General features: G+C 40.1%; 4 protein-coding genes and 1 pseudogene across 5 annotated transcripts in view; 3 read left to right on the top strand and 2 right to left on the bottom strand.

Moving 5' to 3' along the window:
- The window catches only part of LOC130134825 (uncharacterized), a 1,183-nt gene extending 122 nt beyond the window's left edge, over window positions 1–1,061 (bottom strand). The window contains exons 1-5 of the mRNA XM_056302526.1: window positions 849–1,061; window positions 612–738; window positions 241–525; window positions 72–173; window position 1 (exon numbers count right to left, since the gene is read on the bottom strand). The exon at window position 1 is cut by the window's left edge and continues 122 nt beyond it. Of these exons, the coding sequence (XP_056158501.1) occupies window position 1; window positions 72–173; window positions 241–525; window positions 612–738; window positions 849–961 (628 nt within the window). The 5' untranslated portion in view covers window positions 962–1,061. The remainder of the gene's footprint in view (window positions 2–71; window positions 174–240; window positions 526–611; window positions 739–848) is intronic.
- LOC130134858 (uncharacterized) lies at window positions 1,060–2,721 on the bottom strand. Of its 2 annotated transcripts, none has more exons than XR_008814345.1 (2): window positions 2,393–2,721; window positions 1,060–1,120 (listed from the first exon to the last, which is right to left on the bottom strand). XR_008814345.1 is itself a non-coding variant. In XM_056302608.1 (2 exons), exons 1-2 carry the CDS (start codon window positions 2,690–2,692, stop codon window positions 1,287–1,289), a joined length of 306 nt encoding a protein of 101 aa, XP_056158583.1. In that variant the 5' UTR covers window positions 2,693–2,721; the 3' UTR covers window positions 1,262–1,286. The 2 variants fall into 2 exon arrangements, 1 of the variants encoding a protein (XP_056158583.1); XM_056302608.1 differs by lacking the exon at window positions 1,060–1,120 and adding an exon at window positions 1,262–1,292.
- Window positions 2,722–42,711: 39,990 nt separating this feature from the next.
- LOC115693011 (G-type lectin S-receptor-like serine/threonine-protein kinase At4g27290) lies at window positions 42,712–46,239 on the top strand. The gene is made up of 7 exons (XM_056302504.1): window positions 42,712–44,092; window positions 44,320–44,445; window positions 44,565–44,689; window positions 44,756–44,966; window positions 45,133–45,370; window positions 45,447–45,597; window positions 45,674–46,239. The coding sequence occupies exons 1-7, from the start codon at window positions 42,811–42,813 to the stop codon at window positions 45,980–45,982; spliced, it is 2,442 nt and encodes an 813-aa protein (XP_056158479.1). The 5' UTR covers window positions 42,712–42,810; the 3' UTR covers window positions 45,983–46,239.
- Window positions 46,240–60,427: 14,188 nt separating this feature from the next.
- On the top strand, window positions 60,428–61,349 carry LOC115693006 (G-type lectin S-receptor-like serine/threonine-protein kinase SD1-1; annotated as a pseudogene).
- LOC115693005 (G-type lectin S-receptor-like serine/threonine-protein kinase SD1-1) lies at window positions 61,349–62,014 on the top strand. The gene is made up of 3 exons (XM_030619988.2): window positions 61,349–61,383; window positions 61,468–61,618; window positions 61,709–62,014. Exons 1-3 carry the CDS (start codon window positions 61,349–61,351, stop codon window positions 62,012–62,014), a joined length of 492 nt encoding a protein of 163 aa, XP_030475848.2.
- Window positions 62,015–72,089: the final 10,075 nt, after the last annotated feature.

The following is a 72,089-nucleotide window of genomic DNA, read 5'->3' as shown; positions in this document are numbered from 1 at the left end:
CCTACATTAACAATATAGATAAAAATAAAAAAAACTTAATATATATAAATACAAAATATAACCTTACATACCTTAATAGCTTTTGCTCGATTGCCAGTCCAAGTCTTATCTTTTTTCTGAAAGGTGTGTTCAAATGTAGCCATAAATGTTGGTTCCGTCCCCAATTCATCTGCCTACAAAATATAGACATAATTACGACATAATTATTGATTTAACTTACAACATGTTTAAAAGACTTACCATTCTTTTTCTATGCTTCTCGATATTGATAGAGCCCCCAACATATGTGGCAGACCCTTCACTAGAACTAGAAGCTCGATTCTTCTTATTAATTTCACTGATTTGCTTATGCTTTTCGGTGTCCCAAGTGCTCTTAATTTCCGCCCAATTGTCAGCTGTAATAAAATCTGACTTTTCTTGACTTCTCTTTGCTCTATTCATCACATTTCGCATGTGATCATCGGCTTTCTTCTTAAAATTTCTTTTAACTTCTTTCTCTTCCGCTTCATCCCACCTGAACTTCCGCTGCAAGCAATCAATAGAAAAATAATTGTACACTCAGTATGCTAAATCGAACTTAGTTTGTGAGGAAATAGAAGGACAAAACTTACCTTGAACTCATTCCACCACAATTCCTTTATTTCTTTTGGAGCGGTGGTCCAACTACTATACTGCCCCATCCAATAGTTATTGATTATTTTATTAAGTCTCCTCACAACATACGTAGCATCCGTGAATCTGCAAACGGGTTATAACGATTTCAACATACGTAGCATCCGTGAAGCATACGGACAATTCAGTTGACATCCATAATAATTCACATATACTTAAAAAAATGAAATACTTACGAATCTCCAAATGGGGCTATCATGAATCGGGTATCTTCTTCATAATTCGAGTGTTGTGTTGAAGAAGAAGGCGGAACCGAAGGCGATGGAACTGAAGTAAATTCAGTTCGCATTTGAGGGTCGGAGGAAGGGCCAATGTGTCCATGTACTAGTTGAGGGTTAGATTAAAGGGTAGAGGAAGCGGAAAGGGACGGGGACGAGGACGAGGAATGGGAAGGGCCTAGTCTTCTTTGTGAAGCATCACCACGACGCATGTGACCTCCACGTTTATACTAAAAGTTGCAAGGTTAGACAAAAATGTAAAAAATTATGAACATGTATTAGGGACACATAATGACGTACGTCGTGAAGCTTACCATTTTGTTATTGAGAGCAAGAGAGAAACTTGGCCCCTGAAAAAAAAAGGAAGCTATCCGGAAATGACTACCAGCTAAATTTCTAGTCCTACAATAGTAAAAAAGGGAGAACTCATCTAGCTGGTCAGGGTCATCAAATTTTCAGTTAATTGCTGTAATTCGACTTGTTTTAAAATTTAATTGCATGTTTTGAAAGCCTTAGAACTTAATAAGTTACACTTTCACAACAAATTTTATGATGCAAGGAAATCAGTAAGTTCTGTTCAACAAATTTTAATAAGTTTTGATTGCATGTTTTATGGTGCACATATCCCTTTTAAATGACTATATCAACTTCAACATGGAAATCAATAAGTTTTGAACAAGTAATTATAAGGCTTTACCCCGAAGGGAGCCATTCCAGAAATTCTCGATGGCCAAAGCTTCAACTTAGGCCAAAGAAGGTTTGGAAATAGTTTTCAAAACCCATCTAAACTACTCCGAAACGAAAAAAAAAAAACGCAAATGTCACGGAAAACACTATTCACAAGAATCGTTTTTTGCCAAAAAAACCCATCTAAACGACTCCAAAAAGCCAAAAAACGACTTGCGTCACGGCCATAGGATGTGATTTTGGATCAGCGGGCCGTTTCCACTTGACCGACCAAATTTCAGCTCATTCCGACCACATTTCACCTCATTCCGACCAAATTTCAAACGAATTTCAACTAAATTTCAACCTAAATCTAACCAAATTTCAGCTCATTCCGACCAAATTTCAACCTAAATCTGACCGAATTTCAACCTAAATATGAGGAATTTGATTCTGTTTCGTGAGCGAAACAAAAACAGAACCATTCTATTTCGCCCACGAACAGAACGCAGCGAAGCAAACCCAACACGAAGCCAACACGTACGGCCGAAGCACGGAAGCGTGAAGCACATAAGCGCCCACGAAACATAACTGTTTCGCCCACGAACAAAACAAAGCAGAAGCACAGAAGCGCCCACGAAACATAACCAAATTCGTGGGCGAAACAGTAACGAGCGGCGGTGCCCAACACAAAAGCCAGCCAACACGAAGCGAAGCACGAAGCATAGCGAAAGGTATGCACCCAAATGTAGACCCAACACAAATATCAGAACAGAAGCATAAGCAGACGCAAACGCCCAGAAATAACGCCAAAAAGCAAACCCAAGCAAACGTACCTCTCGTTTCCCAACAGAAGCAGACCGAACACTCTCGGACGCCGCCGAAGAACCCAACAGAAGCAGACCGCGCGCTGGGTGTCCTCGCTTCCCAGCGTCCGCCGCCGAAGAACGCCGAGAATCGCGCCGAAGAATGCCAAAGAACGCCGAAGAACGCCAAAGGTCGTCGAGAATCGTTCGACCGAGACTTGCAACAGAAACAAAGAAGAGGGAGAAGACAGAGACAGAGAAGAGGCAGATGTTGGAGAGAAGATTGGTTCGATCGTGAGAAGATAAGAACCCTAATTTGTACCCGCACATGAAGACGATGCCGGTTTGTGAATTTCCGCTGAAATTAGCCACGGATTAAAAATCGTGGCTAATATCGTGGCAAATTAGCCACGGAATAAAATTCGTGGCTAATATCGTGGCAAATTAGCCACGGAATAAAATCCGTGGCTAATTTGCCACGTTATTAGCCACGAATTGTTATTTTGTCGTGGCTAATTTGCCACGATATTAGCCATGAATTGTTATTTTCCGCGGCAAATTCAATCGAAATATAAAATTATCACGGCAAACACTAATATTTTTGGCTTTTCATGAAATCCGTGGCTAAAATCCGTGGCAAATTTGCCACGGATTTCGTAAAAAGCCCAATATTATTCATGTTTGTGGGTTTTTTTTTACGAAATTCGTGGCAAAAATCCGTGGCAAATTTGCCACGGATTTTAGCCACGAATTTCATGAAAAAAAGGACGTAGGCATGTGTATACGCATTTTTTTCACGAAATTCGTGGCTAAAATCCGTGGCAAATTTGCCACGGATTTTAGCCACGAATTTCGTAAAAAAAAGGACGTAGGCATGTGTATACGCATTTTTTTCATGAAATTCGTGGCTAAAATCCGTGGCTAATTTGCCACAGATTTTAGCCACCGATTTCATAAAAACCCCAAAATTCATATTAGGAAATTAATTCGTGGCTAAAATCCATGGCAAATTTGCCACGGATTTTTGCCATGGATTTCTTGAAAATTACTTAGTCATGTGAATGGGATTTTTTCATGAACTCCGTGGCTAAATTCCGTGGCAAATTTGCCACGGATTTTAGCAACGGATTTTGAAGAAAAAAAAACGACGTAATCGTTTGTATAGACATTTTTTTACGAAATTCGTGGCAAAAGTCCGTGGCAAATTTGCCACGGATTTTAGCCACATATTTCATAAAAATTTTGCATGAACATGAATAATATTGGGCTTTTTATGAAAAATTAATTATTCATGTTTGTGGGATTTTTATGAATTCCATGGCTAATTTGCCACGGATTTTAGCCACGAATTTCGTAAAAAAAACCCACAAACATGAATAATATTGGGCTTTTTACGAAATTCGTGGCTAAAATCCGTGGCAAATTTACCACGAATTTCCTGAAAAAATTCCCACAAACATGAATAATATTGGGCTTTTTATGAAATTCGTGGCAAAAATCCGTGGTAAATTTGCCACGGATTTTAGCCACGAATTTCCTGAAAAAATCCCACAAACATGAATAATTTTGGGCTTTTAGCCACGAATTTCATGAAAAAATGCCCATACACATTCCTACGTCCTTTTTTTCAAAAATCCGTGGCAAATTTGCCACGGATTTTAGCCACGAATTTCATAAAAAGCCGAAAAATTATTCATGTTTGTGGGATTTTTTTACGAAATTCGTGGCTAAAATTCGTGGCAAATTTACCACGAATTTTTGCCACGAATTTCGTAAAAAGCCCCAAATTATTCATGTTTGTGGGCATTTTTTTCATGAAATTCGTGGCTAAAATCCGTGGCAAATTTGCCACGGATTTTAGCCATGAATTTCATAAAAAGCCCAAAATTCATTTTGTGAAATTCGTGGCTAAAATCCGTGGCAAATTTGCCACGGATTTTTGCCACGAATTTCATAAAAACCCCAAAATTCATTTTATGAAATTGTGGCAAATTTGCCACAAATTTTAGCCACGGATTTCAAAAAAAATGGATGTAAGCATGTTTGTGGGCATTTTTTCATGAAATTGGTGTAAATTCGTGGCAAATTTGCCACGGATTTTAGTCACGAATTTTGTTTCTACTATCCCACACCCGTGTAATTCATTTTGTTTTCCGGACAATAACATTTCATTAACAATAATAGCAATAATAATATTCAACAACAATTACAATAATAATAATAATAATAATAATAATAACAACAACAACAACAACAATACTAATAATTACGACAACAACAATAAACTTTTGTCATAATAATAATAATAATAATTACGACATAATTAGTAAAAAGTCTCAAAAATCTAAATCTTCATCTTCACCTTCGTCTTCATCTTGATCTTGATCTTCTTCTTGAGCATCATCGTCATCATCGTCATCATCATCATCCTCATCATCCTCATCATCCTCATCATCCTCTGTCTCAAAATCAGATTCTGCAACACCTTCTAAATTTGATTCGCGAATTTCGGTTAGATCTACATCTATCATTGCTCCACATGGATCTCGTAGAGTAGGAATGTTATATTCCTCAGTTTGAACCGCGTTACAAACTTCCTCTTGTTGATATGCTGTATCCTTCCAGTGTTCCTCAATTTTTCTTCGTGCTTTGGTTTTACATACAGCCTACCAATCAGCTTTGTCACGTTTCAAACTAGGATATGATGCACAATATACTTGAATTGCTTGTTGTGCCAACACAAATGGTTCATATTTCTTATACCTTTTCTTGTGATTTATTTCAACCAAATTAAACTTCGTATGCACCTTCATTCCTTTGACGGGGTCGAACAACATGCACTTAAATAACACAACCCGCATTAATGGTCCGGGGTACTCTATCTCGATGATTTCATCCAACAAGCCATAAAAATCATCTTTTGAACTACCACAATTGGATAACCGAACACACACACCATTATTCATTGTGGCTTTTCCCATTCCATATTCTTGAGTGTGAAAATTATACCCGTTTATGAAATATGCTGGCCAAGTTCGTATGCTTGACTGTGGACCCCATGACAGATAATATAGCAATCCTTGCTCTTCAACTTGATCATGATTACTGTGAACCTAAGATCACACACGCAAAGTCAATAATATATATTTAAATGATGTATAAAATATTAATAACTTGGTTTTGGTCTATAGGCAACTTACATATGTTTTGAACCATGCTGCAAATTGTTCATCACACAAACGGTCGAACTCATTTGATGGTAGTCCATACATTGAATTTTGAAAAATCCTATTAACAATTTACATTTATATATTAGTGAATATTTGACACGCAATACATATATTTACAAATATACACTTACTGGAAGTATGGCTCCACTTCTGGACAGTTCAGTAAAATATAGGTATGGGCTGCCTGTCGTTCTTCGCCTGTTAAGCAACGAAACTGGCATGCGCCGCTTGGTCTACCGAGATAATTGAAAATAGAGAATGATTTGCAATTGGGATCGATGGGACCCTCATCATTTCTTCTTGCTCTCCGCCTCTTGCACTGCACGTGCGGCTCAAAATAGTATGATGCAAATGTTGTTACTTCTTCCACAATATATGCATTACAAATTAAAGCTTCAACACATGCCTTATTCTTCACTTTTTTCTTCAAATGATATAAGAACCTTGTTGCAATAGAAAGAAGTTTATCAAAACATAATATATAATAAAGTATTTTGAAATTTATTTTGAAAATTTTTTACTCTCAAATGGATACATCCATCGAAATTGGACGGGACCTGTAACTTTGGCCTCATAAGGCAAGTGAACTAAGAGATGCTCCATTGAATCAAAAAACGATTGAGGAAGTATCCTTTCTAAATTGCAAAGAATAATTGAAATGTCTCTCTCCAGTTTCTCCATGTGTGATGCTTTTAACATTGTTGAGCAAATATCATGAAGGAAATTACTTAACTCTGTAATGGCGCCCCATACAAAGTTTGGTAGAAGTTCCTTCAAAGCTATTGGAATTAGTCTTCCATAAATATGTGACAATCATGACTCTTTAATCCTGTCAACTTGTATTCGTTCAAATCAACACATCTCCCGATATTCGAAGCATATCCATCAGGAAACCACACAGATTTCAACCATTGACAAACGACTCGTCTCTGCTCCTTATCCAATGTATAAACTGCTTTTGGTTTTGGTCCCTTGTTGCTTGCATCCACATCTAATGTTGGCCGATCACAAATATCTCTCATATCTTTTCTTCCATTCAAGTTGTTTTTTGTTTTTCCCGTGACATCCATCACAGTATTTATGACATTGTCGAAAACATTCTTTTCAATGTGCATGACGTCAAGATTATGATGAATAAGATGGGCCTTCCAATATGGTAGATCCCAAAATATACTGCGTTTAGCCCACTTATATGCACTTCCGTACACAATAGTTATGCCATGAGGGTTTTCAACAACAGTTGGAAAGTCCTGCACTTACTCCCATATTTGATCACCGGTCAACCTCAATGGTGGAGGAGTTCTTTCAATCCTATTCTTGATGAACTCTTTTTTATTCCTTCTGAATGTATGATTCATCGGCAAAAATTGTCTGTGACAGTCAAAATAGCAGGGCTTCATACCATGCCTTAATCTGAATGACTTCGATTTCTCCAAACATATCGGACATCCTAAGATCCCAGCTGTACTCCATCAAGATAACATTCCATATGCTGGAAAGTCATTTATCGTCCAAAGAAGAGCAGCCTTCATTACAAATGTTTGATTAGTAGAAACATCATACGTAACGACACCTTCATTCTATAGCCATTGTAACTCTTCAATCAATGATTGCATATAAACATCTATCAACTTTTTCGGATTTTGCGGGCCGGTCACGATCAATGTCAAAAACATATAAGGTGTCTTCATGCACACATACCGGGTGGAAGATTGTACGGAGTTAAGATAACTGGCCAACATAAATAACTTTTTCCTAATTTTCCAAATGGGGCAAATCCATCAGCACAGAGACCTAACCTGATGTTTCGAGGCTCTATCGCAAACTCAGGGTATGTTCTATCAAAATGTTTCCATGCCTCTGCATCTGAAGGATGACACATTAGACCCTCTTCTGTTTCATGATTTGCATGCCAAGTCATGTGTTCAGCAGATGGCTTGAGACGCATAAAGCCTTTGCAATCGGGGATTAAGGGCGGATAAAACATTTGCTTGCATGGTCTACGCTTCTGATTACGACCCTGCCTCCTGTTAATCTTGTACCTAGGTTGACTTCAGAATTTGCAAGATTCTGCATTTTCATCATCTCTCCAATATAATATACAACCCCTACTACATACATCAATCCTTTCAACTAGAAGACTTAAGTTACCCGCTAACTTCTTCATATCGTAAAAATCACTTGGCATGATGTTATCACGAGGCATTGTTTCTTGCATTACTTCAACAAAAGAGTTAAAGCAATTCTCAGACACATTATGCTCTGCCTTGATATTTAACAATCTTGTCATTCGATAACTAGTATGGTTGTCATAACCTCGCCCATAAAGGTTCATCTCGTCGCTTTCAATACTTCCCGAACTAATTAGATGGAAACGTTTCATTACACACATTCTCATCAAAACCCGTTACTCCTATCTCTTCCAATTGTTCAAGTGGCATAAAGTAAAACGTTGATCACTTATTCGATATCTTTCATCATATATAAATGGTTCACCATGACAAGTCCAATTGTTCAAGCGTAGGAGTAAAACTAGTACTTGCATGGTTCGGATCTGAAACAACATTCTGACCAGTTGCATCAATCACCATCCTCTGGTATGGGTTCAATTGGTCATAATAGCTACATTCTTTCCTAACTGAAAATTGGTCACTTATTCGCAAACCTTCATCAGATATAAATGGTTCACCATGACAAGTCCAATTATAGTAGTTCGGAGTAAAACCCAAATCTACAAAGATGTTCTCTAACTGTATCACACACATGAAATTTACCATTACTGCACTTTCTACACAGACACCTTAACTTATTTCCATCCATCAACTCATATTTACTACTAGCAAAGTCCAAAAATAGTTCCAACCCAGTATGAAACTCATCGGTCAATCCTCGACGTCCAGATAAGTTCTTATTATATATCCAAGCCTTGTCTCTTTGCATTGTGTCTATATAAAAATAACAAAATCTCGTAAAATATTAAAACCAAAAAAATTTCTTAATTAAAACCATAAAATTCTAAAAATTAAAATTTTGTTTTTGCCGAAATAATTACTTTGAAATTGAAAAAAATAAAACAATTACCATGTCAAGAAGACTTACCCAAGTATTTGATGAAATCTTTGTAGTAGAAAGTGCTCAATTTGATGAGAATTGCAACGTTCACTTCATCTGCGAGACTTTCAAATGGATACGTACCTACAAAAAAAAATTGAATTCAGATTTTATTTTTTTATAATAACTTTTTTTCCCGAATTTTTTAAAATAATTTTTTTTTCAAACTTTTTTTTTCCGAATTTTTTTTTCCTACATATTTTTTCTCTGGTCACCGGTCCGCGATCCGGCAACCGGCCGAGACCGGCGAGTTGGACCTCGCCGGCCATGGGCGTGGTCACCTCGCCGGCCCGGATTGGGCGGCGAGGTCGAGCTTGGCCTCGCCATGGCCGCCGTTGGACCTCGCGGCGAGGCCGACGGCGGGCATGGCCGCTCGACCTCGCCGCCCGGGATCCGGGCGCGCGGCGAGGTTGACGGCCATGGCGAGGCCCAAGCTCGACCTCGCCGCCCGTATCCGGCGGCGTTGGACCTCGCGCAAATGCGGCGAGGTCGAGCGGTGGCCATGGCGAGGCCGCTCGACCTCGCCCGCATCCGGCGGCGAGGTCCGGCCGGCCACGCCCATGGCCGGCGAGGTCTCACCGGTCGCCGGTTGCCGGACCGGCGAGGTCTCACCGGTCGCCGGTTGCCGGACCGGCGATGAAGTCAGAAAAAAAAAAGAGAAGAAAAAAACTCAATAAAATAACAAAAATTCAAATCTAGCAATGAATAGTTTTGCAACGAACCGTCTTCGTCGCAAATTAGTCACGCCACTTACCGGTAGAAAAGGTTTACCGAGACAGATTTTTGCGCGTGCGGAGAGATTTATCGAGAGAAATGAAAGAGGGAGAGGAAGGGAGAACAGCGAAGAGGGATAAGAGGAATTAGCAGGGAGAGAGAGAAATTTGGTCTACAAGTAGCACGGACAATTAGCGGCGAAAAAAAATCCGTTGCTAACTCCCTCGCAAATTGGCTACGAATTTTTTTTCGTCGCAAATTCCGTTGCAAATTAGCGACGGATTTTTTTCGTGGCAAATTCCGTCGCAAATTAACAACAGAAAAAAAATTCGTCGCTAATTCCGTCGCAAATTCGCCACGAATTTTTTTTCGTGGCAAATTCCATCGCAAATTAGCGACGAAATTTTTTTTCGTCGCAAATTAGAAACGGAAAAAAATTCGTCGCAAATTTGCCACGAATTTATTTTCGTGGCAAATTCCGTCGCAAATTAGCTACAAATTTTTTTTCGTGGCAAATTCCGTCGCAAATTAGCCATGGATTTTTTTTCGTCGCAAAATTCGTCGGAAATTTGCGACGAATTCTTTTTTCGTGGCTAATTTGCGACGAATAATTTTTCGTGGTTAATTTGCTACGGAAAAAAAATTCGTCGCAAATTAGCCACGAAAAATAATTCATCGCAAATTTCCGTGGCTAAATCCTTGTTTTTTTGTAGTGAAAGTAGTCAAAAGCTGAAATTCAACGAACAATCATCATTGTTTAATTGGGAGATTCTAAGTTTAGATTTGTCAAATGTACATAGTTGATGGACCCTGTTTCGCCGGTTTTTTACTTCGTCGAAAATCTTTCACCGAACACTGCGTTTCGGATTTTATTAAGGGAGACCAGGGTCCTTAATCAAGCTTGGATAGAGAATGTCAAATGCGTTTATTGATCCCAATTTATATCTTACACCCTGACTTGATACGATGCTAGACTCGACAATACTAACAATGAAACGACAACTTGCAAATGTTGAAGTTAAGTTATGTCGGAATCTAATCAACGACACAACTTCAAAGTACACCAGAATTTAATCAATGACATAGCTTAGGAGAATATGGCTGGAATCTAATAAATAGCTATACTCTAAGCACAACGACGGAATTTAATCAATGACGCTGAACTGGTGGCACAACATTGGAATTTAATCAACAATGCTGAACCTGATAAAGACCCTTGTCGGAATTGAATCTACGACAAAGAATCTGAAAGCTATGATTAAACTACTCCTAATGTGTTAAGGATAAAGACTAGATAAAAGATGTGTTGTGTTTGTCGAAGAAGGTCCCTTCTGCGTTGGAAATCCTTGAGTATTTATAGAGCAGCTTGATAACTGTCGACCGCACTTCTCCTTGAAAGTCATTTTCCACTTCCTTACGTTTCGCGTTTTAACCGCTTCCTGACTTATCGATGTTGCTTACGCTCCTTGGGCATCAGGTAGTAGCTAATTTTCTTCCATGTGTCTCTTTATCTCTTCCTTGATCTTCATGCCCACGGTCATATCTTTACCTTTTGACACGTGTAAATGAATTTTCCGCCACGTATTACCATGATTCCGTGCAAAGCTCGTGATCTTGGATTCGTCGACGTCACATGCAAAGCTCGTGATCTTGGATTCGTCGACGTCACGTGCGAAGCTCGTGATCTTGGATTCGTCGACATCACGTGCAAAGCTTGTAGTCTTGGATTTGTCGACGTCACGTGCAAAGCTCGTGATTCTGGATTCGTCGACGTCACGTGCAAGGCTCGAGATCTTGAACTCGTCGATGTCACATGCAAGGCTCATGATTTTGAACTTGTCGATACCTCTATGACGTGTCTTGTCGACAATTACCTTAGATCTTCTTAATGCCTCTGGGCCTGACTTGTGGCCTTTTTGGATTTTCGCTATGTGGGCCGCACTTTATATCTTTTGTAACTTATAAACGGCCCACTCTCACTAGGGATAATTTTGGGTGTCAACATATGCCCCCTTTTAAAAGGAATAAATTTGAATTTATTTCTTTTAAAGGTGTACCTTGTCTGTGTACGAATCTCTAGGCGATGATCATGCTTTTCTGTCCTTTGACGTCCTTTCGAGCAGTCCCTACGAATTCTTCACCCAATACCTGTTGGAGACATCACCTTGTATCTTCCCCGAACAATTGTGACCTTTCAAATTGTCTTCTTCATCCTATATTCTTGTAAAAACTTTGTTTCACCGTCGCGTCTTCTTCTTCTCCAACCCTAAAAATCCTTTCTTGAATCCTTTTCCGATCTTGATCCATCGCTTCTTATGGCGTCCAAGAAGTCTGAATTTTTAGCCAGCGATTACATCGCAGCTTTTGACAAGTTTAAAGATGATCCGCGCGCTGGTAATTGCTTTTTTCATTTACTGAAAGCTGTCGAGGATGAATGCAACTGTTTCTCTATGGGCCCCAGTTTCATGGACCATCTCAATATACCTGTGAATCTTCAATTCCACTTCCCGTATAAACACAATGAGACTTTGGCACTGCAACATTCTTCTATTACGGATGTGTGGTCCACTGTGTCTTCTCGATTTCGAAGTTTCCCTTCTTACGAAAATAATTTTCACAAATGGTTTATTCGGTTGAAGGCCGACCAAGAAACTCGACTTTTATGGACAGCTGCTGGAATCGACATCGCTCTCGAGGTCAGTATGTCATCTTATGACCTGGAACGTGGGTTATTGGGCTCTGCCATCACTTTCTGGTCATCTTCCAGCAACTGTTTCTTTTTTCCTTGGGGCCACATGTCCATCACTATGCTCGATGTGTTTGCCATAGCGGGTTTTGAGTTGGTTGGTCACGCCATCGAGGATTTGCCTGTACTACCCACTCTTTTTATCTCTGAAGATGCTCTGGCATACAGCAATTTCTTGTCTCGGTTTTATCGAGCTTCGGGTCTTATTACCCAAGATGAACGTCTCTTTTTCTTGCTCTTTTGGCTATCAAAATATGTGTTTTTTAGTCCTGCCCTTAAAGTTTGCAAGGACTATTTGCAAATTGCCGTAGCCTTAGCCATGGGACAACGCCTTGCATTGGCCCCTCTTGTTCTTGCAGTTTTATATAGAGGCTTTACCCATGCCTCTCGAGCAATGAAGTTCGGGGATTCTGGAACCATTTCAGGTGCTTTTTGGATACTTCAAGCATGGATAGCCTTGTATTTTCCTTCCCTTTTCGGTAAAAGCATTCGTCATCTTCCCCATCTGTCTCTGCAAGGATATAGAAAACCTGTACCACTACCTCTGGGCTGTCGATTACTGAGCTGTTCACCTCGACATATTCCTTCTCCAACACATCCTTTTATCTTTTATCTTCGAGCTTTTCTTGAACTGAATCATGACCGAGTCATTTTCTCTAAGTATGGCCATGGGGAGTTTGATTATTTGTTCGATTTAGCTCGATTCAACCTCTATAGGCTTTTCTGGACTTGTGCTTTGTCTGCAGTAGATCTTCCCATATGGACTTCATTGAAGGGTCGATTCTATCCTGGGTTTGAGGTATATTCTCCGCAATATTGTGCTAGGCAATTTGGACTCTAGCAAGCAATTCCCATGCCAATTCCTTACTCAATGGGCTTCTCGGAAGGAACCAAGAAGAAAGAATATTCTTTCAAGAATCGAAGCCCACTTATCTGTTGTATTGAAATTGCCAATACAATGCGTACCCATTATAATGCAGACCTCCCTAATGGTTTCAGGGCCCGTCCAGGACACCTTGCTAAATGGCAAACTTGGTGGTATTCCTTTGCATTTGAAAGTACATACAAAGTGGCCCTCCGGTCCACGATTGGTCATGTGAAGCGGAGTGGTTCCAAGAGACCGATTACTCAAGGTATAGACACCATCACTCTACGTTCCTATTCAATTTCAATCTGGTGCATTTCCTCACCTTCCATCTCTTAACTCAGAAACGGAAGAAGACTCTGATGCAGAGGATGTTGATGCTGCAGAAAATCCTACTGATGGTAAATTTTTGTCTTTCTTCCTCTGTGTTAGCTTGCTTTGTCCTCCCTTATATTAGTTTATTACTTATAAGGTCTTTTTCCCCTTTGGATTGTCTCTGGGATAAATGAAGAGGAAACATTGGAAGAGATGGTATCATTGCTGAAAAGGAAAAGGACAATATCTTCTCCTTCTTCTCCAGGAAAGAAGTCCAGCACTTTATCTGTCGAACCATCTGCTGAGCTGGTTGCTCGTGCTGTAGTTTCTTTAGAGCCCATTGCTTCTTCGGATAAAGATCCAAGAGATAGCATCTCTGTTTCCACAATTCAGAACCCTATTACCACCTTGGCATCTACTGGTCTTCTTTCTGTCGAGCGGATTAGCGACATCTCAATTCCATCGACCGGTATTTCTAGCACCACACCGGCCGCAACTACCTTGATATCTTCTAGTGCCTCTGTTACCAATTTGATGGCATCCCGAGTACGGTTCTTCACTCAGCCTGGTCCATACACTATTGTGACCCCTGGTAAACTTTTGTTGTTGCCTGACGTATTCTGCTAGTGTTACTGGATTTATTTATTCTTCTTCTCTTTCCAGTTATTCCAGCAATTGTTCCCACTTCTTCATTCGTCCGAACTGCTCCGGTCCTTGGTTCCACTGTAGGGACCACTGTCGCTCTTAATGTGGTTGAACGTGAGATAACTATGCCTGAGACAAGTACATGCCTTTCAAATATTACGTTGTCTTCAATTCTAATCCTGATACTGAGATATCATTCTGGTTTTGCAGCATGTGGTCCGTCGACAAATATTATGGTTCAACGGACCACTATTCCAGCTACTGTGGTCAATCCTTCCATAATCTCTCCGTCGACGTCTACTCCAGTGTTCGTAACTTCGGCTTTCACGACTAACTCTGCTGAGGCTTTATCATCGACGTCTGTCTTACCAACTCCTTATCATCAATCAACCACTGCTTACACGGGCAAGGCAATGCAAGCTATAAACGAAGCTGAATTTGTTTTGGCATTTAATCCATATGACCTGTCGCCTCATTCTGGTCAATCAAAACTGGTCATTGTTAAGAAGAAGATGGAGTTGACGCGCTTTTTAGACTTCTCTATAGGAGGATTTGCGAGGATGTCGTATAATGCCGCAGCCCTAGAGCAGTTCAAACTCCTCACTGAGCGTCTTGGGAATGATAATGCCAAAGTTGTGTCTATTCTTCCTTCGGCACTCAGGGAACAACTCAAGATTTTCTCCCAAGAGTTTCAGACTATGTTCGATAAGTATCAACAACTCTTGGGCCACGTACGAGAGGCGTCCATTCCCACAAAAATAGATGAAGAGCCGGCTGATATTATGAAGGAGGCTAGTGAAACAGTAAGCACTCGTCGTGAGTCCCTTCGGGTTATTACGGACGAGGTAAGTGTCCTTGTCAAGAAAGAAAGGCATCTTATGGAAATCCTCGAAGAGACTCGTCGACGGCGCGAGATGAAGCTTCGTCAACAGGCAGAAATTGAGCAAGAACTGCGTCATCATGTTGGTGTCTTGAAAAGTTTGAAGCAGCAGGAGCACATACGAGTAGCGAATTCCGCGATAGAGCATCATCAAAATAAAAGTGCATGTACTTCAGAGATGAATAGGTTAGAATCTGGCAAAAGAACACTATAAGTGCCATAACTTGTGTACGGCGCTCAGTTTGGTGCCATAAGCTTTTTTTGGATCACTTTAGTGCTAAAATTTTTGAAAAACGATCACTTAAGTGCTAAAATTTTTGAAAAACGATCACTTAAGTGCTAAAATTTTTGAAAAACTATCACTTAAGTGCCAACTCCGGTGCCGTACACAATTTTTTGCCGGAAATCCGACGTGGCATTTTTTTTATTAATTTCTGAAGCTAACGTGGCTCGCCGGAGATTGGCACTTAAGTGATCATTTTTCAAAAATTTTAGCACTTCAATGATCGTTTTTAAAAAATTTTAGCACTTAAGTGATCGTTTTTCAAAAATTTTAGCACTGAAGTGATCCAAAAAATACTTATGACACTTAAGTGATCGTTTTTCCTCCGATTTGGCACCAAAGTGATCCGAAAAAAAGTTATGGCACCAAAGTGATCTCCGTACACAAGTTATGGCACTTATAGTGTCCTTTTGCCTTAGAATCTCGACTATTTTTGCTCCAACGAGGGATTCACGACTTTATGTCGGATAAAATTTCTTCTTCTTAATAAATTATCCTTATTCTCATTGAGTGTCCTATGTGTGTCACGATCATCCATAACCAACTTTGATAATGGATCCCGAGCCTTGCGCCTTTGTTTATGTGCACGTCACCAGTTAGTGGCCCTAACTCATCGGCCAAACGGATTAGTATAAATACCTAATAGCCGTTAACAAATTTCATCACTTAACCCATCACAATGGCTAACTTTTCTTTTTCCCCAACCAATGCTCAAGCCCTCCTTCGCCTGAATTATTTTGAGAAACTTCGGAGCTTCGAACGACAAGGGCGCCTTTCCTTATCCTTTATGGATTACGATACAAAAGCTCATCACGTGATACTAGGTCCGTATCTCAAATCAACACCCCCACCATCTATCTTTACCGAGCATTTTCCACGTCATTGCAAGGAGGTTCTTCCCATTAGTCGATCTCGACTTAGCATCTCTGCTTGGGTATCACCAAATCCTCGCTTCAACTCGTATCCGTGCTATGACGAACAATTTTTTCGGTGGTACCAAAGGATGAAACCAGAAATGTCTAGCATTTGGAAAGCGGCAAAAATAGAGGAGGCCTTGTCACTAAGCTGTCTTTCCATAGATCCTGTGGAATATGGGCTTATCAGAGCCCTTTGCTGTTTCTGGTCACCATCGACTAACTGTTTTTTCTTGCCCCCTGGTCCGGTAACCTTTTGTGGTCACTGACTGGCTGGCCTATCACCTTTTGTGAAATTTTATAATCAGAAGTCGTGGTCATGTCCAGATTTTTGTGATATCTCTTTCGTTGATCTCTCATTTTTGTTGAGGAAAACTCCTATTGATTTTGAAGTTGACAAAACCTTCTATGTTATTGTAAATCTGATACTTATTCTGAACAAATTTATTCCAGGTCTGTATATTCTGGAAGCTCAGAAGAAAGTTATTCAAACTTTACAAACTGTCAAGTATATTTTTGAAGACCCACATAACCTAGGTTCTGAGATTCAGACGCAGAAGTTATTCAGATGCAAATGCAGAAGCAGAAGTTATTCAGATGTAGATGCAAACGAAGAAATTATTCAGATGCAGACGTAGAATTTCTTCAGACGCAGAATTCAGAACGAAACACAACAGCTAGTGATCTGGCATGGATTTCACAGAAGGAATGTTCTGATTGTCTCAATCTCAATCAAATTGATTGACAATCAAACATCACGACAAGAATGCATTACAACGGACAAAGCTCTACTTATGAAAACCAAGATTCTGATTGTATGGGCGACCAGAATCAGCAGGATTCAGAATCTGTCATCCAACGGCTACTCAATCCTTATTATACAAATCTGTCCAAAGTGAAGATTGGAAGATGATCCTCTGAAAGCTGTCCAACGGCTAGTAGAGGAGTATTTAAGGAGATCAACGAGCAGCAGAAGGAACACAGAATCAAGAATCAACAAGTCCAAAGTCTGAGTATACTCCAATCATTTCTCTTGTCATTCTGAGCCAAACATTAAGATCTTGAGGGACACTTTGTACGAGTGATTGTGTGAGATAGAGAGTCCTATCATACACAAGAGTGTTGACACTCAGAAGTTGTAATTCCTCTTGATTACATAGTGAAATCCAGCCGGTAGGCTGTAAGCGTGGGAGAGTGGACGTAGGCTTGCTATAAGCCGAATCACTATAAACTTGTATGCAGATTCTCTATCCATTATCTCTTACTTTACATTCTGCACATCAAGAGCACCGTCTTTATAATCTGTCTTGAATCTGAATTTTATTCAGACTCTACTGTGATTTATTTTGTTTCCGCATAAATTATCAAAAATTGTTTAAGATCACCTATTCACCCCCCTCTAGCTGATCCTTGCTAGCTACATCAATTGGTATCAGAGCAGGTTGCTCATTTATTGAAGTGTCTTACTTCTGAGCTAACGATCTATATGGCTAGCTATAGTGCTCCAGGGCTCATTGAAGGACAGAGCAACAACAGACCACCATATTTCGATGGCAAGGAATATAGTGTCTGGAAGAATAAGATGAAGGCATTCATAAAGTCAATTGATCACATGCAATGGGATGTCATCATCAGAGGAGTCAATCCAAGATCTTCTGATTCAAAAGAAAAGGCAGATGCAAGCATAGCAGCAGATCCTCCATTATCTCAAACTAAGATATCCAAAAGAGAAACCTTAGATTCCAAAGCAATTTATTCTCTCTATTGTGCTTTTATCACCTATTGAATATAAAAAAATTGCTGCTTGTGAATCAGCTAAGGAAATCTGGGATACTCTCCTTGTTACTTATGAAGGAACAGATCGTGCCAAGGAAACTCAAATCAATCTTTTGCTTGGTCAATATGAATCCTTCAAAATGAAGCCTGAGGAATCAATTGCTGATTTGTATGACAGGTTTACTGATATAGTAAACGGTCTTGCTTATCAAGGACAACCAGTTCCAGATGCAATGAAAGTCAACAAACTTCTGAGAGGACTGACAAATCAGTGGGATAACATCAAAACATCTCTTCGAGAAACACAAAGGATCAAGCCTCTATCAGTGAATGAGTTAATTGGAACTCTTCAATCATATGAGACTGAGAAACGGAATGAGGAGAATGAATCCAGAGGTAATAAGTCAATTGCTTTGAAGACTAACATTGATTCTGATGCAGATTCTGAAGATGAAGACGTTGATGATGAAGAACTAGCTCTCTTTATAAAGAAGTATAAGAAAATGAAGATCAAAGGAAGAAACCTCAGAGGTAAGAAGCCTTTTGAGAAGAAGAAGTCTTTCGATGAAACAGAGAGATCAAAGGATGTTATATGCTTTCACTGTAAGAAACGTGGACATATTAAGCCAAATTGTCCACTTCTGAAAAAGAAGACCAAGTTTGAGAAAGCAAAGAAGGCCTTAAAAGCAAAAACCTGGGTGATACAGAGTGTGAAGACAAGTGATGAAGATATCTCAAATTTACGTCTAATGGCTAAGTCAGACTCAGACTCAGATTCTGATTCTGATCCCAAAGTGGAGATTGAGGTAAAACATTCTGACATGCCCATTGAAGTATCAAATTACATTGATGAATTATGCTTTGAATTCAAGACTGCTCTTAAATGCATCTCTTCTTTGAAAAAGGAAAATTCATCACTGAGGCAACAGGATGTTTCACAAAAAGAAAAAATCGATTTCCTTCAAAAAGAATTTCATCAAGTCAAGGAAAGTCGAGATTTTCTTTCTAAAGAAAATGCGATTTTGAAAAAGCAAGTTTCAGAAATTACTTCCAAGTTTTCAAAGGGTTCAGAAACCTTGAAGTTTATCCTTTCTATCCAAATTCCTTACTACAACAAATCTGGTCTCGGATTTGTGAAGGAAAGTGATAGCTTGATTGATTTTCCAAAGGTCAAGGAGAGATTAAAACAAAGACCTCCTCGACAAGCTTATAAAAACCATTTCAAAAGGAATTTTGTAAAACCTGTTGGCCGAAGTGCACTCAAGTGCTCAAAATGTGGAGATCCACAACATTTTGAGAATGAATGTCCTAAGGTCTGGAGACCTATTAGAAGAGATTTTGTTAAGACAGCTTATACTAATGCTCAAGGACCCAAACAAATTTGGGTACCAAAGAAAACTTGAGATGTTGTGATTTTTGCAGGTTACAACAAAGAGAAAAAAGGAAGTGGTACCCAGACAGTGGATGCTCCAGACATATGACAGGAGATCCAAGTATATTCGTTGATCTACACAATCTGAATGGTGGAAAAGTTTCCTTCGGAGGAAATACCAAAGGAAAAATCGTTGGCAAAGGAACAGTTGAAATTGGAGGACTTACAATCAATGATGTCTCTTTGGTGAAAGGACTCAACTACAACTTGATAAGCATAAGCCAACTATGTGATACAGGTTTCAGAATCAACTTTCAAGAAGATACATGCTCAGGGACAAGCAAAGATTCTTCTCAAACATTTACAGGAAGAAGACATGGCAATATCTATCTTCTAGATGTCAATCCAAACTCCACGCATTGCTTGATCTCAATCAAGGAAGATGAAGATCTATGGCATAGAAGATTGGGGCATATCAGTATGAAACAAATCTCAAAGATCTCAAACAAGAAACTGGTTCGAGGTCTACCAGATTTGAAATACAAGAAAACAAAGTTATGCAATGCCTGTACACTAGGAAAGCAAGTAAGGAGCTCTTTCAAGTCTATACATCATGTTTCCACTAATCGTGCTTTGCAGCTTCTTCATATGGATCTATTTGGACCAACCAGAACACAAAGTATTGGTGGTAAGAAATATTGTTTAGTTATTATTGATGACTTCACAAGATTTACTTGGGTATTCTTCCTTACTCATAAAAATGAAGCATTTTCATATTTTTCAAAATTTGCAAAAAGAATTCAGAATGAAAAGGGCTATTCCATTTCCTGCATTAAAACTGATCATGGGGGAGAATTTGAAAATCAAAGTTTTTCAGATTTTTGTGAGGAAAATGCCTTTCAACACAATTTTTCTACTCCTTATACACCAGAACAAAATGGTGTTGTGGAAAGGAAAAATCGTTCTTTGCAAGAAATGGCAAGAACTCTGTTGATTGAAAGCAAAATTCCTTTTCATTTCTGGGCAGATGCAGTTTTTACAGCATGTTATATCATTAACAGAGCTTTTCTCAGACCTATTCTTGAGAAAACCCCCTATGAGCTTTACAAAGGTAGAAAGCCCAACATTTCATATTTTCGTGTGTTTGGTTGTAAATGCTTTATTCTGAAAAATCCAAATGACCGCACTGGTAAGTTTGATGAGAAAGCAGATGAAGGATTCTTCCTTGGATATTCTACTACAAGTAAAGCATACAGAGTCTTCAACAAAAAGTCTCAGACTGTGGAAGAATTAATGAATGTAAAGTTTGAAGAAAACATTCAGACTCACAGAGATGAATCTGAACCATCTCCCAACATTCAAGAGTTATCAGAAGATCATCAACAATCAGTATCAGAAGGAAAAGAAGGAAAAGAAGATACAATACAAACTCAACCAGAAAGTTCAGAGTCTGCAGATTTTCAGAAGGAAAGATTTGACAAAAACTGGAAACATAAATCCAGTCATCCGAAGAACCTTATCATTGGAGAAATAGAAGATGGTATCAAAACTAGATCCAAACACAAGGAGAACATCAGCAACTTGGCCTTGATATCAGAAATAGAACCAAAAGAAGTTGGTGAAGCATTATCAGATGAAAGCTGGATCGAAGCTATGCAGGAGGAACTTCAGCAATTCAGAATCAATAAAGTTTGGGAACTTGTGCCAAGACCCAAAAATCATCCGGTCATTGGAACAAAATGGGTATTCAAAAACAAACTGGATGACAAAGGGAAAGTTACAAGAAACAAAGCAAGACTGGTTGCAAAAGGCTATTCTCCAGAAGAAGGCATAGATTATGATGAAACATATGCACCAGTTGCAAGGTTAGAAGCCATTCGGCTACTATTAGCTTATGCTTGTTTCCATAACTTTAAATTGTTTCGGATGGACATGAAGAGTGCCTTTCTGAATGGATATACTAAAGAAGAAGTATATGTGGAACAACCACCTGGTTTTGAAGAACCAAGGAAGACTGATTATGTCTACAGACTCAAAAAGGCTCTTTATGGTCTGAAACAAGCACCCAGAGCTTGGTACGAAAGGTTAAGTAACTTCCTTCTGCAAAATGATTTCACCAAAGGTAAGGTTGACACAACTTTATTTGTTAAGAGAAAGGGTAAGGATTTCCTACTTGTTCAAATTTATGTTGATGATATAATCTTTGGATCCTCTAACAAATTGCTTTGCAAGGAATTCTCAAAGAATATGCAGAATGAATTCGAGATGAGTATGATGGGAGAATTAACATTCTTTCTTGGCCTTCAAGTGAAACAAACCAAAGATGGTACATTCTTTTGCTAAGAGAAGTATGCAAAGGAGATTATCAAGAAGTTTGGATTACAGAATTGCAAGAAGACAGACATCCCCATGTCTCATTCATCCAAACTGGACAAAGATGAAAATGGTAAAAAGGTTGATCAGAAGGTATATAGAAGCATGATAGGTTCATTATTGTATCTAACTGCATCTAGACCTGACATTCTATTTAGTGTCTGCATGTGTGCAAGATTTCAATCAGACCCAAGGGAATCTCATTTTTCTGCAGTAAAGAGAATAATCAAATACATTGGAACATATCCAATGTTAGGTCTTTGGTATTCCAAAGATTCAGATTTTACTCTTACTGGATATTCTGATGCTGATTTAGCCGGATGTAAAGTGGACAGGAAAAGTACTTCAGGTACATGTCAACTGCTTGGGAATATGTTGGTATCCTGGTACTTAAAGAAACAAAATACAATTGCACTTTCTACAGCAGAAGCAGAATATGTAGCATTGGGAAGTTGCTGTGCACAGATTCTGTGGATGAAGCAGCAATTACAAGACTTTGATATTGAAGAATCAAGTGTGACAACACAAGTGCAATCAATTTGACAAAGAACCCCATTCTTCATTCTCGAGCTAAGCATATTGAAATCAAGCATCACTTTATTCGAGATCATGTTCAAAATGGTGATGTGAATATTCAATTCATTGATTCTAAGAATCAATTAGCTGATATATTTACAAAACCTCTTGATAAATCTTCATTTGAATTCATAAGAAACAAACTATGCATTACTTATCCATTTTCTTGAAGTGTTTGATAGACAGAATTTTTCAGACTCAAGTATTCTTAGTCTGAACATTTTTCAGACTCACAAAGAAAGGTACGTTCCTTATTCAAATTTTGGCGGGTATATTTTTGACATTTTTTGCAGGATATTTTTATAAATCGTTACTTTTGGAAGCAAATCAGGTATGTATTCTAATTTATCTGATAAATTGTGCTTAATATATTGTTATGATATCATCCTGTTTGGTTAAGCTTCAAAGAGTATATTTTCTTCCTACTTGCTTGGGATATCTTTTTATTTTCTAAAAGTAACTTTTCCTTCCAAAACTTATCCACCTCCTTTTTTTAAACCCGTCCTTCTCTTCAAAACCCTATCAGTACGACCTTTTACTCTCAAAACCTTCCGATATTCAGAGACTCTCCTCTTCTTCCTCCAAAGATCGAAACTTTCGTCTCCAAAAGTGATCATAATGCCGGTCAAGATGATGGCCCGTAGAAGATCTTCCTGTATTCTCAATCAAGACTCAAAGTCTACCGCATCGGCGGAATATTTGGAGGTTTCAGACTCAGAATCCGACCATCATGAAGATCGTTCTGAAGCAACACCTCCTCAGCGCTCGTCGCCACCAAAATCATCCGGTAAAACAAATTTTCGTTTTCGAAGTATCAAGCTTGTATGGAATGCTTATCGGTGGTTAAAGAGAAGCAATGCCTCCGAATCGGTTACTGCGTGATGTCTTAAAGACAATAATTTACTCTCTCGAAGAACATCTCGCTGAAACCTACTCTGAGTTTTGTTGTAAAACTGACTAAGTTCCAGCCAGCTCTATCCCAACAGAACCGTCTTCCAAAAAGGGCAAAGTAAAGGTTGGAGAAACATCAACTCCTTCTGAAAAGAAATCTGTTCATATAAGCCCTAAGTCCACAAGTGCCTCGAAATTTGTTGTTCCTGATGATGATGCACGATTTTTTGAGACTTTTGAGATAAAGTTGGGAATAGCATCTGGTTTGCCTAGAACAGGAAGTTTGTTTCAGAAGCACTGCGCATCATATGTGCTACAAGTTGTTACTTGCTAGAGGGGTAATGAACAATAGGACTGTGGATTTCGAATACCTGGAGAAGGCTGGCATTTCTGTACAGCATCTGTTTGAGAAATTAGGAATTTATGAATTTTGCCTTCAATCTGCCAATACTTATGCTGAATTAACTGCCTACTTCTATTCCAATCTTTCAATTCTGTCACCAAATTGGATTCAGTTTACTGTTGGTGACAAGAAGGTTGATTTAAAGGCGCATGAGTTGGCAAGGATAATTGGAGCCACACACTCCACTTTTACTCCGTTGGCAGTGAATCTTGAAGAAGCTTCACAGGTGGCTTCTGAAAATCCAAACTTTGCTCAAGGATCAAAGCGCCATCTCTCCTATTCTGACTTATCCAGACGATCTGTGATCTTGTATAAGATCATAATAAACTGTTTGAAGCCAAAAGATGCCTAAAAAACTGACCTATCAAAATCAGAGATAAAGCTCATTTGGGCTATCTTGAAAGGTCAATCCTTCTCTCTCCCTCGCCTCATCATATTCCATATGTACAGAGCACTACAGAAGGATAAGGGTCATCTGCCATATGGAGCTTTAATCACTCGTATCTTCATGTTTCTCAATATATCTATTCCTGGTGAGTTGCGTGATACCATGCTACCTCTTATGTTTGTTGGAGAAAGAATGCTCTCCAAAATGAAGAAATTTGAAGATGTAAGGGACAGAGTAAAAGGAAAAGAGGCTCAAAAGTTAGAGGAAAAATCTGTTGGCAAGAAAGTTGAGAAAGAAAAGGAGCAAAGGAAAAGAACTAGTTCAGCCAGCAAGAAGCTTGATTCTCCTACCCCACTAAAACTGTATCGCAAGAAACGTAGAATTCTTCTGCATGATGAAAATGATGAAGCAGAAGCAGAACACTTTGAAACAGGAGGCCCAGAACATGTTCCTGAACCAGCTTCCAAGGTTTCAGAATCAATTCATGAAGAACATGTTTCTGAAGATCAAGCACCTGTTCAGGGGGAGATTCCACCAGAATCAGTCACAGGGTACAATCAGTCTGAGGAAGCTAATGTCCAAGGTCAGCCATCCGAAAATCAGAACATTCTTTCTATTCTGTTCGAGATTAAAGACAAGCAAGCTGCTCTAGATCAAAATATGCAGAATCTACAGAAAATTATTGAGGAAAACACCAAGGCTCAACAACTTCAAGCAGCAGCAGATAAAGCAGCATTAGAGGAAGCCATTACTATGTGCTCATCCAACATGGATAAAGCCATAGGTCAATGCAGTTCGAAGGTTGAGGAGGCTGTCTCAATATTGAAAAAATTTCAACTGATTCGTACTCCTAAAAAATAGCCTGTTTTTCAACATTTCTCCCCACATTTTTTTTTCAATTGGTCTGTAATATATCTCATACTTATTGTTAGACTAGTTGATTAGTTAATCTAAGTGCCTTATTCTCTCTATTATTATCTTTTTGTTGATGACAAAAAGGGGGAGAAATTATGTGCAGATTTGCAGGTTATATTCAAAGGAAGAAAGACACAGATATCAACAGAGTTTGCTCTTTCAATCTGTGTTTCATGAGCTTAATATATTTATTTATTTTCAAAATAATTCAATCTGCAAGAAAGTTTTGTCACCATAAAAAAGGGGGGAGATTGTTGAGGAAAACTCCTATTGATTTTGAAGTTGACAAAACCTTTTATGTTATTGTAAATCTGATACTTATTCTGAACAAATTTATTCCAGGTCTGTATATTCTGGAAGCTCAGAAGAAAGTTATTCAAACTTTACAAACTGTCAAGTATGTTTTTGAAGACCCACATAACCTAGGTTTTGAGATTCGGACGAGAAGTTATTCGGATGCGAGATGCGAAGCGAGAGTTATTCGATGCGGAATCTTGTGAAGAAATTATTCAGATGCAGACGCAGAATTTCTTCAGACGCAGAATTCAGAACGAAACACAACAGCTAGTGATCTGGCATGGATTTCACAGAAGGAATGTTCTGATTGTCTCAATCTCAATCAAATTGATTGACAATCAAACATCACGACAAGAATGCATTACAACGGACAAAGCTCTACTTATGGAAACCAAGATTCTGATTGTATGGGTGACCAGAATCAGCGGGATTCAGAATCTGTCATCCAACGGCTACTCAATCCTTATTATACAAATCTGTCCAAAGTGAAGATTGGAAGATGATCCTCTGAAAGCTGTCAACGGCTAGTAGAGGAGTATTTAAGGAGATCAACGAGCAACAGAAGGAACACAGAATCAAGAATCAACAAGTCCAAAGTCTGAGCATGCTCCAATCATTTCTCTTGTCATTCTAAGCCAAACATTAAGATCTTGAGGGACACTTTGTAAGAGTGATTGTGTGAGATAGAGAGTCCTATCATACACAAGAGTGTTGACACTCAGAAGTTGTAATTCCTCTTGATTACATAGTGAAATCCAGCCGGTAGGCTGTAAGCGTGGGAGAGTGGACGTAGGGTTGCTATAAGCCGAACCACTATAAACTTGTGTGCAGATTCTCTATCCCTATCTCTTACTTTAAATTCTGTACATCAAGAGCACCGTCTTTATAATCTGTCTTGAATCTGAATTTTATTCAGACTCTACTGTGATTTATTTTGTTTCCGCATAAATTATCAAAAATTGTTTAAGATCACCTATTCACCCCCCTCTAGCTGATCCTTGCTAGCTACATCAATTTTCTGACTTCATCAAGGAATTTAGCAAGCTAAACGGACCCATAACGGCTCAAGAACATGTCGCATTCCTACTTTGTTGGCTTTGTCGATATGTCTTTTGCACCACCTCCATATCATGTGGGTTTATAGACATCGCATACGCCCTTACTCAGGGTGTTGATGTGGGGTTAGGTCGAATGGCCTTGTCCGCCTTGTACAAAGGCCTGACTGATGCACAATCTTCATTGTTTAGTGCGCATCCTGACCCTTTCATTGGTCCACTGTGGATACTGCATGGTTGGGTTCGATCATATTTTCCTCATCTGTTCACGTCTTATGGTTCTATACCCGTCGACTGGTATGACGCACATAAGCAACCCATAGAGACTATTTTTGGCCCTTGGAGGTTTTGTAGCGTTTTCCTTCAACCAATTGGAGGGCTTCCGGTCTTGGAATACTTTCTGGGTATTCTGCTTACTCTGAAAGACTTCACTTTTCATAGGTTTGGTGTAAACTTCATGTGTGATCCATCGACTATTCAACATGATACCTCCATATTTTGGGCAAGCATCCTTGTTCCCACTGATCTTCCACTGGAATTCACTTTGGGAAAAGATTTTCTATTGGCTTCGAGGCATACAACCCTCATTACTATGCTCGTCAATTCGGATTGGTGCAAGGTATTCCTATGCCAATTATCTACTCAGTGAACTTCCCTTATTCTTTGTCTCCGCGGAATGATGCCATGTCATGTTACAATGAGGTTGCCAAATGTATCCTGGGGCAATTCAAACTTGTCGATAATTTCACCACTCCGTATGGTTCAATGTCTTTTAATCAATGGTGGGATGAATATAAAGCCTTGATTTTTCCTGAAGACCTGGATTCTGCTTTGTCGAGGATAACCCTGCTCCCAATGGGATTGTTACATCCTTTTAGGCGGTTTCCTATGCCCGATATGCCCTTATCTCCGAGCACTCCATCATTATCTTTCTCCGACATGGATGAATTTTTAAGTGAATCGATGGACGAAGTGAGCTCTACTATGGATCATTCTTCCCTCAAAGCTCCTCAGGTTAACAACATTCGAGTCATTTGGGGTAAACGTCCTTCGGTAAGCAACCTTTTTCCTCCTGCTAATCATGATGAAATTCGCTCGAAGGGAGCTCAACTTTGTGAGCTCCTAAAGGAAGGATACGACGTCATTTGCGACGTCCCAGAGATCGAAAGCAAAGTCAGGTCCTTGCTTGATTATCTGACTAATTTACCTTATCATTTACCTTGTCGAGCTCTAGACTTTGCTCTTCATGAATTCTCTGATTCATTCGATGTAACTATGAAGACTTTTAAGACAGGGCTTGAATATGTTAATGACATCGAGAGCAAAGAAAAGACCTTGAGTCTTAAAGAAGAAGAATTAATCGAGGGCCATAAGGTCTTTGAGGCATTCCGTGTTGATGAAAGTATTTCTCTGTCGACGCTCTTCGATCAAAGCAAGGCTATATTAAACCTCGAAGCAACCATGAAGCAACTGAGCACTGAGGTGGAGGACAGCCAAGCTAGAAAGAACGAAATTCTGGAATTAAACTGTGATCGAGAAGTCCAACTTCACGGCTTCGTTCTGGGCCTTGAACAACATTTCGTTTAATTTGCGATTTACTTTTCTTTCCTTTTCATGTCATTAATGCCGGGAATAGCACTAATGTAAATATCTTTATTGCTCGGCTTTCCCTTTTATCTGAATAATCATAGTCTGCGCCTGCTCTGATGGCATTATTGATCGAGCTGCCCTCTCTTTATGTTCTTGAAAAGACGTCTGTGTACAATCTTCTGTACTTGCATTTAATGAATCAGTACGACGTGTGATCACTTTGCATCGGTGTGATTTACTTCTGCCATCGTATGGATATCCGTCTGAGTGATAGTTGAATCCTATCGGTACACGTGTAAATCATCGAGCGGCTAAGAATAATTATCGGCACGTTTTTCCTCAAATCCCGCTTCGTGACCTTCAAGGAATAAATACCCACTACTCACAAGGTTCCAATCCCTGTATCTTGGGCTGATCAATCGGATATGAACGTGCCCACCGAGATATTCGTCACGTCAGTCAATCTTCTCGTACCGATTCGTGACGATTCGGGACTCCAGTCGCGGGCTATAATAGTGGGCTTATTGCAATCAAGACTTCACCATTTCGACTTTGAATTTCAACCCCTCATCTTCTAGAGAAGCCTGCTTTCTTTTACTATGCCGATCATCAATGGAGTCCAGTGCCTCGTCATCAACCTCGAGTGCCCGTAAGTTCAAGGCCTTGTGAAAGGAGATTATCTCCTACTTGAGCCTGACTTACGCCGTTCTGGTTGTCAAGCCCCAGGCATTGTCCAAGGTCGAGAAGCTGATTCGTAAGGGGAGACCCGATGACCTACCTTCCGATCATCCTTTTCTTGCAGACTATGAAGAGTTCGTGACCGTCTTCGAGCATGGGGTGTCCTAATTCCAGGACAATGAGAAGGCCATCCGTGCGTACTTCGTCATGGAGCGTTTGTCCGAGAGTATCAAGGGGGAAAGTGAGCATGCTGATGTGGTGTACAACACACTCAGTGACGTGCAGGGCCAAATCCACTTTTCCCGAGAGCATCTTAACAAATATCGAGAGCCGATTGTTGAACGGATCCAGGGGGCAGAGAAAAGACTGAGGCGAGGAGTTGCTTGCCCCGAAAAGGATGAAATTGAGATGGACCTCTCGATGGATTCCCGTTGTGAAGCCTTTGTCAACTCCGCTTCCACTTCTTTGGGCGCAATGGCCGAGAAATCGGATGAACTGGTGGAGTCCCACCTCGAGCTTATCCAAAGGCTTAACAAACGGCTATCGAACTTGGATGAGATGCTCCCCAAACTCGAAGAGGCCAAAGAGTAGGCTGAAGTGGCGAATCAGCGCCTAAAGGAGCAGATGCAGCACTTCGTGGCCCATTTTAGAGAACACGTTGGCCTCGGCCTGGGGGAGTGAAGATGGCTAGCAGGTCTAAACTCGGAAGGAAGGAAAGAAGGAAGGAAGAAGGAGAGGAAGAAGAAGAAGAAGAAGGAGTAGGAGAAGGAGGAGAAGAAAAATAAGAACGAGGAGAAATTTTTTTTTTTTTTATCTGTCATTTGACTGTGAATGAAACTGGATTTGCTCAGAATTTTCAGTCTCTTCTTCCTCCATGTCTCGCATCTCCCACATAGTAGGGTAATACTTTTTCAAATATTTGCCGTTGATAGTACGGGGAAATTCCTTTCCGTCGATATGCATCAGTCGATAAGCATTTCTGACAAATGCTTCGGTTACCATAAATGGTCCTTCCCAAGTTGGTGACCATTTGCCAAACTTTTCACTATCCAAACTTGTTGGCAAAATGGTCTTCCATACTAAGTCGCCAATTTCGAACTGTTTATGCTTCACATGTTTATTATATGCTTTGGCAACTCTATCTTTCTGGAGGATTAGCTTTTCCGAGGCAATCGCTCTGTTTTCTCCCAATTCATCAACGTTGACGAACATTAACTCGTCATATTCCTCCTTGGCTAAGTCATTTTGAAGTCTGACTCGTAGAGAATGAATCGTGACTTCGACAGGGAGAACTACCTCTAGTCCATAGGTGAGCATATATGGGCTAGTTCCAGTAGCAATCTTTTTAGACGTTCTATAAACCCATAATACAGTCGACAACAACACATCCCACTCTCTGGGATTATCCTCTAGGTGTCGTTTAATTAGTGCGATGATGGCTTTATTGGAGGCTTCAGCTTAGCCATTGGCTTGGGAATAATAAGGAGTTGAATGAATCATTTTAATACCTCTAGCCTTGGCGAAACTAATCACCTCTTGTCCAGTAAAAACCGTGCCTTGGTCCGTAGTTATAGATTCTAGAATGCCAAATCGATGGATAATACGCTCCTCGATGAACTCCTTCACTGTCTTTTGCGTTTTATTCTTATACGAGACCGCTTCAACCCACTTGGTAAAATAGTCGGTAGAAACCAGAATGAAGCTATGTTTTCTAGACAAAGGGGGGTAGATTTTTCCTATTATATCCATAGCCCAACCTCTAAACGGCCAAGGTTTGATAATAGGTTTCATGACGGCTGCAGGAACATGTTGAATGGGTCCGTACTTTTGACAAGCTTCACATCCCTTAGCGTAGCTTATGCAGTCTCGGGTAATAGTTGGCCAAAAGTAACCATGTCGACGGAGTAACCACTTCATTTTTATCCCTGATTGATGGGCCCCACATATGCCTTCGTGAACTTCGGCCATTGCTATCACAGATTCTTATCGTCCTAAACATTTGAGTAATAGCCCATCCACAGTCTTACGATACAACTCATCTCCAATCATTAAATAATTGAAAGCCTTTCTTTTGAAGTTTCTATCAGTAGAGACTGGGTTATTGAGATACTCTATAAATGGAGTTCTCCAATCTTGGGTTACCACTTTGTCGACAGTCATGTTGTCGACAAGAGTTTCTGTCGACTGTGTAAACATGACTCTATTGTCCATCGATGGTAAGACCTTGGTCTGAGTAATCATATGGCCAACAAGCTCTTTTGATATTTTATAACCGGAAGCCATTTGTGCCAAATCATTGGCCTCCATGTTATGCTCTCTTTGAACATGGATCAACTCAAAGTCGTCAAAGTGATTTAGGAGCTCCTTGGCCAATGAATAATAAGATATAATATTCTCATTAAGACACTGGTATTCCCCAGATAATTGCTTTATCACTAATTGAGAATCCCCTATAACTTTGACGAAACGTATTTTCATGTTGGCCAAGATGTTTAAGCCAACGATCAAGGCCTCATATTCAGCCTTATTATTGGAACATTCAAAATCCATTTTGAACATAAGTTTCGTTTTCTGTCCATGAGGGGATATTATCATGATCCCAGCCTTAGCAGACCCAGGGGTACTGGATCCATCGAAGTCAAGCTGCCATGGGACCACGTGAACGTATCCCTCATAACTTTCATCTCGTGCTCTAGGATATTCCGTAATGAAATCTGCTATGGCTTGTCCTTTTATTGCTTTAAGTGGTACATAGACCAGATTTATTTCGGTCAAACCAAACGCCCACTTAGCAATTCGGCCTTTAACAATAGGCCGCGTCAACATGTACTTAATCACGTCTATTTTACATATTACATGTACCGTAGTCGGCAGCATATAATGACGTAGTTTTGTACATGCATAAAACAATGACAAGCATAGCTTCTCAATCGCAGTGTATCTTATTTCAAGATCATTCAACATGCGACTCAAATAATACACCGCTTGCTCTTTGCCTTGACCATTCTCCTGTGCCAGCATACATCCGATGGTAGTATCGGTAGCGGCCAGGTACAATTTCAATGGTTGACCCGCTCTTGGCGGCATCAATACTGACGGGTTAACCAAGTACCGCTTAACTTGGTCAAAAGCATGTTGATGTTTGTCTTCCCATACAAATTCTTCTTGACTTTTCAACTTCAACAATGGGGAAAACACCTCAATTTTTCTTGACAGATTAGCAATAAATCGACGCAAAAAATTTATCTTCCCTAAAATCATCTGAAGTTGCTTTTTGGTTGTGGGGGGCGGCAATTCTAAAATGGCCTTAGCTTTATTCTTATCAATTTCAATTCCTCTTTGATTAACCAGGAACCCTAAGAAGTTACCAGCCCTTACTCCAAAAGCACATTTTAATGGGTTCATTTTCAGGTCGAATTTCTGCATCCTAATAAAAGCTTATTCTAAATAGTTTAAATGACATACCTGGTCTGATTTGACAATAATGTCATCGATGTAGACTTCCATGAATTCTCCGATCATGTCATGAAAAATAAAATTCATGGCCCTTTGATAAGTTGCCCATGCATTCTTTAATCCAAATGGCATGTGAGCCATTCAAAAGTACCAATCGCCCCAGGACACCTGAATGCGGTTTTATGGACATCCTCTTTAGCAATGAATATTTGATTGTAACCTGAATGACCATCCATTAACGACATAATTTCGTTCCCAAAAGCTAAATCAACTAGCATATCCGCCATTGGCATCTGGTACTCATCCTTGGGGGTGGCTGCGTTTAAGTCTCGGAAATCAATGCAGACACGTAGCTTCCCATTCTTTTTCTTTACCGGGACTATGTTAGACAACCACTCAACGTACCATGCCGTCCTAATAAAACCTGCTGCCAGCAATCGCTCGACTTCTTCTTTTACTTTAAACGATAACCTCTGGGGCGAATCGTCTGGGCGGTTGTTTATGAGGCCTGAACCCCTTTTTTTATGGGTAGTCGGTATTCGACGACATCTCTGCTTAATCCTGGCATTTCTTTATAATCCCAAGCAAAACAATCCTTATACTTCTTCAAGAGTCTTATCAGCTGAGCTTTGAAGTTATCATCGACTAACGAACTTATGTAAATAGGACGGTGCTCATTACCTAACCCAAGGTTGACCTCTTGCAACGGGTCTTGAGCTTCAACTGATTTTTCACTTTCTTTTATGGGTAACTCCTCAAATTCAAGGATTCCGTCGACAGCTTCTGTGGATTGTTCTGCAAGTTCGGCCCGATAGGTCGAGTACCTCTCAATGAGGTCTTTTGACAATATAAGGTTCTCCATGGACAACCTCGTTTAATTGTGCTGCCAGTTGACTCTTTGGGACCCACTCAACGATCCCTTTGTCGAAACGGCAGAATGCAATACTATTGGGGTCAATGAGAGGTGGCTTACTGATTGATATACTGTCTTCTAGTGCCAATTGATGAGTCGGAGATGCATGTGCATATGTTACCTGTGATTTGGTGTTTGCTTTGACGTATTCTACCTTGTCTCCATTCCAAAATGCTAGCATCTGATGGAGAGTTGATGGTACGCATTGATTACCATGAATCCAATCTCAGCTCAATAGTAAATTGTAAGACCCATCTGCATCAACCACATAAAAGGACGTTCTAGAAGTTTTGGTACCCACGGTTAAATCAGCAATGAAAATTCCTTTAACTTCATAAATTTCTCCAGTAAAGTCGGACAATTGAATGTTTGATGGAATAATCTCCTCATCACGCCTTCCTAGTTTCTTGTAGAAACAATATGGGATGAGGTTCAGTGTAAATCCTCCGTCCACCAATACTCGAGACACTGGTCGGCCAATAACTTTTGCGTTAATATTCATAGCCCTTAAATGATTTGACCCTTGGGTGGAGGTTTTTCAAATTCAACTACCTCTTCTATGTCAAAGTGGAATTCTGCTTTTTCTTTCTCTTCTATTGTAACCTCTACCGGATGATTTGGCTCTATCGTCATTACCCGAAGGTTTGATGGACGGCATGCTCGAACCATGCAAGAGCTTAACGATGAAATTGATCTTGACAATTGTTGTGGTTCGTACCGCGCAGATTCAATGTCTTGCTTTGGTGAAGATTGCTTAGGTCGACCAGATGTCGACGCTTGCATTTCTGGTTTCCGTTTCCAGACTAAATTTCCACGCTTAGGATTTTTCGGCTTGACCTTTTGCTCTGCAATCAAGACTGGTTTAACCTACTTGATGCGAACTTGACTCACCTGTTGTTGGAGCTGATACTCCTTTCTTTTCCTCAGCATTCTCCTTTTTTGAGTCCGCGTCAGATTTAAACTACGATTTTGAGTTCGACGGGCCTCATACCATTGACCTACAAGTGGGTCTCTTGGCACTTTCAGAGTTTGTCGACGTGGTGGATGATGGCCTTTGCAAAGATCCTCTTGATCAGGGAAGTTAGAACCCCATCTGCTTGGCTCAATCTTCTCATTGTATGAAGGTGATGGAACATAACTAACATAATAATCATATTTACCACTAGGCTCTCCCAAAGTACCGATAGTCGGATCACCTTTTTCGTACCTTTGCTTGAATGACTTAATAGTCTTATTACGGCTTCGACGGCCTCTATGATGATTAACACCCCTAGGAGGAGTTTGTTCATCATATGAATCAGTGAGGACCAAATCATGAAATTCGTCGACAACCTCACTAGGCGGACGTCTTCAACTTTTGGAGTAATGTTGCTCCTGTTCCAACAGTTGTTTACACTTTTCGTAAAAACGATGTGGCTGATGCCCCCTGGTCTTTGTCCTTAATGACACCATTCCTGCCATTATAGGAAAAGGATCGACATCGACTTCCATCGGGGACTTACCTTTGTCTTCAGAGAATTTTATCTTCCCTTGTTTAATAGCTTCCTGAACGTTTCTTTTAAATACAAGGCAGTCATTGGTGGCATGGCTCCATGAATGATGCCATTTGCAATACTTCTTTCCCGCTAATTCTTCTTTAGTGGGTAAAACCTGACCCTCCGTCAATCTGATCTGTCTATCAGCTAATAATAAGTCAAATATTTCCTCTGTCTTATTGATATCGAAAGAATAAAAAATGGGTTCCTTAGCCTTGAACATGAGGTTAGATTTTTCTTTAACTCTTGCTGGCTTTAGAGCTTTGCAGATGTACGGCTTGTCGATCACTATTTTCGCGAGAGCCACATCTGCTATATCTATTGATTCAGTTTCATCCTCACTTTCGTCAGCATCAGCCCAACGAACTTCACCCCGTCGACCATACCTTTTGTCTTTTTCCTGGAGGAGACTTTCATGCTTAGTAGCTATGGTTGATAACTGGAACAGATCTGAATCTGGTTGTCCAACCATTCTCTCTCGGATCTCAAACTTTAATCCATTAAAAGCGAGGTCCACAAAAGTCTTTTCAGGTAAAGTGACTAAACATTTATTCCTTGCCCTCTTAAACTTGGAAACGAACTGATCAACAGACTCATTAGCTAACTGTTTCATGGTCGAGAGATCAGCTACTGACAAATCCGGCACAGCCCTTTGAAATTGGCAATGAAATAGCCTTTCCATTTGTTTCCATGACGTAACCGAATTCCCAGGTAAAGCTGTATACCATGTAAAAGCGGTTTTTGACAAGGACAAAGGAAATAACCTCAATTTCCAATAATCCGCACGAGCCGCATCACCATATTGAGCCAGAAAATGATTAACATGTTCAAAAGTGGACTGATCTTCCTCTCCAGTGAATAATGTAAATTCTGACATTTTAAAACCTCTTGGATACGGTCTAGTATCCATCCAATCAGGATATGGTTTCCTATAAATATTTGGGAGGTATGCCATATCATGGCCAAATCCTCTCATCACAGGGTCCACTACTAACTGATTTCGCACTGGACCCACGACGGGCGCTAGAGCTATCACATAATTAGGTGGCAATGGCTGGTTTAGATTTTGATGAGGCAATTGGTAGAACGGCTGCTGTGGCTGCTGTTGAGGTGGTGGCTGCATTAACTGTGGTACGTTGCGAGCAACCAGAGGTGGGTTAACTGGTGGGTTTAAATGTGCTGGCAATGGTTACTGGACTTGAACATTTGGACCATAGGGGGTGGAAACTGCTGATTCACGTTAGGTACCACAGGCTGGGGTGTCTGACATTGTGGTTGGATGTTTATCTGTTGGATTTGTTCTTGCCCCCTAGGGAAGGGTGTTACAAGATTCTGAGTATCTAGGACTACAGGTGGAGGACTTACCTGGATGACAGGGGGGCTTTGTATCTGAGCAACCTGATTTCCTCTTTGGAGGTTTTCGTCAATCACTGATGTCGAGCAATTCCTCCATTTGGGTCCGCGCTAGCGTGCGGTAATCCTTCGCTGGGTGCTATTGACAAGGTTTCACCCCTTGGCAATATTCGAATTGGTGGGATCGTAGACGTAGTTTGCATCATCGTTCCAAACTGTATAGCAGGACCCCCCAATGCTGATGGGGACCCTGTTCTCAGTTGGGTTGGTGCAATGGACCCTCCATGTTGACCTTGTGTGCATTCATGATAAGTGTTAATGATCAAAGGCCTAACCACTTCAGTCATACGCCTTACCACATAATCAGCGAACTCGTTCTGAGTTTCTTCAATAGTCCGCCTCATAGTAGAAAGTGCAACTGGTGTGAGCTCAGTTTGCCTTCTATCTTCAACACGCTGCCTCGACATATCTGCGATCTCCTCGTGAGATTGGTTAGCCACCTCGATATGAAGAAGTTGAGCGGATGATGTCTCAGCACGGGTATTTTCTTCCGCCATCGATGCAGCTTGTTCGTCAGTAGTATTATCCGAGTTGGTTCTTCTACGGGTGCGTGGCATAGCACTCTCTCTACTTAACTCAATATGGGTCCCACCGGGCATGCAAAAAAGATGTTTCGGCGGTTTTTACTCTGTCGAAAATCTTTCACCGAACACTGCGTTTCGGATTTTATTAAGGAAGACTAAGGTCCTGAATCAAGCTTGGACAGAGAATGTCAAATGTGTTTATTGATCCCAATTTAGATCTTACACCCTGACTTGATACGATGCTAGACTCGACAATACTAACAATGAAACGACAACTTGCAAATGTTGAAGTTAAGCTATGTCGGAATCTAATCAACGACACAACTTCAAAGTACGCCAGAATTTAATCAATGACGTAGCTTAGGAGAATATGGCTGGAATCTAATCAACAGCTATACTCTAAGCACAACGACGGAATTTAATCAACGACGCTGAACTGGTGGCACAACATTGGAATTTAATCAACAATGCTGAACCTGATAAAGACCCTCGTCAGAATTGAATCTACGACAAAGAATCTGAAAGCTATGATTAAACTACTCCTAATGCGTTAAGGATAAAGACTAGATAAAAGATGTCATGTGTTTGTCGAAGAAGGTCCCTTCTGCGTTGGAAATCCTTGAGTATTTATAGAGCAGCTTGATAACTGTCGACCGCACTTCTCCTTGAAAGTCATTTTCCACTTCCTTACGTTTCGCGTTTTAACCGCTTCCTGACTTATCGATATTGCTTACGCTCTTTGGGCATCACGTAGTAGCTAATTTTCTTCCACGTGTCTCTTTATCTCTTCCTTGATCTTCACGCCCACGATCATATCTTTACCTTTTGACGCGTGTAAATGAATTTTCCGCCACGTATTACCATGATTCCATGCAAAGCTCGTGATCTTGGATTCGTCGACGTCACGTGCGAAGCTCATGATCTTGGATTCGTCGACGTCACGTGCGAACCTCGTGATCTTGGATTCGTCGACATCACGTGCAAAGCTTGTGGTCTTGGATTTGTCGACGTCACGTGCAAAGCTCATGATTCTGGATTTGTCGACGTCACGTGCAAGGCTCATGATCTTGAACTCGTCGATGTCACGTGCAAGGCTCGTGATTTTGAACTTGTCGATACCTCTATGACGTGTCTTGTCGATAATTACCTTAGATCTTCTTAATGCCTCTAGGCCTGACTTGCGGCCTTTTTGGATTTTCGCTATGTGGGCCGCACTTTATATCTTTTGTAACTTGTAAACAGTCCACTCTCATCAGGGATAATTTTGGGTGTCAACAGACCCAAAACAGACAAAAAATAACAACAACAACAAAAGGGTCAACAGTATGTATCGTCCTATGACCGCTATGATGCCCAGCAGAAGGGCCCGTGGTAACTTCTGAGAAGTTTCTCACGTTTCCACAGACTTTGACGTGCCTCAGCTCTTTAAGAGCCGGGACAAATTGTCCCAAGACTTTCAATTTTGTGGGCTTTCAGTTCAGACTGAAGTGACAAGTGAAAGGCCAAGGTGCGGACCTCATTGAGGTCTATCTAGTACCTTGACGTGATATTGAGAAGTCCGTAATTAAAAGTTCGGTTGTATGCAAACATCAAACAACAGTGCGCTATAGGAACTTGAGCACGTTTTTAATACTAAGGTGCTTACAATTTCACATCACGACTCAGCCAAAGGCCATCTATGATGCCCCGTGGTTAATGCCACGATGACATTGATAAACGCACAGTGAATGTAATCGATTACAATAAGTCGAGATGTATAGTGTGGCATAGTTCAAACATCAACGCATATTCGGGTACGAGCTAATCATCAAGTAGAAGGCCAAAGAAAGATGATGAATCGTGCAACTGACGTGTCCTAAAAGTAAGAAATGCTATGCATGCGACCAAGAACGGATCTTTACCAATCTATACATGCAGGACATGTGAGTTGAACAGTCGAGTCAACTGAAAATTCTATCCTAACAGCTTTCTAGAAGGTTGCCAGCGCCTAGAACTTAGCTTGCATGGCACAAGCACATGCATTTTTTTCCTTCTAAATCTTACACGGTTTCGTCATTCTGCATGATTTAACGTATGATTTATATTCTTTGGAAGTTTCAGATGCTTGTTGGGAATAATATCTTCTTTGGTCGTGTACATTTTATGAACCTTTTAGCCGGTATGAAAGTTGGATGGAGCTTGAGAGCCGGTTTTTGAACGATATCTGACTTCTTGAGGAAGCATGGATGATCCTTCCTCTGGAGACTACGCCTATGGCATAAATATTAACGGGTGGCCCCAATTTGAAGTTCTCCACAAAAGAACTTCAAGTAAGTGTGAAGAGAAACAGAATGTATTTCACAAGATAATTAATGACAACCAAAGAAAATTAGTTCTTAAATAAGGATATACAGGGAGTACAATTAGAATGAGACAAATATACTTCTGTCATCAAAACTTGATAATCAAAAAAGAAAGTTTAATCAGAACTTTTTCTTCCATTTTTCCTGCAAAGAGAACTTGCACAGCAAAGAAAAGAGTGTTTAGGATAACATGTCCGTACTAATTGATAAATATTGAAGTTATTTTCTAGCCCGTGCATAGCACGAGTTCTTTGCTAGTAACTTCATATTTGGGCCATGTACTTGGATTTTGACTGGCCTTCAAAATAGCTGATGAGGTTAACGAAATATCTCATGAATCCGACATTTGTCTGGTTAAGATGAGCAATAAGTAGGAGGCTGGGGTTAGTATATTCCAGGAATATGAGAAATCAACAGAATTTTGTCCTGAAGATAGATGAAGAATATTTGCTAGAACTTTTAGTGGTGAGAAGAGATTTCTGGGCTCTAGCTTTACAGCGGACACAAAACTATGATTTTCTCTTTAACCTGAAAGGAATGGTGGATCAATTTGACGTGGACCCTATTTACGTATAATACCCTCTGATTCAACATGAGTGGGGACATTTCTGCAGGTCTGGTGAAGTTGACGCTCTTGACTTATATGAATACGCTACTTGGTTTCTTGTGTTTCTTATTATGCTCTAAAATAATGAATATGTAAGGAACCGGTCCGACAAGGGCGGGGATCCGGACAAGGAGTGGCTTCTGACAGGTTTCCAAGATGGCGAATGAGGTAAGAATGAACCAAATTGAGCATTGAACAAGCGGAAAGTTTAGCATTAGGAGCATTTCTGGGATATATATGTGAAACTGAAATTAACTCATGCAAGATGCCTTTTGAAGTAACGGCAACTTTAGCATTGGAACTGTAGGGAAAAAGTCACGAAAGAAATCGACTAACCTTTCGATGCATAACAAAAGAATTACCCAGGAATATAGTTAAATCGGCAAAAGGACACTATAAGTGCCATAACTTGTGTACGGAGATCACTTTGGTGCCATAACTTTTTTTCGGATCACTTTGATGCCAAGTCGGAGGAAAAACGATCACTTAAGTGTCATAAGTTTTTTTTGGATCACTTCAGTGCTAAAATTTTTGAAAAATGATCACTTAAGTGCTAAAATTTTTTAAAAACGATCATTTAAGTGCTAAAATTTTTGAAAAACGATCACTTAAGTGCCAATCTCCGGCGAGCCACGTCAGCTTCAGAAATTAATAAAAAAAATGCCACGTCGGATTTACGGCGAAAAATTGTTTACGGCACCGGAGTTGGCACTTAAGTGATCGTTTTTCAAAAATTTTAGCACTTAAGTGATCGTTTTTCAAAAATTTTAGCACTAAAGTGATCCAAAAAAAACTTATGGCACCAAAGTGAGCACCGTACACAAGTTATGGCACTTGTAGTGTTCTTTTGCCTAGTTAAATCACTAGCGAGTAATAGAAGAATCTACAACTTCACAATGGTCCGAATATAATCACAAGGAAAATATTCTTGTTCCACAACATTAATGCCGATCGTCTTCTCAAAATAATGATGGAGACCTTTTATGTGTTATTCTGATAGAGACGAGAACGTTCGTTTCACTCTACGTTCTTTTCTACTCTACGTTCTTTTCTAAATATGTGATTGTTTTTTCATCAGGAAGTTATTTTAACTTAACTTAAAAAACAACCACTCACACCTCTTCAAAGTGTGCCTCTCAAATACACCTAATTGTGGGCGAACCATTGAAATATAATAGAAACTCCAATGTTAAGCGTGCTTAGGTGGGAGCACTCTCAGGATGGGTGACCTCCTGGGAAAGTGTCCACCTCTACACCAAATGACAAAACCGTAAGACTCCGTATGAGATGGTCCAAAGTGAACAATACTTAAGTTAATCTAGGAGTGTCACAATATGGTATTAGAACGAGACTTCCTCCAATGACAGAGTAACTCCTAACGGGCTTCTAGGATGCCCAAGTAACAAGTTTAACATTGGAACTCCAACGTTGTGCTTAGGTGAGAGCACTACCAGAATGGGTGGCCTCCTGGGAAAGTACCCACCTGTACGCCAAATGACAAAACTGTGAGGCTTGGTATAAGACAGGTTAAAGCAAACAAGACTTCAAATGAGTTAATCTACGGGCATCACAGAGCACGCGTGTTAAATTTGCATGCCGGCATCCTCTTTCATACACTATCACTTTTGGGTAGAATTTGTTCACTCCAATGGAATGTGTAAAACATTGTCGTCTCAATTAGCAAACCATTCCTATATTGGAAAGATCAATTAGCTGAAGAGTTCAGTTCAGACAATTAGATCGTAGTGTGTTTGTGCTTCATACATATGCTTGATTCTATATAGACTTGTTACGATCTGACGGTTTTTCTGTTTATGTGCACCATATGGGACCAAGAGTCAACATTGGTGTCTTGTTCCTTCCATGACTGATGGTATTCTGGTGCTTGCTATTTGAGAACCCAAAAATGAAAAACCAGGAAAAGTAAAAGTTCCCAATTTTTAGGGCATTATGAGTCTACTCCATTGTCCTCATTGGATTTTCCAGATGTGTCCTCTGTCCCAACTCCACTCTTCACAGCCCGGCTTCTCCATCTTCAGAAGTTGCACCATGCAGGGTACAGGATTAACAGGGGAAGTTGATACAAGAGATGCAATAAATGTAACATTTATGTAGACAGAGAGACAATGCTGAGTCGATTATATGCTCAGTCAGTTAAGAAATGATTCAGAATGATGTCAAACAAGTATAACCTTTTGTACTCACATTGATCATATCTAGTATATAAGCAATGACCGTTCCACTTTGATTTCCCAACAGTATAATTTGTTACAACTCCAGATTGCATGTATTTTTGTTTATAAATGGATTGGGCTACATATTGTAAAATGATGTACGAGTAGAAATCTCAACATTACATTAGGTGATTAAAAGTGAGATCATTATCAATATAGCGGCTATATGTCCCCAGGGTATGTGTTCTATGGAATGTTTTCTGTGAGATCTAATATATTTTAATTAGAGATTGTAAATGACAAGAGACGTAGAGGGTTTAGCAATCCGAGTCACCACCGCAACTTTCTTGGACATGTAAGAGAGAGCAGGATTAACATGTGGTTTTCTCCCTCTCTCAGTTTTCATACTTTTACCAAATTGCAATTTTTCTCAGGCACGGTTGCTTTCGATTGAAGACAGAGGCATGTAACTTGTGGACAGGCGTTTGTATGATTCATTTGGAAAATCTCAAGCAGAAAGGTGTATTCAGGAAGTTTGTATGCATCTACAAGTTCGCCAGAGATACACCTACAATTTCCTCTGTCGATCCCTAGTTAGGAAATGAAGTTGCAATCTTGCCTAAACCTAAACAGCCTAGTAGTTCAAAAAGGTGCAAATTTTAGTCCATACAGTTAATGCTACCACGATGACAATGCTGCAAGGTTGAATGGGTTTTCACGAGGAATTGTAAACAGATCTAAGACATGCCAAGGCTAAATTTGTTTGATTCTTGATTTATGCAAGTTTTAGTAGATAACATATTGCATAACATGTGAATGCACCATTGACCGCAGAGGAATGATCAGTTGATGATTTTGTTTCTTGTCGCTCAGTACTTCTGTTTCCACGTTAGGCAAAGTAGCCGAAACGACCATGTGTAACGGTGTAAATGTTTGTAATTAGAGGTCATCCAGGAACTGCAACAAAAGGATACACAAGTCCCTGGTTGTGTTTTTAATTTGAGATTGCTCTGAATTTATGGAGTTAGAAATATCACAAAATTGCTTACAAGTTGCCAAACTTGTGTTGTCACGTATTCCTTTAGATTAGCACAAGCCGAATGATTTTGGTTGAAAAATAGGCCTTGGGGACCAACTCCATCCTTTGTCCTGCTCGGGGAAGATTTATTAGTTATCACCCTGTCTCTGTCCCGTAGGCTGTAATTGGGCCGTGAGGAGAGGGGTGTGACTTTCTTGCATTGAATTAATAGACATGACATGTCTCCTAACGAACACCACTTGACAGCTTGACTATTCCACGACCCTTGATATTTTATCCTACTAGGAATTGAGTGTGATGGACTCTGCAATAAAACTACAGAACATCCCGTCAGGTAGGCTCCAGCTAGATATTCTTGGTGAGAACCTTTGAGTTTAAAACTTGTTATTGAGAGGGAGGAGCCAGGGAAAAAATTAACAGAAGGCTTTATGGCATTGGAAAAGCTTCCTTATTTCCCTTTCTTTTACTCTATTTCTCTCATGTTTGTGCTGAACTTGTCAATCGCATATGATACCTTAAGTTCAGGTCAGTCCATTAAAGATGGAGAGAAATTGGTCTCTTCAGGCCAAAGCTTTGAGCTTGGCTTCTTCTCTCCAGAAAACTCCAAGTATAGGTACTTGGGGATATGGTACAAATTTAGTTCTGAAAAAGTCGTTTGGGTCGCCAACAGAAACAACCCACTGACTGATTCAAATGGTGTTCTCACCTTTAGTGATGAGAGGAATCTAGTTGTTCTCGACCGATCAAAGAGTGTCATTTGGTCTTCAAATTCATCCAGGATTTTAAGAAACGCAGTTGCACAGCTGTTGGATTCCGGTAACCTTATTGTTTCAGAGAACACCAGTTCACATTCTGGTGAATGCTCATGGCAGAGCTTTGACTATCCAACTGACACCCTTTTAGCTGGTATGCGAGTGGGATGGAGCCTCAAAGCCGGTGTTGAATGGCGTCTGTCTTCTTGGAAAAGCACAGATGATCCTTCATCTGGAAACTACACCTACGGAATAAATGTTAATGGGTTGCCCCGATTTGAACTGCTCAAAAGAGACTCCACAAAAACATTTCGAACAGGGCCATGGAATGGAGTTCATTTCACGGGAGCTCCAGTGATTGAGATTACCTTTTTCAGGCCGAAGTTTGTCTACAATGAAACAGATGTATATTTTGAATTTGAATCTTCGAGGGATGATATCATCACCATAATCACATTGAATCAGTCTGGTCTTGTGGAACGTCTTCTAAGGAAGAAAGAGAGCTCTACATGGGATGCCATGATCATGTCTCCCCGTGATTCATGTGATAACTATGGACAGTGTGGTGCCAATGGTGTCTGCAGCAGTAACAAAGACCCTAGATGCCAGTGCTTGCAAGGTTTCATGCCCAAGTCCCAAGAAGAGTGGCAAGTAAATTCAACCAGTGGGTGCATTAGGAAAGCTCAGTTGAATTGCTCTCACGAAGAGGGCTTTTTGAAACTTTCGATGCTGAAACCGCCTGACCTGATAGACTTCAGGGTAAACAAGAATATAAGCCTTGAGGAGTGCAAGGTGGAGTGTCTAAAGAACTGTTCTTGTACGGCTTATGCTAATTCAGACGTTAGTGGAGGAGGGAGTGGCTGTTTGATGTGGTTCGGCAATCTCATTGATATAAGAGAATCCGATCAAGTCAACTATGAACAAAATTTCTACATAAGATTACCTGCTTCTGAGTTAGGTAGTGCGCATGGTGATTCAGTTAACAATCGCTTTTCTACGCTGCGATGATCTTGTTTTTTTTTTAGTTGTGTACATAGTAAATGCTGGACTAATCTTGATCTTGTACCCAACTACTTATTACTCATTTGCTTATCCTTTTGCTGCACTATTTTTGGTTACATTCATCAACTTATGAACATAATATTTTCTGAAATTAATTGACACACCTTTTCTTGGCTATTCTAGATTCCATCCGCAGCCCTGTCAATAAAAAAAAACTGTTGACTATCACTGTGGCTTCAGTCATTTCTGGATTGTTTATAGCAGGGATAGCATTGAGTATTATGTGGAAGAGTAGAATGAAAAGAAGAGGTAAGCTTGTTCCTAATCCAGTCTCCTTTTTACTGAGAAGATTTGTGTTGAAATTCGGCTATCGGACCATGACCAATTGAGTATCACTTCCATGTGATAGATAACGTTCATCCTTGTAGGCTTGCAAAGTCGGAAGGAAGACATTGATTTACCATTATTTGACTTTTCTACCATTGCCGTTGCTACTGGACATTTCTCGCAGACCAACATGATAGGAGCAGGTGGCTTTGGTTCAGTCTACAAGGTAATAAGCGATGAATTTGTGAGTTTATAGAACACGAGAAGCTTACGTAATTGAAAAAACATGTAGGGAATTCTCTCCATGGGTCAAGAAATAGCGGTGAAGAGGCTGTCCAAAAGTTCAAGACAAGGTCTCGAAGAGTTCATGAACGAAATACTCCTAATTGCCAGACTTCAGCATAGGAATCTTGTTGGACTTCTAGGCTGTTGCATGGAGGGAGAAGAAAGAATGTTAATATATGAGTATATGCCAAATAAAAGCTTGGATTATTTCATTTTCGGTTCGAGCTCCTTGATCCTTTTCATTTCCTTTTCACTTGACCCCCATGACATTAGTCTGTATGTTATTTGTGCCTCTGCATGGACATACATCCAAATGCTAATCGATGAACTCATTTTCTTTAGAGTGCCGAGCTCAAATGATAAGACTTACATGTCTGTGTGCAGATGATGACAAAAGCTTCTTATTAGCGTGGAAGAGTCGCTTTGACTTAGTTTTAGGAATTGCGAGAGGGCTTCTCTATCTTCATCAAGATTCAAAACTACAAGTCATTCACAGAGATCTCAAAACAAGCAACATATTGTTAGATGCTGACCTCAATCCTAAAATATCAGATTTTGGCCTTGCAAGAATCTTTGGAGGCAATGAAAGAGAAGCAAGAACGAGAAGAATTGTTGGTACCTAGTAAGTTTCTCATCTTGTTCAACGAGCAATTGTTTATGAACATTGGGTAATTTGAGTCATGATATTCTTAATGCAGTGGCTATATGTCCCCAGAATATGCTTTTGATGGAAATTTCTCCGTGAAATCCGATGTTTTTAGCCTTGGTGTAATTTTGCTAGAGATAGTAAGTGGCAAAAGGAACAGAGGGTTCTGCCATCCTGATCATCAACACAATCTTCTTGGTCATGTAAGTCAGTAAAGTATGGTTGTATAAACTCATGTCTTTTATGTGATGATTAATGACATGGATGGATTTGTCCTAGGCATGGTTGCTGTGGAGCGCAAGCAGGTCCTTGGAGCTTCTACATGAATCTCTATGCGACTCCTTCATTGCATCCCAAGTAGAGAGATGCATCCATGTCGGTTTGCTATGTGTCCAAAAGTGTCCTGGAGACAGGCCAACAATGTCTTCAGTCGTTTTCATGTTAGCGAATGAGGAAGCAATCTTGCCACAGCCTAAACAGCCCGGGTTCTTCATGGAGAGAGTTCCATCGAGCACAGAGGCATCTTTAATAAGGGAAGAATCGTGCACAAGGAATATCATTACGATCACCATGCCTGAAGGTCGCTAAACTTCCCATCGAGGATGTTCCTCGCTGCGTGCAGCTTAGAATTTTAGATTAGCAACTTGGTGAAGGCCTTTTTATTGAAGTCCATTGCCAATGATTATGCGTGGAGATAAATAATATCGACTCTCTAAACTTTTGTAGGAGCAAGTAATTGTATTTACTGCTTCCCTTCATCCTTATACGATACTTCGATATGTACTATCCCAATGAAGTACTTCCACATTTATAAACAAAATAAAGTATCTATTGTTTGGTCTTCATTGAATGAGTCCGACAACACTTTCAGTGCATTAATCAAAATGACAAAAGAGTGAAAAATTCTATTGTCCTGATGTTGTTAACTAGTTTAGTCAATATCTGAAATTCAATAAACAGATTCTTTAGCATGTGGGGCTAGCATTAACTTGCCCGGACTCCGGAGTTCCCAAGTTGAAATTGTCAAATTTATCGTCTCATGACTGCCAACATCTAGTGGAAGAGCCCCCACCAGTGGCAATGTTCCATTTTGTCGTCTATAAACAAAGCAATTATTATTTAGAGTTAATACCACAAAAAATCTCAAACTGGTACACCTGTAATAAATTTACCCCAAAATAATTTTTTGACTACCAAAAACTCCAAACTTGTACATCTGTGACAGATTTACCCTCTGTTCATTTCCGTTAAATTTTATCGTCAAATTGGTGAGTTTGATGACACGTGACAGTTGACGGGTGTACCAGTTTATAGTTTTATCCCTCTGTTTGTCACAAATTTACCAATTTATGATTTTTCGTGGTATTGATCCAATTTAACGGAGGGTATATTTGTCACAGATATACCAGTTTGGGGTTTTTAGTGATTAAAAAATTAGTTTATGGTAAATTTGTCACAGGTTTACCAGTTTGGGATTTTGGGTGGTCAAAAAATTAGTTTTGGTTAAATTTGTCACAGGTGTACCAGTTTGAGGTTTTTCGTGATATTAACCCTATTTTTCACTAGAGAAAGGGGAAACAAAAAAAAGAAAGCAATCTCGAATTTCAGACTAATTTATTACCCAATCTAACGATGAAAAGAATCAGTTAATGATTGATGTCTAATACATAATTCTTGACATTTCATTTGTTTTGTACACTTTTTTTTAAGTACTTTCAAAGTCGCAGTTCAGCTAGGGTCCCTTTTTATGATCTTGACGGTATTAAGAAGCGTGTGGTAGATCAATATATACTATAGTGAGGTATAGGGCAAACATTAAGACTCATCGAGCATTGAGCTAATCATCAAGAAAAATGGGCAAAACGAGATGCGATGGGACAAGAAAGATAGCATTAAAAAAAGGACAAATCGTGTCACGACCCTACGAGAATTCACCATGCTCAATCTCCAAAAGGAGTACTTCACGTTCAAGCGATATGAGTGATTATTTTTAGGAAAATATTTTACTAATCATTCATTTTTCGCGAAACAAACGGAGCCTAAATATTGGATGACTTTCCTAGGCTCTCAAAATAAGAGTGATAATGTAGGAATCTGGCGGTCCTTTGCTTAATGATATTATTCTAGGCAAATTTGTCATGAAATCCAACATTCCTGTAGTATTAAGGGGGGAATCAGAATCCACAGGAAACAATTATACAATACCATAATGACAGATTAGATAAGAGATATCCCATGTGGGCCTGACATGGAAAGGGAAATATTAGTATCTTGCACGAGGAAGGAATAACATAAGGAAATATAAATAAGACAGCTGGTCAAATTAAAACTTTTGTTTATCATATCATTAGTTTGGTTTGTACTAAGGAAAGAGGAGACCAATGAATACAGGTTTTGTTTCAGCTCCTAGTTGTCCTACCATGATCATCAATCCCTCTAAGAGTAGCTTCGGAATTGTGCATAGTTGTGTTCAAGAGTCTTCCTATTTAAATATGGGCTAGCAAATAATTCGATGTGAAAGACATTTGCTAAAAACAATCTGAAAAGTTTATGAAAGCATTGTGATATGTGTGGATATGAATCTGTCGCTTGCTTGCATATTGAGGACTTTTTAGCACGAGATGAAGGCCAACAAGCTTCAAGACTCAAGAGTATCAAACGAGTTTCTTATTCATAATGACGTGAATCGTCTTTATGACAATTTGCATTGTCAAATGATAGAACTGATGTTTTTTTAGACTAAATATCCCGTCCATCCCCACATTTCATCCTAGTACCACTTACCCTCCTCTACTTCTATATACATCAATTAACATCTTGAGGTTTGTCATTGCAGATCACTTTACATCTTCGCATGTTGCCTTATTTACAATAATGCCATTTCTTTTTTTAAAAATGTCCCATCCTGGGTCATAAATTTCCTACCACACCCAAACCCAAAACCAAACTCAAAATATAACCTCTGAACTCTAACCTCAACCTCAGTTACCGCTCATTGGCTGCCGTCGCACCCACCCTCATGATGGTGACGGCATCGGCGGCATAAGGTGATGGGTGATAAAAGGGATGAGGGTTTGAAGGCGATGGAGGCTAGGGTTTGTGAGAGACTTGGAGGATTGGAATTTCTAAAGAGGGGCAATTTGGTCATTTTAGCAATGAGATTATTTTAGAGGATTTTTTTTGTCAAAGATTTTATTTTAGAGGATGGTGAGTGGTATTTTTAAAAATAGAGGAGGGTAAATGGTGGTGGGGTGGAAAGTAAGGATGGTTTTTGGTATTTTCCTTTCTTTTATTCGTTGGAAAAAATTGCAAACAACAAACAACTAAGATTGCTCCATGAATATAATCTTCCTTCAAATTACACTCAAAATTATTTAAGCTGGACAAGCAGAAAGTTTAGAGGACAGACCAACAAATAAATTATACTATACTAAGCCAGAGTATTTAGAGAACCTAAATAAAATGAAAAGAAATTCATCGTGGCGATAATCGTCAGCAATTAGAATCCTACGGTAGTCAACTAAATGCTTTGACATAGTTGCTTGTCTTTGAAAAGAAGCTGCAATTAGTGGCAATAAACCGATTCTTGAAAACTAAAGCAGTGAAAATCTTAAATCTAATGAATAATTGTGATCAATATATTTTGGGAGGTTCCAAGTCTAAATTTGTCAAATGTAAAATAGTTGATGGACCAAAACGGGAAAAAAATATCAACAAAAGGGTCGAAGGTATGTATCATCTTATGACCGCTATGTATGATGCTCATCAGAAGGGCCCCATCGTAACTTTTGAGAAGTTTCTCACGTTTCCATAGATTTTAACGTGCCTTGACTCTTCAAGTACTCACAATTCAAATATGAATGTGAATTCAGGTATGTGCCAATCATCAAGCATAAGGCCAAAATAAGAATACGAATCTTCTCACCGACGGAATCCTAGAAGCAAGAAATCTGATGCGCGCGACCTAGAAAGGATCTCCACCAATCTTGTAGAACATGTGAGTTGACCAGTTGAGCCAACCCAAAAATTCTATCCTGACAGCTTCTTAGAAGGCAGACAGTGGTGATCACCATCCTATTTCTCTCCGAATCCTAGATTTTAGCTTGCATGGCACAAGCACATGCATTTTTTCTTCTAAATCTTATTCAGATTCGCGGTTCTGCATGATTAAGTTTAGGGATGGAAACACCTACTTTGTTCATCTGCCTTTTCATTGTCTGCCTGTTAGTCTTCGACTAATCGACTGCAACTGACACTTTAAATTCATGCCAATCTATGAAAGATGGAGAGACATTGGTCTCTTCAGACCAAAGCTTTGAGCTTGGCTTCTTCTCTCCTGGCAACTCCAAGAAAAGGTACTTGGGCATATGGTACAAGAGCACTCCTGAAACAGTAGTTTGGGTTGCCAACAGGGACAATCTGCTCACTGATTCACATGGAGCTCTCACGTTTAGCCATGATGGAGATCTAGTTCTTGTCAACCCATTGAAGAATGTTGCAGAAGCAAGCGATTGAATAGTAAAATTGACAGAATAAGAAAATAAATCGGACACCAAATTTACATGGTTCAGTTGTAGTGACCTACGTCCACGGGGAGAGCAGCATGAAATTCCACTATAGATCAAGCGATACAACGGAGATTACAATCACACTTGAGTCACTCAAATGCTCTCAGTATTTCCCAAGCCCCAATTACACTCAATAACACACGTAGTGTTTTAGCCTCACAATTCATCACGAAATAATCTCTCAATCTCACGAAGAAATTATACACAAATCTTACCGCAAGATTTAATCGCTACAAACACTCGGATATCTTCAGAGTATAATTCACTAGCAAAAGCTCCTCTTTGATGATCTTCACAAATAACATCCCATTCTTATTTATAGACAAGAATTGGATCCAAATTAGGAAACCTCTTTTTAGGAAACATTCTCCAATTATGAAACCTTTTCCAACTAGGAAACAATTTAATTAGGAAACCTATTCAAAATAGGAAACCTATTTGAATTAAGAAACTTTCCATTTCGAGCTCAAAATCGAGACTTAATTTTAACAATTTCCACATTGGCTCGACGTTTGAGCCAATTCACAATCACTTTGTCAAAACTTCACTGTTACTCTCCCTCAGCCCCAATGGGCTCAACCGCCACAGATATCTTTTGTAACATCCTTACCTCGGGGTTATTAATACGACGTTCAAGGCTCATCGCCGTCCCATTTCTTTTATCTGATCAATAAGCACATACAAAAACGTGTACAAAAAAACTCCCAAACAAAATAATAGCTGAAAATCAGGGAAAGCACAACAGGCAAAACACACTATTGCCATATTGTAACACCCCCACCTGGAGGTTATTAGTGCGACGTCCTGTGCATTATCTTTGACTAAGCACAAGCGGAAGCAATTAATTCGGGACAATCACAATCAAAACAAACAACGAGGTTATGACAAGCATCATGAGCAAACTTTGTATTAATGTGTAACATCCTTATCTTACACTCAGAAACTAGGGAAAACGTATACAAACAAACTTTCAAACAAAATAATAGTTGGAAATCAGGGAAAGCACAATAGGCAAGACACATTATTGCCATTTTACTTAAACGTATTTTACAGGCTCTTTTTCCACGGGCCGCTCCTACATACAAATCACATCACAAGCGAAGACCGAGGTTAATCCTAGCTCCTCTACGTCATCCTCCATTTTACGAACCTGAAAAGAAAAACAACAGGGAATGAGTCAGGAAGACTCAATGAGTAAATTCACTAATACTCATGCAGGATAATGTCTCGCCATTGTACGAACGCATACAAATATTTTCCCCACCTTATATCGATGGCAAATTAATAGTAAAGACTTTGACCTTGCCCTTGCTATGTTCATATGGAAACTCACCTTTATCCGGTCACATAAATGCTGCTTATCAATAAACACACAACCGGCACACATATAAGATTCATTTATCGCCATCCTAGCTCAACCAGGGTATCCTGACTCAACCGAGGCATCCAGCTTAATGCTAGGCATCTTGGCTCAACCAACGTAACCCGACTCAACCGAGCCATCCCGGGGCTACCTTACCCAAGGCATCCGGGCTCAACCAAAGCATCTTAGCTCAACTAGGGCATCCCGACACTAGTTTACCGAGGCATCCGGGCTCAACCCAGACATCCTAGCTCAACTAGGACATCCCGGCGCTAGTTTACCGAGGCATCGCGGCCAATGTTATGTGACGACGGTCTTCTTCTTTTATTTAGTGATCACACATCATGGGTCACACAAGCCGATTTATTATCTTGATTTCATTTGTCCATGCAATCAAGCCAAAAGGCGTGCCGTGCTTGTGTAATCATGATCTCTAGAACATTTGCCTAACATGCGGGTCGCGGTCGAGGGCACGTGGTTCAGTCTGCCATGCCGAGCGCCGGCTTAGAGCCGAACTTGGCATGGATCTACACATCCCAATGTAAACCTGCACCAAACCGAACTCGTTCCGTGACGCCACAACATGAGTACGAGACCATACGACACCCCGTTTCGTGACTTGTACGTGCCTTGACTTACGATTATGAAGCAAAACAAGAAGCATTCATGCAAACATCGAGCATCACAGACACGGTCACTACTCGAGTCCTATGCTCTTATAAATCAACAAGCATAGATGAAAACATCAAGCATGGTAACAAGCGATGTGTGCAATATCGAGACAAACAACAATACACAAGTCTCAACAAAGGCTCGGGTGAGAACTCAAGCCAACAATGTATCATAACTTCGTATCCCGAGATTAGGGAATCTACTTACATGCCGCGTTTCAATCACGTAACACACCGCCCTATCCAAGTGTTAGGGAATTCACTCACCTATAATCACAAGAAAACGTCCACAGTGGTCGGCAGCAGCAAATGGCGAGAAAGAGAAAGAGAGGTGATCGGCGTGAGGATGAAGAAGAGAGAGAGAAGTATGAGAATGAAAGATGAGAGAGGAAGAGGAAGTGTGTGTGTGGTAACTAAGGGGGGGGGGGGAAACTAAGCCTATTTATAGGCAAGCCAAGCCAACTTGTTCCCCAAGTTTTGACCAACTTGCTTACCAAGCTTTGACCAACTTGCTCATCAAGTTTTGACTAACTTGCTCACCAAGTTCTTGCTTTCTAGAATCCTCTTTCTTGTCCTCCTTTTGGCTGTGAGCCCCTAAGTTGGGCGTGGATGATAGTCTTGTTCTTCAAGTTGGCAATAATACACAAATAGACAAGTCACCTCACATTTCAGCTTCTGCCTCCACATGTAAAGCCTCATTTCACCCATCATGTGACATCCAATCAAAGCTTAGCATAGCTCATTTGAAAGCTCAGAATGAGCATATTAAATCACCAGAAGACATTAACTCGAGATTCCAACGTTCTCATATAGAAAACGATGAATCTTTGAAATCTGACAAAACTAACAGTTTTTGCACTATTCTAGAAATCGGGTTTAAAATCATAGTAAATGAACTCCGAAAATTCCTAAATTTGAATATGTCAAAAAAAAAAACCTTAACAAACATTTTCCATGAAGAACACGAAATCTAAATCTTTCTGTACATACAACTTTTAATAGCTCAAAAATAGACTAAAAATAATTCGCTGGAACAGAATTCTTGCTTCTCAAAGTAAGCTCTTTCCAGAATCCAAATCATCTCTAAAAATTCCAAAATTTATATATGTTATAGAAAAAGAAGTTCTCAACAAATTTTGAAGAAGTTTATTCAAAATCGGCCCAGAAAAGTTCGTAGAAAATCGAGAAAGTGTGAACATCACCGAAATACCTATTCTGAGCAGTTTTACACGGTCCGAAAATTAGGCTATCGTACTACTCATATCAAATCCAAAAATTCTAAAATTAAAGTATGTAAAACTCCAAGATGTTTGGAGAAATTTTGACGGGGAAGAGTTTGGAAATTCGGACCACAAAAGTCTCCACAAAAATAACAATACGAAAGAGGTACAGAGGATCTGAATCTGGATTTTCCATAACAAGAGTAAAATTGGCTCCGATTGGAAAACCACCAAACTTAAACCATAGCTATTTCCTAGGGACTAAAATTGAGGATGTTACACATATTACATAAACATATTTCACAAGCCCTTTTCTACGGGCCGTTCCACATACAAATCATATATGGTTACATCACAAGCGAAGGCCGGAGTTAATCCTAACTTCTCTACGTCAACCTCCATCATGACGAGTACACCAAAACAAACCAGAGACGCGGAGCTCATCCTAAAAACATGGAGAACAACGGGAGTAAGTTGAAAACTCAATAAGTAAATTCACTAATACTCATGCAGGATGATGCCTCGCCGTCGTACTAACGCGTACAAATATTTTCCCCACCTTATGTTGATGGCAAAATCAATAGCAAAGATTTGACCTTGCCATTGCTATGTTTACAGGAAAGCTTACCTTTATGCGATCACACAAAAATGTACAAGAAAATTTATATGTGAAGCCTCGCAACCAATCGGCACGCAAAAACACCCAAAAATATTCACATGTGAATTCATTTATTTTACAGTCGAAATCCATCGAGCATCGCCTCCTCAATACATGGGTGACAAGTCCTCTGGAATCCTTCGAGCATCCAAAAACCTTCGACTTATCAATAAACAGACATACCGGCATACATATAAGATTCATTTATCGTTATCCTGGCTCAATCAAGGCATCCTGACTCAACCGATGCATCGAGCTTCATGCTAGGCATTCTGGCTCAACCAAGGCATCCCGGCTCAACCGAGGTATCCGGGGCTAGCTTATCAAGGCATTCGGGCTCAACCCTGGCATCTTGGCTCAACCAGGGCATCTCGACTCAATAGAGGTATCGCCGTCAATGCTATGTGACGACGGTCTTCTTCTTTTATTTAGTGATCACACATCATGGGTCACACAAGCTGGTTTCTTATCCTCTATCTTAATCCACGCATACAAGGCTCTACTTGCTATACACACATGAAAAGCTCACAAGATCATAAATCAACAAGCATAGTTAAGAACATTAACATATCACATAAACTACCGCATCCAAACATCATGCAACCATACACAAGAACAAAACCGTTTCAAGCAACAACAACCTCCCAAGACGCGTTCCAACCACGTAACACACCGTCCTATCCAAGTGTTAGGAAATTCACTCACTTGAAAGCACAAGAAAACGTCTACGGGGGTCAAAGGGGGAAACGGTGATCAGTGGCGGTGAACGGGCGAGAGAGAGGGAGAGAGGTACTTGGCGTGAAGGTGAGGGAGAGAGAGGGAGACGTGAGAGTGAGAGATGAGAGAGGAAGAGGAGGTGGTGTGTGGAAACTATGGGGGGACTAAGCCTATTTATAGTATAGTCCACTCATAATCTTAATGAATTAAGGCCAAAATCCATTAATGAAGGTCCTTAAAGTCTAAGCTCCATTATGATAAGGCCTAAAAAGTCTTTGACCATTATGAAGCTTCTTATGCAAGCCTTTAATTGAGGCCACACATTTCTCAACTTGTTCTCCAAGTTTCTACCTTAGGGTTATTAGGCCCTAAAAGTCCAAGTTAATGATGAAGTTGATCTTAAAGTCTATGGCCATTACTAGGCTTCCTCTCCAAGCTTCTCTTGAGGACCACATAATACTAACTTGGTTTCCAAGTTGTTGACTTAGGGTAATTATACCCTACTAATTCTTTTAAGGCCTAAGTAATTCATGATGATCTCTCTCTCTCTCTCTCTCTCTCTCTCTCTCTCTGGCCGTGAACCTCCTAGGTGAACGTGAGAGGTAGTCTTGGTCCTCAAGACTCAATTATTGAAGTCTCCCACTAAATTACTATTGATGGTCTTCAAGATAACTTGTTCCTCAAGCCACAAAAATAGATAATTATGCCTTAAGTAGTTTAGGGACACCTAAGCCAAGGAAATCATTACCCTCATTAGAAAGCTCAGAATGTATAGATTTTGTCTTCAGAAGACATCAAATCGAAAATTCCAACGTTCTCATATAGAAAATGATGAATCTTTGTAATCTGAAAAAACCGGGTAGTTTTTGCACTGTTCTAAAAATCAGACTTAACAATATAGTAAATGGACTCCGAAAATTATAAAATTTGAATATGTCGTAAACAAGACCTTAACAAATATTTCCCATGTGGAACATGAAATATGGATCTTTTTTTTAAACACAACTTTTAGTAGGTCAAAGACAAACTAAAGACAATTCACTAGAATAGAATCCTTACTTCTCAAAGTAAGCTCTTTCTAGAATCCAAATCATCTCCAAAAATTCTCAAATTTTATATGTTATATAGAAATAAGTTCTCAACAGCTTTTGTGAAGGAAATTTGTTAAGAATCATTCTAGAAAAACTCGTGGAAAATAAAGAAGGTGTAAAGGTTACAAAAAAGAACAACACTGGATGTTTCAACCCCGTTTAGAAAATGGTCTTTTGTATAAACCAAATCATATTAGAAAAATCTGAATTTAAATTATGTTATACTTCAAGATGTTGAGAACAACTTTGGTGAAGAAGTTTCTTAAAATTCGGTTCAAAAAAATCTCCACAAAAATAACAAAACGAAGAGGTACAGACGACCCGAATCTGGTTTTCCAGAACAATAACAAGAATTGAGTCCAAATGAGAAAACTACCAAATTTGATTCAACAAAACTCAATTCTAGCAAAATCAAGGGTATAAGAAGATTGGAAGACTTAGAAAAGAGTCTTATCTCCTTGCTCACGGGTACAAGTAGGGCACGTATCGCGTTCAAGACCGATCCCTAATCCCTTGGAAAACCGATCCATAGCCATTTTCTAGGGACTGAAATTGAGGATGTTACATCTTTCAAGTTCAAGCCTCGCTTGAACTTCACTATAATCATGGACCTCATCAGAATACCAACTTCACCTGCACCTTTAACTACTTCATAAGGATTTTCTAACACAACCTCCTTAACCGTAGATAAAACAAAACTATCATTGTATCTATATATGTCAAGAGATCGAATACGCACTTTGTCAATTTCAGCAACTACAGCAACTGTTGGCTCTTTAGGCTCCACCTTGCTACAAGCACCACCTGTGTCGATTACTCTGCTAGTACTCACTGCCTCAGGAGTTCCTGGTTACAACTCTACCTCAAGCTGAACACCGTTCAGATCCGTATAAACACCGCTATAACCACTCATAGCCAGAAGCATTGGAGACTCATCAAATGTAACTTCTCTGCTGATAACAGGTGAATTTAATTTCGGACACCACAACTTATAGCCCCGCTCACCTTATGCATAACCTAGGAACATACACTTTCTTGCCTTTCCATCGAGCTTACCATCACTAACTCGAACATAACATGAGTAACCAAATATCCTCTTAATAGAATAATCAGCAACGTTACCTGACCACACTTTTTGAGAGTTTGACATCCAATTGCAGTCAATAGGGATCTATTCTTCAGATAGCTCATCGTACTAAGTGCATCCATCAAGAATCTTCTAGCCATACCAGCACTAGAGAGCATTTTATGAGCCGTCTCTAGTAATATTTTGCTCATCAATTCTGCAACCTGTTATAGTTCATTGGCACTAGTACAGTATTTCACTATGCCTTCCTTCATGCAAAATTCATTTAGCAGCTTCGAGCAAAACTCTATACTACTGTCAGTCCGCACATGCTTGATCACTTTACCAGTTTCCTTTTCGATCAAAGCTTTCAACTGCCTGATCCTAACAATAGTATCAAAATTATGCCTTAGCACAAACACCCACGTCTTTCTCGAGTAGTCATTAATAACTGTTAGCATAAATCTGGTACTTTTTCTTGAAGGAAACCGTGATAACCTGCGAACATTCGAGTGAATTCATTCTGCAATCTCCGTGGTTTCTTTGATAATCGCATTGAAGTGCACTTTCCGCCGTTGATTTAAATCACAGCACCGTATACATTCAGTTCATTAGCAACATAACCACACAACAAATTTCTCTTACTTAGAACCTTCAAGCTTTTCTTACTAATGTGCCACAAACGCATATGCCACAATTCAGACTCTCGAACCGATGCATCCGACGATTCTGCAGCAAATTCCGTCACTGTCTCACCTTGAAGCTCATACAAGCCATTATGATTGATTCCTTTTATTATCACCATGGCACCTCGAGTAATTTTCAAAACTCCACATTCTGAAGAATACTGACACCCAGCTGAATCTAGGGCACTCAAGGAAATGAGATTTTTCTTCAACTCTGGAACATGCCTCACTCCAGTCAATGTCTACACAATACCATCTTACATTCTAATTCTAACATCACCAACACCTATAACATCACACTAAGCATTGTTCCCCAACTGCACTTTACTACTATCCGTGCACTAATAAGTAGTAAACCAGTTCCTATTTGATGTAGCATTAAAAGAACAACCAGAATCCATAATCTATCTATCAAACGATGAATAATTAGTGACAAACAAGACAAAATCAGCATTATCCAAATTACTGATAGCTATAGCTGCAACATCATCCGCAGACTCAACTCTAATTCCCTTACCTTTCTCGTTCTTCAGCTTAATGCAATCCCTTCTAAGATACCCCCTCTTGTCACAACTCCAATAGACAGCACCACCAGTCATAGATTGACTTCATCTATTCATGTTTATACTACTTCTGTTAACACGTGTACCAGTTCTTCCTCTATTTTCACCTACTAAAGCAACAGATACATGTTCACCGGATTCTTTTTTACGGATGTCCTCACTCAGAATTAAATCTCAAACACCGTCAAACGTCAAACTTGTTGACCCAGAGGAATTAATAATAGCAATAATAATAGTATTCCAACTATCAGGTAATGAGGATAATATAATCAAAGCACGTACCTCATTTTCAAAGTCAATCTCAACTGAACTCAATTGACTAACGATCACATTGAATTCATTGATATGATCAGCAACTGACGTACCTTCGCTCATCTTCAAGTTAAACAGACGTCGTATCAAATAGACTTTGTTGATCGTAGAGGGCTTCACATACATGTCTGACGGGACTTCCATTAAACCCGCAGTGGTCTTCTCTTTCACGATGTTAAACGTGACGTTACGGGCCAACGTTAGCCGAATAACACCCAAAGCTTGTCTATCTAGCAATTCCTAATCAGTTTGCTTCATCGTCTCTAGCTTCTTCCTAGATAAGGGCAAGTACAGTGTCATCTGATATAGATGATCATCAATCTGCATCTTCCAGAAACCAAAATCCTTCTCATCAAATCTGTTGATTCTCAATTTTCGTTCTTCTGTCGCCATCGATTCGCTTCAACTCAGTCTAGCCTAGCTCTGATACCAATTGTTGCGGAAGCAAGTGATCGAATAGTAAAATTGACAAAATAAGAAATTAAATCGAACACCAAATTTACGTGGTTCGATCGTAGTGACCTACGTCCACGGGGAGAGCAGCATCAAATTCTACTATAGATCAAGCGATACAACGGAAATTACAACCACACTCGAGTCACTCAAACACTCTCGATGTTTCCCAAGCACCAATTACACCCAATAGCGCAAGCAGTGTTTAGCCTCACAATTCCTCACGAAATAATCTCTTAATCTCACGAAGGAATTATATACAAATATTACTGCAAGATTTAATCGCTTCAAATACTCGGATATCTTCAGAGTATAATTCACTAGCAAAAGTTCCTCTTTGATGATCTTCACAAATAACATCCCCATCTTATTTATAGAAAAGAATTGTATCCAAATTAGGAAACCTCTTTTTCGGAAACCTTCTCCAATTAGGAAACCTTTTCCAACTAGGAAACCATTTAATTAGAAAACCTATTCAAAATAGTAAACCTACTTGAATTAGGAAACTTTCCTTTTCGGGCTCAATATAGAGATATAATTTTAACAAAGAGTGTCATCTGGTCTTCAAATTTGTCCAGGGTTCTAAAAAATCCAGTTGCCCAATTCTTAGACACTGGAAATCTTGTTCTCAGAGAGAATACCAGTCTAAATTCTGATGATTATTCATGGCAGAGTTTTGATCATCCGTCCGACACACTCCTACCCGGTATGAAATTAGGATGGGACCTGAAAATAGGTTTAGAAATGCGTCTAACTTCTTGGAAAAGCATGGATGATCCTTCCCCTGCAGATTATACTTATAGGTTGAACATTCACGGGTTGCCTCATACCGAAATTGTCATCAGCTTAGGATCCAGCAAGAATTATCGGATAGCACCATGGAACGGAATACAGTTCAGTGGTGCTCCAGTGAGACCGAATGCAGTGACCAAGTTAGTGTTCTTCTATGGTGAAAGTGAGATCTTTCTTGTACTTGAAGTCAGAAAAAGTGAATATATCGCAAAAGTACTTACAATGAACCATTCAGGGTCGCTCCAGTTATATGTTGCAAGTAAAAGAACCTATGCCTGGAATATCATGTACTCAGTGCCCAACGATCCATGCGATGCTTACAATACTTGTGGAGCCAGTGGTATCTGTAGAATTAACAGAGCTCCCATATGCGATTGCTTAAAGGGGTCTGTACCAAAGCCTCCAGAAGAATGGGATGTCCTTAATTGGTCCAGTGGATGCATGAGGAGTGCCAATAAATTGTTCGAAGGAAGAAGGGTTCCTCAAACTTTCAAAAGTGAAACTTCCTGACCTGTTAGAGTTCTGGTTGGACAAGAAAATGAGCCTGGAGGAATGTGAGGCCGAGTGCTTAAAGAACTGTTCATGTACAGCTTATGCTAATTCAGATGTTAGAGGACGAGGTAGCGGCTGTCTCCTGTGGTTCGAAGCCTAATTGACATTAAGGAGTACGAAGAAGATAACTATGGGCAAACTCTATACATCCGCCTACCAAAATCTGCACTAGGTACTTAGTTTGCCAACCATTGCTTTTTTTCTGTAGACATTCTATCTTTTAACCAGCTTATTCAGGAACAGCAGTCTAGAAGATTGCATTTAATCTTCTCAGTCTTCTCCATCCTAGATGTCCATCATAACTCTGCCAAGAAGAAAAGGATGGTCATAAGCATACTGATGTCAGCTATTTTTGTATTGACCATGGTGTACTGCCATCGAATCAGGAGTTGCAAAATAAAGATCAAAGGTCAGTAACTTTGGATCTATGGATCTACACCTCCAATAAATACAAAGAGACCTTAAGACCCTTTTGTGAGGTTAACATATGCTTTGGCTAAGATTTTTGTAGTAAATGGTCGCTTTCACGTTGGAAAATCAAGGAGGAAGATGCTGACTTGCCACTTTTTGATCTGGCTACCGTTGTTAATGCTACAAACGGTTTTTCTGAGGATAATCTGTTGGAGCTGGTGGCTTTGGACCAGTTTACAAGGCAATGAGCCATGCATATTCCAAGACAAAGTTAGCTGCAAACAGAGTGATCATGTTTCATTGTTTAACACGTCTACTCTAACCACATTATGCAGTGTCATCTTTTCACAGGAGAAGAAGTAGCGGTGAAGCGACTGTCAAGAAATTCAGGACAAGGTCTTGAAGAGTTTAAGAATGAAACAATTCTGATAGCCGAACTTCAACACCAGAATCTTGTGGGGCTTCTAGGTTGTCGCATGGAGTTGGTCTATGAGTACATGGAAAACAAGAGTTTGGATTATTTTATCTTTGGTTAGGCCACTAGACCCTTTTATCAAGATGTTACTTGATCATGATGCTATCTGTGCACCGAACTTAATTTCTCTGGTTGACTAAACTATACTTATCTGCATATGCAGATCGTGAAAGATGCTCATTGTTAGACTGGGAAAAACGTTTTGACATTGTCGTTGGAATTGCGAGAGGTCTTCTCTATCTACACCATGATTCTAAACTTCAAATAATTCACCGGGATCTCAAAGCTAGCAACATTTTATTGGATGGCAGCCTAAGCCCTAGAATCTCGGACTTTGGGTTGGCAAGTTGCATGTGATGAGAAAGAAGCAAAGACTGAGAGTCAGTGGTTAGTAAGAATTCGTTGTTCCAGAAAATCTCTAAATAGGACCACATGTTATGTTAGAAGACTAATACCAATCATTTTGTCATTACAGTGGCTATATGTCCCCTGAGTATGCCTTTGATGGGAAATTCTCTGTGAAATCCGATGTCTTTAGCTTTGGCGTGCTTTTGGTAGAGATTGTAAGTGGCAAAAGAAATAGAGGATTCTGCCACCCAAATCATCACCATAACCTTCTCGGACATGTACGAGAAAAGATCCAGAGCATACGTTGTTCTCCCTTATCTCCCTCTTTTTGTCTTGCATTACTAAGCCTGAGATGCGATTTTTTTCAGGCATGGTTGCTTTGGAGTGAAGACAGAGCCATGGAACTCGTTGATGGGTGCTTGTATGATTCGGTGGAACCTCAGGTACAAAGATGCATCCATATCGGCTTGTTATGCGTGCAGAAGTTCCCCAACGATAGACCGGCGATGTCCTTTGTAGTCGCCATGTTAGGAAATGAAAGTGCAAGCTTGCCTCGACCTAAACAGCCTGGTTTCTTTATGGAAAGAAGTTCAATGGACTTAAGCGCAACCCTTAAGCATGAAGAACTCCACACTGTTACTGCAGTCACGGTGACAATGTTGGATGGTCGGTAGTGCGTTTTTGTGAGGAATTGCAAATAGATCCGACAAATGCCATTAATTGTTTACTCCATTCATTATCAAAGACTTCTTGATTTGTGTGTTTGGTATAAAATCCAATGTATGCAGGTCCAAAAAACCATTGACCACAGAGGGTTGATCAAATCGGTAGAATTTTTTTTTGTTGCCTTCTGCAAGTGATAGTATAACTTATGATCTATGTTCTCTGGAAGTTTCATATGCACGTGAGGAATGATATCTTCTTCCATCGTGGACATTTCCTGACCCTTTTAGCTGGATGGAGCTTGAAAACCGGTTTTCGAAGGATACCTGACTTCTTGGGGGAAGCATGGATGATCCTTCCTCTGGAGACAATGCCCATGGTATAAATATTAATGGGCGGCCCCAATTGGAAGTGTTCCACGAAAACTTTATGTAAGTGTGAAGGAAAACAAAATTCATTTCACAAAATAATTAATGACAATCTAGGGGAAATTAGTTCTTGAATAAGGATATACAGTGAAAATAATTAGAATGAGGTCATGAGTACGTGAGACAATTGATTCAGAATGGTACCATAACAATTTTTCTACATGAGGTCAAGCAAGAATCTAGCTTACCCTTTTACAAAGGCACTACCAAGAGAGGTAGTAAAAATGAGCTCAAAAGAAGTGGGGTTGAAACCCTTTAACTTAAATCACCTGTGATGGTAACCCGATCTAATACTAGTAAATCACTAGTTATAAGATTTAATGGGTAAGAACAAGTTGCTAAAAGTAATTGTTTGCTACTAACAATAGCCCAGACATGAGAAGTCGGTATTGTCTGTTACGTTTTAGAGGTTGAATTATATTCTTAATGAAGTACAATACATTAATGTATCATGTTCATTAGTAACAGAAACACGTGATAGATATTTCACCTATATGAGCTTAGAAGTGGTGTCGCTTCTTACAAAAGTTAGGGTTGCTTTCTAAAGAACTCATGAAAACGTACAAGCACAAGGCCATAACAATGCTAAGTAAATTATAAACTTCCCATTGAAACAAGAGGTTAGTATATATGCAGTATGTCCGATTCTATTACTAAAAGTACCAAGTTTAAAACCAATAGCTACTAGTGACTTTGATAAAGCTTTGAGATACTTACACTAATTGAAGGTTTAACTCGAAAGAGACCCTTCATGTATGTATATTGATCTCATGGAAATTTAGTTTTATCTTATTTTAATTTTTTTTATTATTTTTTTTTTACAAACAAAGTGGGGGATTGTTAGTGTTTGTTTGTAAAACAAACAAGGGTTAATACCACGAAAAATACTAAACTGGTACAGCTGTGATAATTTTACCACAAGCTATTTTTTTTATCACAAAAAATTTCAAACTGGTACACCCGTGACAAATTTACCCCGAACTATTTTTTTGACTACCAAAAACCCCAAACTTGTATACTTGTGAAAATTTTACCCTGAACTAATTTTTTAATATTATTTTTATTTTTTCGTATTTTTTATTTATTTTTTTATTTTTTCTTTTCTTTTCTTTTCTTTTTTTCCTTCATCTTCAACCTCTGGAGCCGGTGAGGTCGGCCCCACCGGACGCTGGCGAGGCTCAACCTCGACATTGCTGGGCGAGTTCGAGCCTCGCCAGATCTTCTTCATCTTCAACCTCTGGCCAGTCACCGGACCGACTATCGGCCAGAGGCGGAAGCCGGCGAGGTCGGCCCCGCCGACCGCTGGTGAGGCTCGACTTCGCTGTTGCTAGGTGAGGCCGACCTTGCCGTTGCAAGGCGAGGCTGACCTCGCCAGACCTGGCGAGGCTCGACCTAGCCATTGCTGGGCGAGGCCGACCTTGCCAGTTGCCGGCGAGTTCGAGCCTCGCCAGATCTGGCGAGGGCTTGGCACCGCCGACAACTGGTGTCACGCCCCGAACCCTACGACACTTGACAACTCTACCGCGGTCGATTTAGTGCGATGTCCCAGGAAGCGTCACCGACCTAAAACCCAAATCAGAGAATAATGCACATGCGGAAGTAATCATACACCCGAACATAATTAAACATGACCAAGGATAGCAACAAATACCATGAACACATACTTGCATTAAACAAGGGGATTTACAATATCCATTAACAGAAATATACATACAACCAAAACGGGTCAGCAAGCCACTAACATCAAAAAGGGGTACGTGGCTCGGGGCGGTCAGGTACTATCTCCAAAAAGGACTCTTCCAAAAAGTGTCGGCCCTAAACCCTAGTTATGGTCAGGCTAACCCCTAAGGTAACCAATCCGGGTCGAATCCCGAAGACTCGGATGAATCATCGGATAACTCGAACTCGGAGTCCATAGACTCAGGCTCGGACTCGACTTCTGCTGGCTCCTCCTCGGAATCATCCTCCGGCTCTGGCTCCATCTCCATCGGCTCCGGCTCGGGATCGGACTCCCACTCCATTGGCTCCTCTTCCTCAGGGTCGGACTCCATGTCCATCTCAAAGATGATGGGCCGGGGGTCAGAATCCTCCTCAGACACGGCATCGGGGCTGACTACCTCCCCATCAGCTGTCTGTGGGTCCCATTGACCTAACCCGTCGATCGGGACATCAAAAGTCCTAAGGGGCCCATAAATGCCGAACTGGTCCCGAAAACACCAATCAAGGTAAGGATGAGCCTGAAACTGTGGCTTGCCCACGTCGACCCAAACAATAGTATAATGCTTAATATAAGTCTCCCCGTTCCCAACAGGGTACTCAATCACCGAACGCTCTATGCGGTACGGGATCCCAAAACGTATCGGTACGCCTACCATCCTCAAGGTCGGGGGTCTGAAAAGTGGGGTTTCAACAACAGTGAGAACGAATCTCAGCGAGTAGGCCCCCTAAACCTAAATTAGGCTAACATGCACCTCCATAACAAGCATTAACCAAGCAACAGTCCAGTACACAAATGACTTAGGCCCTCGGGCCCAAATCCAACACATATTCGACCTTGCAAGTTAGGCACATAATAACAACAATAATAACGCAGAACCCAATCATGGCACATACACGAAATCACTTGGCCACAAACACATGCCATGCACATGCTTGCACTCGTTAATGAACTCTCGCACATGTACCGTTACCATACACGTGCTCATGCTCATTTATGCACACTTGCACACGTGCCAATTTCTCAATTAACTTCCGACCCGCGTAAAACGCATCAGGTCCATCACTTCCCAATCGATCTCCGGCCCGCGTTAAACGCATCAGGCTCATGACGCAACCCGCGTAAACGACGCCTCAGGTTGGCCATCTTCCGGTAATCCGGGCATCGTCCCGCGTTAAACGCCTCAGGACGGGTTCATTACCCTGCGTAAACGATACCTCAGGGTTTATGTGATCACACGTACACAATTCACCGATTATTATCTGAACCCCGCGTAAACGACGCCTCCGGGCAAGTTAGGTGATCACATGCTCAATGCCACTAGTGCAAACTCGCATGATTCACATAACATGCCAACACTCATTATGCACAATTCATGGCCATATCATCCCAGGGCTCAGAGCATCAATCAAATTCACATTGAGCACTCAATTCAACATAACAACATGCTCAATTAACCAATTAAATCAATTCAGCTACGGCCCATCAATTAGTGCACAAAATTTACACCAATGAATCATTGAAATCACACGTGCTCATGGCCTACAAAGTTCCTCATCCTTCGGCCACATCAACACCCAATACGACATTGCACAATTACTTACAAATCATGCCCAAATCAGCCTCCTCATGGTCCAATCACAGTACACTTGGCAATTCACATTAAAATTACAAACTAGCAATATGTTGGCCATTCAAGCCCACCTTACTCAGCCACAAACCAGACCACTCTAGGTCTCCAAATCATCTTTAAATCATCACACTAGGCCATCAAAATCATCTCATTAACAAGCCTAATCACCAGCCAACAATTAACCCCTAAAATACCCTAATTAACCCCTAAACTTGGCTAAAAATGCACATAATCCTAATTAGGATTTAGGGTTTCCAATCACCCAAATCCTAAGCTCCAAACAAGAGCTGAATAAGGGGGAAAAACGGGCTAGGCGGTGGCTGGTTCACGCTGGGCCGGCAAGGAACTCCGGCGGCTCCATAGCGACGGCGCTTGGGCGGCAGTCTCACGGCCTCACACGGCCAAGGGTGGCCGGACGATGCTGATGGTGGTGACGGGAAGAGAGAGAGAAGGAGAGGGTGAGACGGTCGGGTGGTTGTGGTGGCGATGGGCTAGTCGTGTGAACGGCTGCAGCGGCGGCTGGTGGCTCCCGGCTGGGCAAGGCGGCAAAGGGGGGTGCTGGTGATGGTGGTGGTGCCGCGGAAAAAGAGAGAGAGAGAGAGAGAGAGAGAGAGAGAGAGAGAGATGAGGGTGGCTGTGGTGGCGGTGCGTGAGGCGAACGGGCGGCCAGCGACGGCGGCGTGGCCGCGGCGGTGGTGCTCTGGCGGGGCTGGCTTCACGCGACCAAAGGGGGAGAGAAATGGAGAGAGTGAGGCGAGAATGAGGGGGGGAGTGGCCAGCCAAAGTGGTGAGAATGAGATGAGAGAGAGAGACAATGAGAGTTTAAACCAAAGCTTGAGTGGGAGTTGTTGGCCAACCCCACTCACAAAGACAATCCTACCCACCCCACTAACAACTTGATCTAATAGCTGGAATTTTAAGGCCAATCAACTCAATCCACAATCAATAGCCAAGATTGGTTCTAGACCAAAATATCTAGGGGCAACTTGGGGATTAGCAAAGGTGATGGGGGCTCATTGGTCCAAGAATTTCGGCCACGAATGGGGCCTGAACATGTTCAATAATTCGGAACTAAGGCATGGGGCTTAGGGGCAAAACGTTAATTTTTCACTCCCGGTCCAAAATTCCATTTCTCGACCATACCGATCCCAAATATGGTTGGCCACACTAATATGACGTCGTCCTTGCAAATTAGTTGCGTACGTCCGTGAAATTCGACACTCAAGTCCGGATTCAATTCAACGATCAATTTCGCTCAAATGCGATTTTAGCGTCTCTTACTAACGGGCGGCTGTTTAGGGGTTACGCGTATCGACTTAGGGTTACTCGAGTCGTGACGGTCTCGATTTTCAAGAGAATGCGAGGATTTATCGCTAGTTCCGGGGGTCGCGATCGTTCGGAATAAGTTTAGGTTCATTCACCACGCGTACTCTCGGTCGTGCAGAATCACCCGCAATCCGATCATACGTCGTTGGCAAAACCAAATCAGTCACTCTCCTTGGATTGGCCCACATTGGCCCAAAATATTCCCTCGTCATTCTTCGGAATCGGAGTTCGATTCACGGTCGAGTTCTTGGGTCCACGTACCGTTTTTCCTATTTAGCCATTCCCTATAGGTCAGTATCCCGAGAGTGATCAGCTCTGGGCGAGACTCACTAAAACGAAATGAGAAATACACATTCATTTCATTGATCCCGGAAGTGGGTCGAATTCAGGATGTTACAACTAGCGAGGTCGGCCTCACCCAGAAACTACAAGGTCGAGCCTCACTAGCGGCCAGTGAGGCCAACCTCACCGACTTCCGCCTCTGGTCGGTCGCCAGTTCGGCGACCGGCCAGAGGTTGAAGATGAAGGAAAAAAAGAAAAGAAAAGAAAAGAAAAAATAAAAAAAAATTAATAAAAAAGTTCGAAAAAATAAAAAAATAATATTAAAAAATTAGTTCGGGATAAAATTGTCACAAGTATACCAGTTTGAGATTTTTAATGATCAAAAAAATAGTTCAGGGTAAATTTGTCACAGGTGTACCAGTTTGGGGTTTTTTGTGGTCAAAAAAATAGTTTGAGGTAAAATTATCACAACTGCACCAGTTTAGGGTTTTTCGTGGTATTAAGGGCCCGTTTGGTTCAGCTTTTAGAATGTTCATTTGGGGAATGCAAATACCTTTAGGTGAAAGTCACTTGAAAAAATGCAAAGGACATTTAATAAAAAATTATTTGAAAGCTACTTGGGGAAATACAATTGTGTTTGGTTATTTCTTTTTACAAATGGGCTTTGGAAGGTTTTTTTTATTATTATTTTTAAAAGTACCCATCGCCGGCTCCGGCGAAGAGCTACGGCCGCCGGCGAGCCAGATGTGGCGCCGGCGGCCGTCACCCGAGGAGGCCTAAGGTCATGCGACCTAGGCGGCGAGGTTGACCTCGCCAACAAACAAATAAAGCATTTTCCTTGTATCACTATTGACACCTAAATTTTGGTCCACTTTTCAAATTTACATAAAAATCATAAAATTAGGATTAGGAACATTGGCCATGCTTAGGAACCTATTTCTAAACAAAAAAAATAATTTTTCTATATTTTTCTTTAATTTTTCCTTAATTTCTTTTAATAAGATCAGGAAGAAAATCAAGAAAAATGCCAAATGAAATTCAAAAATTCCACAAAAATAGTCATTAGTCTTCTTTTGATTCCAATTTTGGTCCTGCCATGTCAATTTTACAAAATTTCAATTGGGAATATGTTTTCCGCAAATTTGGGCAATTTCATATCCTAATTGAACCAAAAATCCAATAAAGTCATTTCTAGTCATTTTTGGGCTATAGTGTCTTCACAATAATTGATTCTGGGACCTTCAATTGCACATTGGTCAGTCCAATTTTACAATTTGGTGAAAAATATTAAAAAACGCCAAAATTAATTAGAAATTAGAGATTTTAGGACCCAAATTGGGAATTACATTCAATTTGAAATTTTCAATTAAAGCACATACCTCCCCTAGGGTTAATTGAGCATGGGAAATTCAATTTTGGCCTCAATTCTGCGAAATTAGGTCATTTGGACACTTAATTAAACAAAAACCCAATTGAACCGAATTCAAATTTGGGGATTTTTGGCCTAATTGAAATATAAATTCAAATTGAACCCATATTCTAGGTTAAAATGTGTCAAGGAGCCTAAATTTGGGGTCAAAATCCCAAAAATGGGTCAAATGAGGGTTTAATTTGCAAATTTAATCAACCCGGGTCAACCGGGTCGGTCGGATCCGACCCGATCCGATCCGGGTCTTCATCTTCCTTACCCGACTCAGTTCCAGGTTAGGAAAGGGGGGGAAAAGTTGGTTCGGCCCGCCCCTTTTGCCAATTAGAATCTTCATTTCTAGCGCATGGTAAATGAAATTGACAGCTAAAGAATGTCCAGATGTCCATCCCTAACAAATCTAATCGATTGGGGAGTCAGTTAGTGCTCGAAACGGCCCCGGAGAGGTGATCAAAAGGGTGCGAGAAAGGCAGTTCCCACAAACGTGACCTCTTCAACCGAATGCCAAAGAGAGAGAGAGAGAGAGAGAGAGAGAGAAAAAAAAAAACCAGAGAAGAAGAGAGAAAAACTTAGGGAGAGGAAGTAGAGGTCCCCAAAGCTGAGTGATCAGCACCATCCTGATCGGAAGGGCACCAGTAAATCAGCCCCTCAGGTGGACCTCCTTCTCTAGGTGACCAAAAGAAGGCTGTCGTGAGGCTCTGAAACTGGGCTCCGACCAACAAGTTCAGGACCTTCTCGGGAAAGCAAAGGTCTAGGAAAGCAAGTGTCAGAGGATTGTCCCAAAGCTACTGTCCGATTTGAAATTTCTAATTCAAATTTCGGTGAAGAAGGTAAAGTTGGTTCGTAACCATCTGCAACTTGTTTGTCAAAATTCCAGAATGAGTACCTGAGCTTCATTGAGATTGATCTTGTGATTTCCTTTGTGATTTTGTGATCATTGATTCCTTAAACATGTTTTTGATCATTTACTTTCTCATTTGATGCATTTTGAATATTGATTGTGCATAAACCATGGACCGGTCCCTAAAAACTACTTTGTCGGAGCGACCAAGCCTCACTGGAGCTTCCTTTCACAGCCATTGGCCGTCCCAAGTTAGTCATTCTTGTTCCTTGATTGTTTTGATTATTGTTTTGATTGTTAGATTGATTATACAGAATAGGTTAAGTTGAAAAAGTTAAAAAATTTTAGGTTTAGGCAGTTTTAGATTAGTGTTTTTAGGCCTACAATTCGCCGGCCGGCGGTGGTCCGGCGGCAGTCTGGTGGGATTAGGTAGTTAGAGGGTGATGGGTAGATGGCATTGGATCATTTGGGGTGCTCGGAACATGATCGGACAGTTGTCGGAGATTGGCTTGAAATCACGGTTCTGAAAATGCAATATTAAATTTAATGGACATGAGGTGTTTATCAAAATGCCCCAATGAAGAAGCCTTAACACAATGCCGTTTTGGCAGTGCCTTGCCAGAGTACCGATCAGTGCCGGTCAATCCAATCGGACTTGGTCGGACCGGTCCAAACCGGTTCGGTCCGGTTCAACTCGGAATAAAAAAATTAATAAAAATAATAAAATTCAGAAAATCACAAAAAAAATCAGAAAATTCCTTAAAAAATAGAAAATTCAGAAAATTCCTAGAAAAATCATAAAATTCAGAAAATCAAAAAAAATTAAAAAAATCAGAAATTTCTAAAAAATTCCAAAAATTCAGAAAATATCTAAAAATTTCAGAAAATCCGTAAAATTCCAGAAAATCTATAAAAATTTGAAAAATTCTGAAAAATTCTGAAAATTTTATAAAATTCTGAAAATTTATAAAAATTTGCAAAATTCCAGAAAATTCTTACAAATTTGAAAAATTCTAAAAATCCATAAAAATTGAGAAATTCCAAAAAAATTCATAAAAAATAATAAATTAATAAAAATTGGATTTCGGGAAAGTGAGAAGGTCAACAAATTTTTTTTCAAAAAACAATAAAAAATTCCAAAAATTCACAGAATGACTTAGAACACTTGTGGCCACCCACTTTAAGTGAAAATTAAATTTTTTGAGGCGCTAAAATGGTTCTTTTGAAGACTCCATAGTTTAGGGATAAAAGGGGTTTAACCCCTAAAAAACCCTAAAATGGGCTTAACCCCCCCAAAAAGGGTCTTAACCACTAAAAAACCATAAAACCCAAAAAACCAACACAATCCATAAAATGAACAATCTTTTGGGGCTTCACTAGGGTTTGGATGTTTTGATTGATTTTCATTTTAGCGACGATATTAGGATTGCCATTTGTGATTTGAATTGGGTGGGTATTTCCTTATTGATTGATTTTTCCCCGATTAGAATGGTTAGAAATAGTGGATAGGTCTCGTAAACTCGCATGACACGTTTAGATACTTCGAATCGTTTTAGATACCGAAAGGGCGTTAGGGATCATGATATCAAAATTATTAATGTAACCAAGTCCCCCTACTCACGTAATCTCTAGTTTGCAGAAACAGGGTAGTTCTCATTTACCTCGATTAGGTTTCTAGTCGACCGTTAAGGACTAGTAGCGACTCCAAAATAAAAAAATAGGTTAAATAGAAAACAAAATAACAAGTACCCGCTGCCTCGTGAGGTATGGTTAGGGAGAGACCCTCGTTCGTTTAAAAATAAAACATCTTATCATTCATAATGAACGAAAATACCTCCTAGCACGCTCAGGTAGGGAAAAGTGCGGTGCAACACCCACATAGGAAAAAAATGAAAATTTTGGTCTCTTTATAAGTTAAAATTTTACCTACTATTGTAAATGGAGAAAATTGGTGAGTGGGCTAGACCCCACAATACCCGCGTGCGATTACGTGATTATGAGGCGCACTTAGCACTTAATCAACAAAATAAGCCTTAATCAACAATTTTTTTTGTTAGACTTATGACTTTTCGAACATGAAGGGTTGTGTCTGAAATGGTGATTTTCACACACAAAGGATTATGTCCGAATTGCAATTTTTTGGACATGAAGGGTTGTGTCCGAATGGCGGTTTTCACACACGAAGGGTTATGCCCGAATTGCAATTTTTCAGACATGAATGTGTGTGTCCGTATTGGCAGTTTATACACCAAGAGATGTGTTCCATTTGTATTATAAATAGGACAATTCTCTTCAATTTTTAATAACTCAACTTTCTTCAATTTCGTCTTCCTTAAAAAGAAAATGAGATAGCCATTTTTTTAATTGTTTGGCAGAGAGTTTTAGGAGATTTACTGGAATTGCTATACAGTATTCTCTCCGTGACTTTGTTGT

This window comes from Syzygium oleosum, unplaced genomic scaffold (genome assembly GCF_021117445.2).
Source record: "Syzygium oleosum isolate NSW1041296 unplaced genomic scaffold, Sole_v2.1 Sole_v2.24, whole genome shotgun sequence".
NCBI classification, from domain to species: domain Eukaryota; kingdom Viridiplantae; phylum Streptophyta; class Magnoliopsida; order Myrtales; family Myrtaceae; genus Syzygium; species Syzygium oleosum.
The sequence above is the reverse complement of the archived record's forward strand: the minus strand, read 5'-3'. Positions and strand labels throughout refer to the sequence as shown.

Excerpts from the sequence above, each read along its gene's own strand:
- LOC130134858 (XM_056302608.1), bottom strand. The coding sequence starts at position 2,692 with ATGTGCGGGTACAAATTAGGGTTCTTATCTTCTCACGATCGAACCAAT.
- LOC115693011 (XM_056302504.1), top strand. The coding sequence starts at position 42,811 with ATGGCATTGGAAAAGCTTCCTTATTTCCCTTTCTTTTACTCTATTTCT. Across the intron at positions 44,446-44,564 it reads GAGTAGAATGAAAAGAAGAG|GCTTGCAAAGTCGGAAGGAA; the intron begins GTAAGCTTGTTC and ends TCATCCTTGTAG. Across the intron at positions 44,967-45,132 it reads CTTGGATTATTTCATTTTCG|ATGATGACAAAAGCTTCTTA; the intron begins GTTCGAGCTCCT and ends GTCTGTGTGCAG.
- LOC115693005 (XM_030619988.2), top strand. The coding sequence starts at position 61,349 with ATGAGAAAGAAGCAAAGACTGAGAGTCAGTGGTTA. Across the intron at positions 61,384-61,467 it reads AGACTGAGAGTCAGTGGTTA|TGGCTATATGTCCCCTGAGT; the intron begins GTAAGAATTCGT and ends TTGTCATTACAG. Across the intron at positions 61,619-61,708 it reads ACCATAACCTTCTCGGACAT|GCATGGTTGCTTTGGAGTGA; the intron begins GTACGAGAAAAG and ends GATTTTTTTCAG.